The sequence below is a fragment of the Capsicum annuum genome, chromosome 5 (genome assembly GCF_002878395.1).
Source record: "Capsicum annuum cultivar UCD-10X-F1 chromosome 5, UCD10Xv1.1, whole genome shotgun sequence".
In the NCBI taxonomy this organism is placed as follows: domain Eukaryota; kingdom Viridiplantae; phylum Streptophyta; class Magnoliopsida; order Solanales; family Solanaceae; genus Capsicum; species Capsicum annuum.
The window spans coordinates 74,127,003-74,199,091 of NC_061115.1; positions in this window are offsets into that span (position 1 = coordinate 74,127,003).

Below are 72,089 nucleotides of genomic sequence, written 5' to 3' on the forward strand. Positions count from 1 at the left end.
AAACCTAGTCTGGATACATCACAATACACTATGAACCCATCTAAACTATCTGGAAGAGCTAAGGCTGGAGCTGAGGTGCGTCGAGTCTTCAACTCCTGAAAACTCTTATCGCAAAGATCTAACCACTGAAACTTGATTTTCTTCTGAGTTAATCTGGAAATAAAGGATGTAATAGAAGAAAATCCCTTAACAAACCATCTATAATAGCCAGCCAAACCCAAGAAACTCCTGATATCTGATAAAGAGATAAGTCTAGGCCAGTTTCTTACTGTTTCAGTCTTTTGAGGATCAACCCTAATGCCTTACCAAAAATGATATGACCAAGGAATGCTACTGACCTTAGGCAAAATTTGCACTTACTGAATTTGGCAAACATCTGATGATCTTTGAGGGTCTAATTAATAATTTTGAGATGGTCTGCATGATCACGCTCACTGCGGGAATAGACCAGAATGTCATTTATGAAGACTATGAATAACATGTCCAAGTACTTCTTGAACACCCAATTCATCAAGTCCATGAAAGTTGTTGGGGCATTAGTAAAACCAAAGTACATAACTAAGAATTTGAAATGACCATACCAAGTACGAAAGGCTATTTTTGGAATGTCACATTATCTGATTTTGAGCTGATGATAGCCTGATCTGAAGTCTATCTTAGAGAAATAGCTGGCACCCTAAAGTTGTTCAAACAAGTCATTGATTCTAGGAAGAGGATACTTGTTCTTGATAGTGTCTTTATTGAGCTGACGGTAATCAATGCGCATTTTGAGGGAACTATCTTTTTTGCACATGAATAAGACTGGTACACCCCAAGGGGATATGCTTGGTCTGATGAATCCCTTATCTAGGAGATCCTTCAACTTCTCTTTCAATTCTCTGAGTTTTGTTGGTTCCATTTTGTAAGGAGAAATAGACATAGGCTGAGTATCTGGAAGAAGATCAATGCCGAAGTCTATTTTCCTTTCAGGAGAAATTCTTGGAAGATCTTCGGGAAAAACATCTAAATATTCATTCACTACTAGGACTGATTTGAGACTAGGAGTTTCAGAACTAGTGTCCTTAACTCGAACAAGAGGATAGACACATTTTTTAGATATTATTTTCCATGCTCGAAGGTAGGAAACAAGATGACCTCTAAATGCTGAAGAATTACCCTTCCACTCTAGGACAGGTTCATTCAGAAAATAGAACTAGACTATTCTATTTCTGCAGTTGACTTTGGCATAGCAGGAATGAATCCAATGCATGCTAAGAATGAAATTAAAATCAGTCATCTCTAATTTAACTAAGTCTGCTGAATTGACTTTCTAAAATATCATAATTAGGCAGTTCCTGTATACCCGCTAGGCTATGATGGTTCTACCCGTTGGGGTAGAGACTGAGAAAGGCTCTGCTAGAATTTTGAGACTGACTCCAAAATCGCCTGCTATATAGGAAGTAACAAAACACAAGGAAGCACCTGGATCTAGCAAAGCATAATCATACACATGAAAGATCTGTAACATACCATTAACCACATTCGGAGAATTTTTTTGATCTTTCTGGGATTGGAGAGAATAAATTCGATTTGGGCATTGCCCACTAGTAGCGCTGGAGGTGGCACCCTGCTAGTTTGGGTGAAAGGACTGAGCTGGGGGACAGTTCTATTGACCGTAATTACCTAGCTGAGGACAGCCTCTGACTCTATGCCTTGGCTTGCCACATCCAAAACAAATGCCGCTGCCATCTCTGCAAATACCCTGATAGTTCTTTCCATAATTCTTGCAAAGAGGATAGGTGCGGGCACTACTAACACTGCCCTAAGACTTAGAGCCTGGTGCCCTATCTTTATTGCCATCCCTGAACTTAGGAGCTGGAGCACTAGCTAAAAAAGGAGTTGGAACTGCTGACTTAGGAAGAAACTAGGAACGGTTTTGTCCTTCTGATTTGGGTTGAGTAAAGTTGAAACTACCTATCCTTGCTCTGTTATTCTGTTTCTCCATTATCTTAATATTTTTCTCTTCTATCTGCTAAGCATGGGTCATAATCCTGGAAATGTTCATGTCACTATTCAATATCGCAGACCTGCAATCATTGACTATACTATCATTCACCCCAGAAACAAACTTACTCATCTTAGCCCTGCTATTTGCAACTACATGAGGAACATATTTGGCTAGTTGAGTAAACTTAAGAGAATACTCTTTCACCATCATGTTGCCCTGCCTGAGGTTGATAAATTCTAATACTTTAGCTTCTCTCAGCTCTAGGGGAAAGAATCTATCTAAGAATGCAGTAGCAAACTTCTCCCACTCAATAGGCCTTGCATCTATAACCCTCTCTGGCATCCACTGTTTGCACCAAGTTGAGCAATATCCTACAACTGATATGTATCTAGCTCCGCACTCTTACTAGAAGTAACCCTCATGATATCCATAACTTTCTGAACTTGATCAAGAAATTCCTAAGGGTCTTCATCTGAACTAGACCTGAAAAAGGATGAAGGATTTATTCGGGTGAAGTCCTGAATCTTAGATGCAGCTGAATTGGCCACTGGGTTGGACGAAATGACAGCCGGCCATTTCTTCTGATCAGCAACTGACTGAGTAATATTAGTGAATGTGGGTTTGAACTCTGCATAATAAATATGTTCTCCCAATGGATCTTCGGGCTGAGGGGCTGACTGATTTTGGTTTTTTCTTTTTGCAGGCATGTTCTGTAGAAGAAAGGGAGAAATGGATTAAACTAACAGATTATCTTGAGATTATACTCACTGGCATGAAATGAATACTGAATGAAGGGAAACTTTTCATAAAACATCTTACAGCCTCTTGAACATAAATGTGGTGCGCAACACACCCATGTATATGACTCTACTAGATGTATCTTTCAGACTTCCTATGACACTATTGAACCTTAGGCTCTGATATAAAGTTTTTAACACCCCGAATCTAGTAACCGAAATTCTACATGGTGTTCATGACCCCAAAGGACCATAAGCTAAACCATGACTAATATCTATACTTGAACGCTGCATCAAATACTGTAGAAATTTGGAAATAAAGGCTAAAAAGCCATAAAGTTCAAAATTGAGACATGATAGCTAAAAGAACATAACATCTGGATGGGGTATGAAATACCCAAAACAACTGAAATAAACTGTCTGAACATACTATATTCTGAAAAGCCTCTAACTGACTGAACTGTCTGAATAAGGAGTTAATGGAAAATGTCCCCAACTAACTCCAAATAATAAATTAATTAATGATATAATAATGTAATGGTCATGTCCTTGAAGGATGAGGACTCACTGCTACCTCTGACTGCTGAGACTGGAATACTATTGATGCTATGGAGCTCGTGCTTCTGAACCTATGGTATAAAACACCATAGCACAAATGCGTAAGTATGTTTGAATGTACTAGTATGCATGTGAGGTAGGCTAAATGCAAAAGGATTCATATGCATGAACTATACTAACTGACTAAAATAACATGAACGTGAGAATACATGCATGACTACATAATAACTATAACTGAGTTCGTTATCAAATGATTATTGATTCTGACTACTGATAACATGACATATTTGTTTCTATATAACTAAAATAACTGATACTGAGCGACTGTATCTAACAGTCTAGGTTCTGGTGAAACTAGCTGAGTTCTATACTATTCTGAGTTGACTGTATCTGATAGTCCTAAATCCTATAGAACTATCTGAGATCTATCACTGAGACTGAATAAATGTATTGACAGTCTTGATTCTGTACTAAAACTATGAGAAGTAGTCATTTAACCGACATGACCCAAATAATGCAATATAGTTAAGTTGGGGTCCAATCTGTAACCCTAATTGGAAGGATGTCAATACCGTGCCACTGGTAAGAATAATCTGTAAGTGACCCTCATATAATAGGTAAATCTCGCGATAATGGTTGGAACCCTCATATAACAGGTTAAGACACCTCATCTACCCTCATATAACAGGCTATGATTTCTCAACCTACACTGGCGACGTAGTTCTGGAACACAAGGATTGCTTCTAAGAATCACACCCTCATATAACAAATGGGTTCTCCTCTTTAGGTTTGCTCGGTGCTAATTTCTACTCCCATCTTAATATACACTGACATGATTGACTAAACTAACTAGACTGAGTTAGGTGAGTTCTGTTGACTGATGAATTACTACTGAGATTACTGAGTTTTCCTGAGTCATGAAATTGATTGAATTCTATAAATCATGTCTTGACTGGGAGTATCTTGAAAACATGACACTGATTCTAGGCAACACAACTAAATTTTTGGGTACAAGTACCCCCAGGACTCAATAGATGGAAACTGGCAAAGCATGACTTCCTTGAATACCCTACCAACATCACAATCCATAATACAATAAGTTGGAGATTTCATGAAGTACAAGTTCTAAAGCAACACAATGGCTACACATATATCTATAATTCATTGACTAAGACATTTCATCAAACACTGGACATGCATAAACTTGTACATAAAGGGGGATTTCGTATTATCATGCTAGTTTGGCACTTTTCCTTCAGATAGGCATTTAATCGAACACATGAGGAGCATGCTTTGGTTATACAATCATCAACACATCTAATAATCATGGATACATCAATAAACTTGTAAATTGAAGGGGGTTTATCATGATTATTATGAAAATAGCCACATTCTAGGGTCAATCATTGGAATATGTAATTTAAAACGTGGATCAAAACCCCACAACATCATGAACATGAATTTCAATTCAATTTAAATTATGAACATTCATAAATACACAAATCTTGGATTTTGAAAAGAGATTCTTGAGATTCATGGGTGAAAGGGACCTATGAATCAACACATGACATACCTTGAATGTGAGTTTCTTGAAGTTCTTGGACTTGAAGAACTTGAATTTCTCGGTTTCTTGAAGAAGGATTTGGATCTTGTTCTTGGGGATTATCTTTAAGAGAAAACCCTAATTTGATGTTGTAAATGAATAATGAACTTATGAGCCTTGGTCTGGTATAATTAGGGGTTAAAACAGATGGAAAAAAAGACCCAACTACCCTTTAAAAAAATTACTTAAGATTCGCTAAATGGGACCTGCGATGCCTTTTAAGATGGTCTATCGTTGGCTCGATGGTCCATCTTTTCGACTGTCATATGTGGACAAAAAAAAAAGACTCACTGACTTATAGCGACAACTTCTAGGACGGTCCATCGTAAGTTCGACGGTCCGTCAACCTGTCTGTGGCACCTTATCCAGAAGGTTGACTCAATGCCTTGACTGCAATGGTCTAGCCGACGGTGCGTCGCTAGGTCGATGGTCCGTCAACCTAGCCGTCGCACCTGGGCGATTTTGACAACTCTGAGTAAAATGTCCATAACTTTTTACTCTATTACCGAATTTAGAAGAAATTCGTATCGTTGGAAAGCTAATTCAATTTTCCACATGATAAAAAGTGAAAATCTTAAAAATTCCACATGTACAAAAATGGAGTCATATTTCAAAGTAAGTTTCTAAAATTCTTGGGACGATTTCAAGCTAGGTAGAAGTACGGGGTATTACATATTTGTGGGGTTTTGAATGTTTTCAAAGATATAACTATTTTTTTGATTTTAAAGGAATACCTCAAGGCCAAAAAAATTAGAGTGTAAACAATTAGGGGCAGATCTTATGGTTATTCCATTCTAGGTGTGAACTTATACATGGGAAATTGAGAATTTATCCAAATTTAGCTATAGTCATGGGTAGGCAAGATTTAAAGGTATTAGTGCCAATCTTCCAATAAGACACTAAATTTCATTCGTGGGTTATTTCGAACACCTCACGAATATGTATAAACAACCAATCCAACACCTCAATTAGCGCTCTTATTTCTAAGATGGTACTATCAAATAAGTTAACTCAAACAACACCCTTATTTTTAAGATGATGTCATCCTACAAGCTAACTCAAGTTGTTGTTTACAAATACCCCTTACCCAATACCGCCCCCTTCAAGAATGGTATAAATCTTACACAATTGGAGTTTTCACTAACAATTTCTAATTCATGAGTACAATCAAAACCCATAAAAAATAGCTATTAGGAGGACAAATCACCAATACCCGTTCACTAATCAAAGCCTTTTCAAGCATAACCATAAAATTAGCTACTCAAAAAGATAGAAAGTAAGGATATACCTAAATTTCCACCCAATTGATCCATGAAAGTTAAGAGAATGCAAATCCAAACTTTAAATTTCAACAAATTTTTAATGGAAACTGTCAATCCTTCACTTAGGAATTACTCTATTGTATTCTTTACCCAAGAGTTGACTCTTGGTCCACATTTCATCTTTTCATTCTTTTTCTCACATTTATTCTCTTTCACTTTTTTGTTAGCTCATTTTTATCAAGTTTCTTATCTTCCCATTTCAACTTTTACCTACACAAATGATCATTAAGTAAGAAATTAACAACAAATCAATGGAAAAGCATGATAATTTAGGCTTAAAAGGTGCTAGCAAGTTTTAAAATTGACGACTTATCAAACCCCCAAACTTAAATTGTTGCTTGTACTCAAGTAAATAAGGATAATTCAACAAGATATGGTATTTAAGTCAATTCCACCTAAATAAAATCAATACTAAAGGAATAAGCTAACAAAGCTCTACAAAGACTTTCCAAACATGGCATAGCAATAAGCAAACCAAAATTTTTCAATAAACATATATTTATGAGGAAATAAATAAACCTTCTAAATAAACAAAGCAACTTAAGAGGAGACACAAAATCTTCAAAGATTGTCTCAATCTTCATGATGCAAATTACTTCACCCATTTATCCAAATCGGGCGTAAGAATTTACCCTCTACCCCAAAGTTTCGATGTTGCTCACATGCAAAAGATAGCTTCTCACAAACAAGACATTGAAATTTATAAGGGAGCTCAAATAATAAAAGATTCACAGTCACTCTCACAAATAAATTCAAGAACAATGAGTAGAACCGTAGGCTTGCCCTTTGTGATTTTCATCACTAATGTAGACTTACCTAGTTTGGAATCACGAAGTTCTTGTGGGTCAAGATGATGGTTTAAGGTGTGTAAAAGAATATATATGGATCAAATGACTAAAAGGTCCCCTTCAATTCAATCGTTCAACCCTTTCTACATCTAAAATTTTCAAACTATCCACCTTATTTTTCTTCAAATTATTTCCCACATTTCCCTAACTTTTTATTTAACATTTACCAAACAATTCAAAGACACCATTTTCTTTATTCCCCTTTTTTGAATATTCAAGAGAATGTCTACCAATAATTAATTCTTAGCCCCTCGCTCATCTAATTTCTCTTCAAGTTCTATAGGCTAGGCTATTCAACTTTATCATCAAGCAAATCTTTTATGTTTTAAGCACATGAGTTGACAATTTTACATAGAACTTTCTTGGATCATCTTAGCGTATAACATTTTTACCCCTAACCAGGAATTTAAACAACCCTTATATTCTTCTCCCAAATACACAACCCTTCAAACTTAGGCTTTTGTCTATAATCCATTATTTAGAATCATGTGATGCATCAAGGGAGGTTAAGTGTGAAAAGAAAGATTTTCAAAAAGGTTCATGCATTTTAGCAAGATTATCATTGCAATAAGAAAGAAAGATGGCAAAAACTCTCAAAGGAGTTAATTAGGAAACAATGTTAGGAGCAAATTTTGCTATGTAACGGGTCAAAAATGGCCTTAGGTCATCCTCCAAACAAGGCTTGTCTAGGATTTCACTTTGAACACACTTGGGATAAGTTCTAGACTACACATTTGCACAAGAATTATTTCAAAAATCTCACCACATATGGAATCATACTCACAGAGAAAAAAGTAAGTCTCCTAACCAATTTAAGCTTAGTAGGTTACTCTAGGTCAAGGACTCATCCTTGTAAAGAGAGCCAAAAATTGAATTTCATGGTCTCATACAAAAGAGAGCTCAAAAACATCCTTGATCTTTTTCAAAAAGAAAATTATATTTTTGGTTTTTTCCTCACAATCATTTCATTTCTTCCAATGACATTTTAAAAGTATTTTTGAACTTTTACCTCTTCCTAAATAATTAAAGAACAACTTGGGTGAATCTAAGGAAACATTATCATTACACTTTATTGGATTATTTCCTCACAACTTCACATATCATCCATTTAGCTCATAAAACAATCATGGAACTAATAGAAACACAAATGACCCTATACCCTTGAGAACGGCATCACCCAATCTACCATAGGACAAGACAAGGATTGATGTCTCTCGAGTTACTTATACTTTACCCGGGGATGTTATGATAAGCACATTAATCGATCAAATTATGGACACAACATTCATCAACAATTTAAACCAAAAACTACCGGTTATCCAATATTTAAGACCAATTGGATTCAAAACTATGCTCCCAAAATAATCACATAATGCCTCAAGAAAATTCACATTAGCCTTTACAAGAACATTAGGCGTTCCTCTCTTATCAATATTTTTACAAATATGTGGTTAGGTAAGAGCTTGAAAAATACAATAACAACACATGTGAAGAAGCTCAATGTACCACTTCATCATAAAACACGCCATTTGTAATTATATTAACCAAATTAAATCAGCCATCACATAATTAAGAAAACAAACTACAAGTGGGTGTTTCAAACACATAGTATGTACTACAGTATGAAAGCAAGAATTTTGCTATTGAGTCTTTGAAACAAGGCACAAATTCAAAAAATTTTATCCCAGCACCCACATTCAACCAATTTAAGCTCAAATGAATTAAATTAAACTAAAAGAAATCATTGAATGTGTTACTATTCATGCGTTAAAGAAAATTTAACTAAGATCTTACCTTATGAGCTTGTTTAAGATAGGAAAATTATAAAATAAAAGCCTAATAAACTTATCCAGGGTTTTATTCTTAAGATACCTTTTCCAACATATGCTATCACCTAAAAACAGGCTGAAAATTGAATCAAAACTTTAGAAGACATCAATAAAAATTCCTTGGGTTGCCTTCCAAGAAGCGTCTTAGTTAAAGTCACGGCATGATATCATTTGATTATCATTTATGTCTCTATTTAGAAAATTTGAATCGCCACCCCAACTTTAGATCAATATATCTTTGAGGAACTTTGGGCAAAGGTAAGGGCACAACGATACATTTTCTATCCTGCCACTTTGAAGATTTAAACCTTTTACCCAACTTCACGTCAAAATTGTGAGTAGTCTCATTGGGTATCAGTGAGAACCTCAATAAACTACTAGTGAAACATTAGATTTTGCACTTCTGGGCCTTCAATTAATGGACGTCATTTTGCCCTTTTGGAATGACAAACTCCAAAATGTAAGGATTTTGTTCCTGATCTCCAAAGTTAATCATTTGCTCAGGTGGTTCGACTTATATCACATCCACCAAGAATAATCTCACAAATGGTTGGAATGAGGTTATCTTTCAAATTCCAGAGTCACATTATTCTCAATATTCTTACTCCTAAATGAACTAGATCCTTGAAAAAGGATTTTCTTGACTTTTTCTTTCAAATCTAGTGCCATTTCCTCAATTTTGGCATTCTTCATTGTTTTTGGTTTGGTTGGTTGGAAAATCACCAAGAATTCCTTAACATCAAGCTCACCATCAACCACATGGCTTGATATCTTTTCTTTATCAACCTCATTTTAAAGATTGGGCATATTCATGGTACTTGAAAGGTCGGCCTCCTCACCCACTTCTTTTTTTTTTCACTTCCTTTTCCAAATGCTGGCATGGAATGATATAAGAGATGTATGTCCTCTTCCAATGCAGTCACCCAGTCCAAGATAGTTAAAAGAATTGCTTCAACACCATTATATGTAGTAGGTTGTTCTTATTTTATCACATCATGAGACCTATAAAACTCATAAGAAAAACTAGCCTTTTTAATACTATAACTAGGGGAGGACGCATTTGGACAATAACTCCATTGTACATCTCTACCACCATATAAAGAAAAATCATACTCCTAATTGGATTATGATGGTGCACACACCTCTTTTCAGGGATCATATTTATAATTTTGCAAAAATTAGGGTCTTATTATGACCCAAACCAAGGCATGTCCATGATGGGTATGTCAAGTCCAATAACGACCAAAGAAAACCCCCTGCACCTAACTAATAAAACACAATACCCTTATGTCAGATAAATTTTGAGCATATAACAAAATAGTATAAGATAAAATCAAAGACTTTAGGATAAGCAAATGGCCAAAAAGTTTCTAAAACAACCAAGAAACATCATCACCCAAGTGAACAGTAACCTAACAAAGCCTTCTAAAAAAAATCGAAATCAATCAAGTATCAGAACATGCCCCCGACCCTGACAATGATAATGATAATGTTAATGATAATGTAAACTATCAATTCTAGTCTATGATGAGAATTGATGAAATTTCTAAGTATTTTGGGGAATAGAAGCTCACAACACAATAATGAATCTGTGAACCGAGTTGATCCACCTAACTCTATGCAGGAAAAGTAAAAGTATATTTAGTGCCTATATCGCATAGGGATACCGCGTCTGCAAATTGTTAGTGGGTTGAGAACTAATATATAACTCAAGGATAGGGGGTAAAATAATGCCATGGATAACAATTCAAAACCAGTCCAAAATCTAATACAGATTATCATATTTAAATACATAGATATATCACGTACTGGGGTAGGGAACAAGGCTTAGCATGTACTTTAAAACTTTATCATGTATTATTTAGCTCAACCATCATAACATAAGAAAGCACCGATAGGCTATATTGTCGCAGCTCTCTCCTAGATGGAAGAGCCTCATGGCATGTGGCCGCACAAACCAGAGGGTATACATATGCACTATGAGGGACTCAAACCTCCCAGCATATCAAGGTGACACAAGCACCAAATTATGTAATATAATATGGGGTACTTAAACTTCTAAATAATATGATAATAACAAGGGGTACTCGAACCACCCACTCGTGTAGAACCCCGCATCGGCAAATGCGATTTATAATATTGGTCCCTCGGGTCCTCCACTTTCATGACTTAGCTAAACAACCCTCAATAAATCTCTATTAAAAGATTTACCACACATTCCTATCCATTTAACCATGATATAAATTTTGGCACGCATCGTTGGTATCTTCATACCAACTACACTTGCAAGATAACATCAACATACCAAAACAATTTTATTATTTGGGGAAATTCATACCCCCCTTGATTTAATTATACATTATCTTTGGGAATTACACAACCCCACAAGGTTAAATTAAAAATCATTGTGTTTCATTAACTTTTTACATTGTGTGATAGTTAAAGAGTATTTCTATATGCATATTTTTTATATTCAAAACCAGTTTCAAAATATGAGGTTGAGGTTATTACCACTTCAAAAGTCACAAGTTAGGGAAAATAACAATCCCCTAGTTTATTCACCACACCCATTCACACCACAAGTTCAAAACAATAATTCAAGCATGAACAATAATATGTAAACCATGGGAAAATATTTTCAAACTTAAACATTCAAAACATTCAACCCATGTTCTAAAACCAACTTCAAAACCTCATGAATAACTATTTAAAACATATTCTTAAACAAAATAATAGATGGGGAAGACTAACATGCCTAAAATATAAAGTTTCATAGAAAGAATTCCACCCTTGAGCCCTTGGATGACTTACTTCTTAGAAACCACAAGTATCTTGCTGAAGAGAATTTAAGAGAGTTCTAAGAGTTGAATCATGTTATGAATGAGAAATAACCCCTCTTGAGTGCTTTATAAATGTGGGATTTTGATTGGGTAAGAAGGGAACTATCCACAGTGACCTAAAATTCAGAGTTAGAATTTAGCTGTTAGTGTCTATGGGTCACTATACGGCTCGTAGGTATTTATTCCAACTCATTGCCAGGATTTGTAGCCAAGATAATTACAAGGGTACACATGCACTATTGACCCTACAACTCAATTAATACGACTCATAAATAGACCTTACAATCATCCAGTTTTAGTCAACACAGAAACCATTTGGGGTAAACATTGGACATCCTATAATTTGCACAAAAAAAATTCATAACAAGTTCTTATGACTCGTAGTGAGCCACTCATACTTAGAGTAAAAGACTTATCCATACACACTATTTAAGCTATGATTTGGGTCCAACGACTCATCATAGGTCTTTACGACTCATGACCCCAAGTCATAATTAGGGCCGTAACTCAAGTACCATTCACTGGACACATATGACTAGGGTCATATGACCCGTAAAGACTCCCTACGACTTATAGGGTAAGTCATAGTTAGGACAATGAGGATAGAATTTTAAAAAATCTCAAAGATCAATACCTGGGGTGTTTTAGGTCTACTACAATATGGACATGGATTGTAGAATAATATTTGTGACCACCAAACTCATATTCATTCCAAGATGCCATAGTGACAAATAAAAAACAAAAATTTACCTAACACATGAAACAAAATAAAATCACAAATAAATATTTACAAGTTTGAATCAAAGCAAGTAAGCTAAAATTCTAAACTAACTCAATACACCAAATTATTCCCCGACAACGACACCATTTTTGATAACGCTCAACTTACATGTCAAATTAAGTACAAGGTAATCCTTGTCAGTATAAATGAAACACCTTGGCATTTAATCCTTAGAAAATTTCTTGTGTTTGAGCTTCTGGACACATACGATTGAGGGTACTTGTCATATGATAGGGTACGATTTAGGGCCCTTAACTCTTATGTTGATTAGTGAGGTTTGGTTGGTTTCTGTCCAAGGTACAAATGGACATCATACTAGTAATTTGTTAAGGTACTAGAAGTATAGTTCTAGCCATATGATGTCCTAGGTCCAGCCTATATGATTCTATTATCCCAGAGGTATGGTTCTAGGGTACTTATCATATGCTTGGGTACGAGTTTGGCTTTATGGTCATATGTTCGTCAGTGTTGAAGACCTAGTTTTAGCTTAGGGCACAAGTGGTGGGTACTACTCGTATGTTAGTCATACCCTCATGCGGGAATTTGTAGAGTTTAATTTGGGGATATTCTGGATATTTCCCCTTTTATACCCTTATAACCCCATGACTCAAAACACTTTTGGTATATCATATACCTTATTATTCTAAATCAAAACACTAGAAACACTCTCAAATCTCTCTCAAGCTCTTCGGTTAAGAAGGGGCTAGGGTTCCTTTTAAGGTGGTAAATTAAGCTCTCAAGGTGGTTTCTCTTCATACTCTTTGGTATCTAAAGACATGTTACTCTTCCCAAATTGTTAGTTAAAACTAAAATAATGTTTTCATGAATGGTTTTCATGGTATTTACATTGTACTCTTTGGATTTTTAAATTATGTTGGGTGTTTTGGTTGTTCTTGATTTGATAATATTTTTCCATGTCTTAATTATGGTTTTCATGATATATTAATGGTTTTGAACAAGTGGTTGCATGGGAATGGTAAATTGGTACTTGGTTTTGGATTTGGAAACTATACCCTTAACATGTTTGAAAAAATGCCTATGAGAATGGTTTTGTTACATAGTTGGGACTTTTATTGAAAACTTTGCATTGCATAATATGGTAATGGAACTTAAAGTTAGTTTGGATGGTTTACATGGTTAGATTGTAAGTCCTTGATGTCCATTGCTTTATTTTAAATAAAAAACCTTATCGGGTACACGAAAATCCCCTAAGTGATTTTAATAATGGTAATTACGGGGTTCATGGGAATCCCCTAAGTATTGGACAATGATGTTACTTTCAAGCTATAGTCGGTATGATGATACCACTAGATAATTCCATGGAAATTAAATCTAGAATTAGTAGGTTAGTTATGTGCTTAAGGTTTTTATTAGGCAATAATTGAGGGTTATGATAGCTAATCATAAAGGTGTAAGTCTAATGGAAAGATACTAAAAACTCATGTTTGCCGACATAAGGGTTGGTAATAGTGACCATATACTTGTGGGGTACACAGAAATCCCCTAAGTTACACTTGTATATATGTATCACGGTGGGTGAATGGTACATGAGAATCCCCAACTCCTATGATATCTCTAATTTGTGTGGCTACACATACTGGGGCCCATTAAGCGGGTAACACTACACCCATAGAGTTTATGGATGGTTTTAGGATGGTCAAGCTACACAACCCAGGATAATGATTTGAATGTATGCTAAATCGGATTCCCTTTCTCGGCATGGTATATATGTACATATGTGCGTGATTGCATAAGGTTATTTACTTGGTTTTAAATATTGGCATTATTTTATCCTTATTCCTAAGTACATGCGAGTGTTCACCACCAACCCATCCTTGGGCAACTCTATTCCCACGTGATGTAGGAACCAGCCATATGACTTCTCCTGCTCAGTGATTGGATTCAGGAACAACTTGGTGTTGGGTTGAAGTGGTGAGCTTCTATACTCTGAAAGTCTCTATTTTATGTTATGGTCTTCTCTACATACTTTTTAATTTCTTAGACTTTAGTTTTAGCTATGGTCGGTATTAGTGTCAACCTTGGCAATTATAATGGTATTGGGGATGACACTTTTTTAATGTATTTGATTTATGATTGTTCTATTTTGTTATGTTATATCAAATCAAAATTCATTTGGCTTATGGTGTATGAGACTATGGTTGGGAAATGGGGGTAGTCTCGGGTCCCAATTGGTCTTTAGTCACCCAACACAACTATGCCCTGGTTTAAGTCGTGTCAATAAACCAAAAAAGAGTTGAGGTCGAATCCATAAGGAACAATGTGAATGGTGATCGAGTAAGTTCGAAATGAAAGTTGCATGCTAAATTCAAACCTAGGATACAAATATTTAGGGTTTTGAATGTTTTCAAAGATATAAATATTTTTGGATTTTAAAGGACAACCTCATGTTCAAGAACAATTAGAGTGTGATCAACTAGGAGCGGATCTTGGGGTTATGCATTTTAGGTGTGAACTTATACATGGGAAATTGAGAATTTATCAAAATTTAGCTATAGTCATGGGTAGGCTTGATTTAGAGGTATTGGTGTCAATCTTTCAATAAGACACTAAATTTTATTCGTGGGTTATTTCAAACACCTCACGAATGTGGCCAAACAACCAATCCAATACCTTAATTATAACCCATATTTCTCAGATGGTACTATCAAATGAGTTAACTCAATCAACACCCTTATTTCTAAGATGATGTCATCCCACAAGATAACTCATTTTATTGTTTACAAATACCCCTCACCCAATACCCCTCTTTTAATAATAGTATGAAATCCTACAAAATTGGTGTTTTCATCATAATTTCTAATTCAAGCATTGAGTATAAGCAAAATCCATAACAAATAGCTAATTTGGAGAACAAATCAGCAACATCCATACACTAATCATAACCTATTCAAGTTTAATCCCTAGAGGAATAATTAATTATTCATAAATATGGAAAGTAAAGATATACCTAAATTCCCACCAAATTGATCCATGAAATTTTAACAGAATACAAATCCAAACTTTAAATTTCAATAAATCTTCAATGGAAATTGTCAATCCTTCACTTACGAATTACTCTAATGTATTCTTCACCCAAGAGTAGTACAGTAGTATTTTCCCCAAAAATTCCAAGAGATATGGTAGATGGATAGATGGAAAAAAGATGGTGAAAATAAGATAAAACCCCCTATTTGAGCCCTAATCCATATTTTCCAAAAATTACAAAAATGCCACCCTGCTCATCATAAACTTTTCCGCTTTACCATGTTTGCCATCACTTGACCACATTTGTGACTCCCACGATCATGGTAGTATTATTGAGATTTACCTCCAATTGACTTGTTGACAAGTCGCAATCATGACCCTCAGGCTACGATCGCAGTAGCTGATGGTCGACTCCTAGGCTTGCATTTAAGCTTTTGTTCATTTTCCTCATATTTCTTCTCTTTCACCTTTTACTCAGCTTATTTTTATCAAATTTCCTTGCTCATCATATTATTTTAACTTTTACTTAAACTAATGAGAATTAAGTAAAAAATTAACAACAAATCAATGAAAAAGCATGATAATTTAGGCTTAAAAGGTTCTAGTAAGTTGTCAAATTGATGACTTATCAAACTATAACGTCCTGGCATACCAATGTGACTTAAGCACCTAATCATAAATATAATATGAGGGACTCAAACCTCCTAGTCATGTGTAATAATAAGAGGGGCTCGAATACCCGATTATTTAGACCCCCAAGTAGGCAACTGTTGTTTCCAGTATTGGTCCCTTGGGACCTCTACCTTCATGACTCAGCTACACAACCCTTTTTAAAGCCCACTTAAAACATTTATCACATATTCTCATTCAGTGAACTACAATATTCATTTAGGCATACGCTGCTTGTATCGTCATACGAATTAAATGTGCAAGGTAATATTAATGTGTCAAACAATTATCATTATTTAAGGGAAAATCACAACCCTTTAGTTAAATTATACATTAGCTTTAGGAATTACACAATCCCATAATGTTTGATCAAAATCATCATACTTTATTAGCGTTCACATTATGCAATAGTTCAATGTGCATACTTTTCATATTCAAATCTAATTTCACAATATGGGGTTGAGGTCATTACCAATTCAACTGTTAATATTTACAAAACATAGGGAATTCACAATCCCCAAGTTTACTCACCATACCCATGCATTAAATTGATTTCAAAACCAGTATTTAAAACATAATCAATGCATATGTAAACATAAAACATCACATAAACACCAACCATTCCAAACCCTCAACACATGTTCCAAAACATTTATTACAACCATACGGAGAACTATTTAAAACATATTCTTTAACAAATTAATAGTTGGGGAAGAGTAACATGCCTGAAATACCCAAGATTACGGAGAGAATTTAACCCTTGAAGCTCTACTTGACCCATTACTTGAAAACCCTAAGTATGAATGCTTAAGAGACTTGAGAGAGAAGAAATAATATTTGGAGTATGTTATCGATGAAAATAGGTCCCCAAGTATGTTTATAGGTCATAGGTTATTATTACGATAAATAAAAATGTCTAAAATACCCCTATTAAAAGTTGGAAAAATATATCGACAGTCATTACAGGTTTTATAAGGACTAATTATGACTCATCTATATGATTTGTTGTCAAGAAAGTGTCACCAGGAATACACACTATGGACCTTATGACTCGTATACCATGGCTAGTAATGAGACTCTATGACTCATAAGGTCCAGTTGTAGTCAACACAAAAACCATATAGGTATACACTGTACATCCTATGATTTACACACAATGACCCATAAAAAATCCTCAAAACTCTTAGTAAGCCACTCGTACCCAAAACAAAAGACTTAGCCACACATGCTGGTCAGGCTATGATTTTTGTTCAATAACACATCAAAACTCTCTACAACTCGTAGAGTAAGTCATAGTCAGGATAGTGAGGATAAAATTTTAAAAAAATTCAAGGACCAAAGATCTAGGGTATTACACTTCATAGATGGCATCCTTGTCTATTCTCGTAGTAAAGGCAATAATGCAGACCACTTAAGGATTATTTTATAAACCCATAAGGATTATCACTTATTTTCTAAGTTTAGTAAGTTTGAATTCTAGTTGAGATCAGTAGCCTTCTTTGATCACATTATTTCCAGTGATGGTATTAGAGTTGATCCTTAAAAGACCAAAATAGTAGCAAACTAACCCAGAACCATCACTCCATTAGACATTATTAGTTTTTTAGGTTTAGATAGTTACTACAGAAGGTTTGTTGAGGGGTTCTCTTCTATTACTTCTCCCATTTCCAGACTGACTCAGAAGAAAGTCAAGTTTCAGTGGTCAGATTCTTGTGAGAAGAGTTTTTAGGAGTTGAAGGACTGACTCACTTTAGCCTTAGTATTGACTCTACTAGAGGGTTCTGATGGTTGTGGTTTAGTGTGATGCCTCCAGTGTTGATCTTTATTTTGTGTTGATGAAGCGAGGTAAGGTCATAGCCTATGCCTCTAGACAGCTTAAGCCTTATAAAAAGAATTACCCAATTCATGATCTCGAATTAGCACTGACTGCCTTTTCCTTAATGATTTGGAGGCATTATCTATATGGGGTTCATGTTGATGTATTCACTGATCATAAGATCTCAGAGTATGTGTTTATGCAGAAAGACCTAAATCTTTGCCAGATGAGGTGGCTTGAGTTATTGAAATATTATGATATATGTATGTTGTATCACTTAAGTAAGGCCAATGTTGTGGCCAAAGCCCTTAGCAGGTTGTTTACAGGGAGCATTGCTTATGATGAGAAAGGCAAGAAGGAATTAGTTCATGAGGCTTATCAGCTTGCAAGATTTTGAGTTCAGTTTGTTAATTCGTGACTCTATATAGAAATGTAGAACTTTTTATTTTTAAAACTATGAGAATATGTATGTACTTAATGCTATTTTGTTCAATTTAAGGTGTTTTGCAGAAAATTGAATTTTGGATGCTAATTTGTGTAACAGGAGGAAAAGGTGCATTTGGTTACTTTTTGGTGTAATTAAAGATGTTTCGGACACTTTCCGTCTTGTTCGTGACCAAAGAATGTTTGAGAATCAAATAAGAGCTTAAAAGATGACTCTCAGCACCTACCAAGTCAACCTATAGACCGCATGTAGGATCCACAAATAGCAAGTGGACAAATTGGGTTCCAGAGGTCAAAATCTATAGAGTTAGGCTATAGGACTTGTACCCGTGCCTTGTACTTGTGCCTAGGGTTAGGACTGTAGGTAGTACCTTCTCCCTATGCAAGACTGCGGGTACAGAGAGTAGGTAGCCACTGAAAGTGATTTTTATAAATCAGCTCGAAATCATTTCCTAGGGTTTCTATGTATCCCAATTACACTCCTATGACGTTTTTAAGTCCTATTATGTATGGGTAATTATGTTTCCTACACTAGTTAGGATTTGAAATCTAGGGTTTGGGGTTAACTATAAATACCCTTTAGGCTTTGTTTAGTTTATTCATTCAATTCATTGACATATTAAGGAATAGGGATTTACATATTGATTGATTGAAAAGGAGGCCCTTTGGGGCCAAGTTCTTAACCATCTTGGTTTGTTATTTAATTTAAGAATTTGGCATTTCTTCTCTTATTATTGTGAGATTGATTTGTAATTTTATCTATGGATTCCATGATTGATCTCAAAAATATGAGAAGCAAATCCCTTAGCTAGGGTTTTAGGAACCCTGGCAGATTAACAAAGTAGAAGAAATATCAAGTCATTCTAGATACAGATTCTTACATGTATTGCTTTATATTTGTTATTATTGATTTTTTAATGGGTTCACACATTAGGATCCTGCCTAGATATTTCTACTTACTCTAAAAAAGGAGTAGTGACAAGGAAAAGATAAAGACAACACTAATTTGGGAGTTAATTTTTGATCCATTAATACACGATAGAATATAGTGAATGACCATTAGATTTCATCTAATAACTTGAGACTCAAAATTTAATAGTTAAGTGGCATCAATATAAAGGTTAGTAATGCGACACCCTGAGACTCAAAAGGTAAAGTGTCAAATCCTTCTACTTGTCCAAATGACTGAAAAGGTACATAACTTACCGATTCTACATGCAAGATATTAGAATATTCCTATAGTGAATGATAAGTCTACTGAGTTGAGAAGCCAAGGGAAACATAAGCCTGGTGTTTGTCTTAGAGTTTTTACAACCAAGAGAAACCGATTCATCTTCCTTTTCTATTTCAAAAATTTCTTTTTTTTTACTTCCTTGCACTGCCTGGTAATTTAACAAGTCTGAGAAGGATTTTTAATGTATTCCCTTGGGATTCAACCCCAACCTAGTTGAGTTACTATATTGGAGATCGACTGTTTCATCCTTTAATTGGAACTTTATTGTAAGTGTCATCAAATATTGGTACCATTTCTAGGAAATATGATCTCGGTATTCTTGATGAAGTTTTTGGAGTTATTAGGTTTTATTTTCTTTTCTTTTATTTATTTTGTTTCCTACTCTTCTTGAGATGACAACCTTGCTAGAAGAAGCATAGAGAGATGATGACTCCTTATTTATTGATACTATTTCTTTTGATATGGTGCATTATTGCCAGAGTTTGATAAGTATATTAATAAAACATAATGAAAGCATGCTTGACATATTAGCACTTATGAAAAAGGAAGACAAGATCATTTTGAAAAGATTGATAGGTTTGGCATGAATATTTACAAACTATAAGTAGAATTAGAATGCAAATGCTACGGTGTGGAATGCCTAACAACTTAGGTATGGGTGGTGTGTGACTGAAAGAATTCTTAAGAGAGAACTTGAGAAGCTAAAATTGGAGGAGTCTGGAAATACTTATGCTCTTATGGATTGTGTCATGCTTTAAAAGAGCATACTAGAATTATGTAGGGATTTAAATATAACTACAAATCCTAAGTTGGGGTATATTGGACCTCATTCAAATCATTTTTTTCATATTTTGTTTAGATAGTCATATCTTAATTGAGGCATCTGAGCCTGAAAAAGAGTGCAAGGAGAAGGAAACATATTTCTATATTTTTGAATTTGCTGATTCAGAATCAAAGAACTACATTCCTCACTTAAGTGTCAGGAAGTATATTATTCCACATCTATTTCTTGGTTCCTTAATTTTTATATCTCTACCCCATGAGCATAATAGAAAATTAGAAAAATAATTAGGGCTACAGTTTGTAAGTATAAAGCAGAAAAAGAAAACTGGAGGCCAACTCTTGGGCTACCTTGATGAAGTATAAGTAAATAAGGTACCCATGTTGGGGAAGTTTGAGTACCCAACCAAGTCCCATCATACTGCGATGTAAAATCAGGCTCTACTTGGAAGGCAAACCAAGGTATTTTGTTGTTTGTATTTGTATTTTATTATTAACGTTGGATCTTTGAACCTATGGTGCCACATGTATGTTTTTATGTCTCTTGTTTTGGTTTGCTGTATTAGGGATAATGCATGATTTTAAGTTGAGGGTGAGGTTGCTTTTGGGTCTTGATGTCCTCTTGAGGTTTTTGTTGTCGTTCCTTTTTTTCCTGGAGTCTTGTTCCTAGTAGAGCCAGCATATTTAGGTGTATTGTGTTTTGTTTCATGATGGTTTGTGGTTAACTAGGAGAAAAATAAGTATCTAGGGCAATTGACATATTTTTGTTGATTTTTAAGATAAATGATAATGCCTCTCTAATTGTCTATTTTTGAACTGTGTGATATGTATATGTATATATGTATGTGTGTATGTGTTACTATTGTGAATCTTGTAATTCCATTAGAATTAGGAACATGATAATAATTTCTAACAATTACATAAACCAAATAGGTAGTAGATTGGTATGTAACTATATGCCATGTGTGTATGAGATGCTACCCAGTTCCTTTTTATGTTAAATTCAAAAATTGCTCAGTTAGTCTTGCTTAGGTTTTTTATAGTTTGTTAGGAAAGGATCATAGGCCATTTTTTATTTTAGTCCACTTTTTGCCTAAATGACCTTCTAATTTGTGAATTATATCCCTTGATCTTGATCTTGAGCCTGAATGTCAATTTTTTTATTACACCTTTCACCTTTCCATTTATGTTACCATGAACCTGTTTTAGCCCTGGTCCTCTTTAGATATTGTGCACCTCAACTGAGGTGAATCACTTAAGTTAAGGGTGTCTATCATAGGGGTGCATTATGTATAGTGGGTATGAAAAAAGGTTGAATGAGAGAAAAAGAAATTAGGGTTGGGTGTGATATCAAAATAAAAGGAAAAAGAAAAGATTTGGGAGCCTAGTGCATCCCAGGTATGTTCTAACCTCCCTATATTTTAATTTGTTTCAGCGCATTTAGTACAGTGCACAATTTTTAGTTGGGGGTGTCATACCATGCCTAAGTTGAAAAATAATGAATAAAAAAACCACACCCATCCTGAATGTGAATAAAAGAATAAAAGAGAGAAATAAGGGTGAAATAAAAAAATTTGGTTAATAAGTAAGACCCCAAAGATAGTGTAGTGGCAACGAGGCCCAGTCAGTTTAAAGGTCCGTACATGCCATACCATCCTCTAAGCTTACATTATAAGCCGAGAAAAGTTCTATAGAGATCCTAACTTAATTGTCTGAAATCTAAGGTAAAGAAAATAAGGGCAAGCCTATGGTATTTGACATGCATTGATTGGAACTTCTTTTGTGAGTGTGAGTGTCTATTGATCATCCCTAAATCGACTTGCTTGATTTTATATATGAGTTAGTAGGACTTCTTTATTATGAGGGTGCATGGGTTGTATTACTAGTTGCTTACTTGTTTAGGTAGTGTAACTTGTATATATACATGGTTATTTGTTACTAATAAAATGCCATAGCTTGATTCCTTTGAGTAATATTGTTGTACTTCATTAATACACAATTGGGGCTTTAAAAGTATTAAACGTGGAAAGGGTAATGATTTTGAGCTTGAATTTGATGATTGGATGCCATAAGTATCCTAGGTTTCTCTTGGTTAAGCATTGGCGTATTGTTTTGTTATGTTTTGTTGTCTGAGGACATGTAACGTTCTAAGTTGAGAGTGTTGATGTGCTATAGAAATATACCACTTTAGATGCTTACAACTATAAGAATACACATTTACTTAAGGCTATTTTGTCAAATTTAAGGTGTTTTTGGAGTGTTTTATAGGAAATTATTTTCTGGTGCTAATTTCATGAAAAGGAGGAAAAAGGTATGTTTTGCTACCATTTGGTGAAATTAAGAATGTTTGGGAAACTTTCTGGCTTGTTCGTGATCAAAGCATGTTCGATAATCAAAGAATAGCTAAAAAAATGACTCCCGGCACCTACCAAGTCAACCTACGGACCGCACGTTGGACCTATGGATTACAGGTGGGCAAAGCAGGTGCCAGAGGTCAAAATACTGAGAGTTAGGTTGCAGGACTTGTACCTTTGACCTATGCCTATGCCCAGGGTCTGGATTACAGGTAGTACCCTCGGCTTATACCAGACTGCGAGTATCGAGAGTAGGTGGACACCAACAGTGGTTTTTTGGATCTATCCAAAATCCTTTCCTAGGGTTTCTATGTATCTCAATTACACTCTTATGAAATTTTTAAGTCCTACTATATATGGGTATTTAAGTTTTCATATTCTACTAAGGATTTGAACTCTAGGGTTTCTTGTAACCTATAAATACCCTTTAGGCTTTGTTTAGTTTATTCATTTAATTTATTGACATATTGAGAAAAACATCTTCACATATTGATTGATTGAGAAGGAATCTTCTTTGAGGCCAAGTTCCCAACCATTTTGGTTTGTTCTGGGTTTGTTATTCAATTTAAGACTTTGGGATTTCTTCTCTTATTATAGTAAGATTGATTTTGTAATTTTTTTGTGGATTCCATGATTGATCTCATAAATATGAGTGGTTAATTCCCTTAGCTAGGGTTTTGGGAACCCTGATGGATTAACAAAGTAGAGGAAGTGTCAAGTCATTATAGATAAAGGTTCTTGCTTATATTTCATTATCTTTATTATGATTGATTTCTTAATGGGTGCACATATTAGGATACCACCTAGATATTGCTACTTACTCTAAAAGAAGAGTAGTGACCATCTTTTGGGAGTTAATTATTGATTCATTGACACACGATAGAATATAGTGAATGGCTGTTATCTTTCATCTGATAACTTGAGAATCAAAAGGTAATAGTTAAATGGGATCAAGATAAGGGTTAGTAATGCGACACCCTGAGATTCAAAAGGTAAAGGGTGAAATCCTTATACTCATCCAAACGACTATAGGAGGTACATAACTTATAGATTTTGCATGGAAGATATTGGAATAGTCTAACAGAGTAAAATAAGTGTACTGAGTTGAGAAGCTAGTGGGAACATAAGCCAAGTGTTTGTCTTATATTCTTTACTACTAAGAGCAACTAATTCTTCTTTTTTTTTTATTTTACCAAATCCCCCCCCCCCCCTTTTTTACTTTTCTGCACTTTCTGGTAATTGTAATAAGTTTGAGAAAGATTTACGATGTATTCCATTAGGATTAGGCCCCAACCTAGTTGGGTTACTATATTTGATAGCAACAGATTCATCCTTCAATTAGAGGTGTATTTTTAGTGTTATCAATTCAGCAGAAGGTAGTGTATAGGCTCAGGATGGTTTGGAATCTTTCTTGGTTTCTGAGGTGAAGGAAAAGCAAGATAGAGGTCCTACTTTTCTTATGTTAAAGAAGTCAGCTAAGGATCATAAAGTTGAGTTTTTCTCCTAAGGGGTTAATGGTGTGCTTTATCGTTAGGGCAGCTTGTGTGTTTCGAATCGAGAATGATTTGAGGCAGTGAATGTTAGTAGAAGCCCATAGTTCATGATATTCTATTCATCCAGTAACCACTAAGATGCACCATAATTTGTGGGAAGTCTATTGGTGGAATGGTATGAAAAAAGATATTGCAGAATTCGTGGCTAAGTGTCCAAATTATCAATAGGTTAAGGTTGAACATCAGTGACCTAGTTGTATACTTTAGGAGTTCAGTATTCCCATTTGGAAGTGGGAAGTGGTGAATATGGATTTTATTACATGATTGCCCGATAGCATTGTCAGCATGATTAAATTTAGGTTATTGTAGATAAAATAACAATGTCAACCCACTTCTTACCAGTCCATACTTCATATTCAGCGGAGAATTATGGTAGACGCTATCTTAAGGAGTTGGTAAAATTACATAGGGTTTCATTGACCATCATTTCTGATATAGGTACTTAATTTACCTCTTATTTTATGAAGTCTTTTTAGAAGGGTCTCGGTATCGAAGTTCATCTCTGTACAACTAACCCACAGACAGATGGTCAGGCAAAGAGGACCATTCATACCTTAGAGAATATATTGACGGCTTGTGTTATTAATTTTAAGGGTAGTTGGGATAATCACATACCATTAATTGAGTTTGCCTACAATAACAGTTATCACTTTAGTAGCCAGATGGTTCCATTTGAGGCTCTCTATGGTAGGAGGTATAGATCTCTTTTTAGTTGGTTTGACGTTGGTGAAGCTGCTTTGATAGGGGCAAAGTCAGTGTATGAGGCAATAGAGAAAGTTTAGTTGATTCTAGAAAGGCTAAAGATAGCCCAAAGTCATCAAAAATCCTACACAGATATAAGGAGGAGAGAGCTTAAATTTGATGCTAGAGACTTTGTGTATCTAAAATTTTTACCATGAAAGAGGTGAAGAGATTTGGTAAGAAGGGGAAACTCAACCCCCTCTATGTTGTCTCCTATAGGATTTTGAGCTATATTTGAAAGGCACGAGTTATAATTGCCTGTGGAGTTAGCATCAATACACCTAGTGTTTTATATCTCTTTGTTAAAGAAATGCATTGGTGACCCAACTTATGTCATTCCTCAATAAAGTGTAGGCGTGGAAGATAGCATCTCCTTTGAGGATACGTAGTTAAGATCCTTGACCGTTAGATTTGCAGGTTAAGGAATAAAGAAGTTGTCTAAGTTAAGGTTCTATAGAGAAATTAGTTCGTTGAGGGAGCTACTTGTGAAGCAAAAGCATATCTGCGAGCCAACTATCCCCACCTCTTCTCGACAAATTTAGACTTAGCTTTAGGTAATAGTATCTTTGAATTTAATCTTTTTCTTTCTATCTTAGCTATCCAACCATCCTCATTCCATAATATGAATTCATGAATTCAGTTCAGTCTATACATCATGTTTTCATATTTAGATATTTAATCATAATTCAGATCATAAGTCTTTAGTGCATGGTCTCAGTCTTCCTAGTACTCCAACTCAGCTAGTTTCATTCGAGGATGAATGATCTCAAGGGGTAGATATTGTAATACCCCAAATTTTCAAGATCTCGACCCCATTAGAAGATAAACCACTAAGCTAGCTTTCCAATTCTTAATGTTTTGCCTTAACCCAATGTCGTGGAAAAAAGGAATGGAAATTTTCTGAAACACCCTAAACTTTGACCCTTAGAAAAATTTCCTAAGTTAAGCATTCTGATCAAGGTATGACTCATGCATACAAGTCGTATGCTGGATACAACTATGGCCCCTCTCTTGTATATTAGGTAGTGTGTCTTGGGTTGGTATCTATCCAAGATATGACTAAGAATCATACTAGTTGTATGGTAGGATACGAGGTGTATGATGCCAAGTCATATGATGCTTATTGATTAGCCTAGTCGAATCTATCCAAGGTATAGATTAGGGGTATTTATCGTACCTTAGAGTGCGAGTTTGGCTTATGTTTTCATATATTGACCAGTATGGAGTTCCATGGTAAGGTGTAGGGTACGAGTTAGGGTACCACCCGTACCCTAGGGTATGGCTAAGGGTAGGTGGTCGAACCCTCCTACATGCTTGTTTTAAACATTTGAGCAGGGTGTATTCTAGACATTTACCACCCCAAAACCCTTAAGTCCCCATGTTATATAATATGTTGTGGCCTCTCATAACACTCATTAGAATATGAAAACACTCTAAATACTATTTTAAAGATTGAGTCTAGGGTTTCTACAAGTGATCTTCAAAAGGCTCAAGACTCGAGTTTCTTTTCGTGAATCTTCTTGTATAAGGCAAGTTACTCCTCCCACATTGTTAGTCCCAACTAAAGGCATGTTTTAATGTGTTTTCGACATTTATTTTGAATCATAAATGGTGGTTTTGAAAACCAATGTTGAAGGGTTTTGAGGCATATTTTTTAGTATTGCTTACTCTTGATTTAAATAATGTTTTCACATGTTTTTGGTGATGGTTTGCATATATAGGTTCTTTTTTATTGTGTTTTAATAAATGGGTCATGGGTAACCCTAACCTTAATGGTTTTTACCTTGGTTTTGGTCATGTTAAAGGTGTGCCCACAATGTGTTTATGAAAATGTCTAAAAGAAATTACTAGTCATATGTTTCTGGTGTTTTGAACTAAGGCCATGGCTTAATGAGTATGAATGGTTTAAAATTGGTTTTATAAAGTCCTTGGCCATTCAATGATTTAAAAGGAAACCTTGGTAAGTTAATTGATTAAAATGGGTTCGAGTCCCTAAACCTTGGAGTTAATGAGTATCCTTGTTAGACGATGGGTTAGAGCCCCAAAATCATATAAATGGTTGATTTATAAGGGTAATGGAATTTGTATAATTTCAAGTAGTGTTGGTATAATGATACCAACGAATTGCCTTTGGTAAGAAATTGACGAAATGGTTGACTGTGAGTGAATGGTTTTAATTTGTTCTTTACTGCGGGATATATTAGCTAAGCCATAAAAGCCAAAGGTCCCAGGGGGACCAAAGATAGAAAATCATGGTTGCTGTTGTGAGGTATGGTCTTGGTGATCATGTGCATAATTTTAAATTTATATTCATTGAGATGTACTAGTCATCTCATATTCTCTTCAACTCATGTGGAAAACAAGCACTGGGGCCCTTTCTTCAAGTGGCACTGACCCCATATAAACAATGGGTGAATTCTGAATGACAAAGCTACGCATCCCAGGTTAATGATTTGAAAGTTCATACTAAACCCAGTTCCCTTTCCCGGTATGTTATATCAATAAATTTGTATGGTTGTGGATGTATGTGGTTGATTACATAGTTTTAAAGGTTGGCATTATTTTATCCTTATCCTGAGTACTTGCTAGCATTCACCTGCTAACCCGTCTTTGGGCGGTTGTATCCCCATGCAATGAAGGAACCAGACATACTACTCTTCCTGCTTATTAATTAAATTTGGGAACAATCGATGTTGCAGTGAAGTGGTGAGCTTCCCTAGTTTAGAAGGCATCTATTTCATGTCATGGATTACTTTACATACTTGGGACTTTTCATAGACTTTGGTTTTTGGCTATGGTCGGGGCATGTCCCAACTAGATACTCTTTGGTTTAGTTTAAAGTCTTTGTATGGACAAATATGGACTTGGGTATGGAATGGTTATGATTTATATATTATGTAGATTGGATTATCATTTGTGATTTAGTAGGTTGGTTATTTAATGGATTGACTTGGTTGGATTGGTCTAGTAAGTCGACCTATCCCAAAGCCTTTATATCTTCTAATTGGTTGTCTTGTTATATGTTTGAAATTTATCTGACTTAGGGTATATGTTAGTTGTTTGGATTAAATTTTGGGGTGGTCTCTAATACCAGTTGGACTTGAGATGTCGATAATGACAAGGCCCTAATTTGGGTCGTGTCAAGTTGGTATTAAAGCGTAGGTTTTGGTGTTATGTGTTGTCCATAAAGCCATATCGATAAGAGTCTTTCTTAGGGATATATTGTTCACCACACTTATAATAAGGAGGGTATAAGGCATCTAGGAATGTTTTTCTTCTTTTTCTATGTTCGGGATATGGAGTCTAACGTTTGGAACTCTTCATAAAATCTTCTTTTTTTACCTTTCAGATCATGTCCTCTCAACAATCTAAAGTTCACGGAAACTCACTTGTCCCACTCGAGGCCAACATGGATGGATCTAATCCAACTCATGGAGCATAAACCCGTTCAAGGGTTGCAATTTCTATTTTTTCCCATAAAGTTCTAATGGTCTTCACTGACCCAACTTTGGAAGGTGGTACTCATGCTTAGTTACCTCAAGGAGAGGTTACTAATGCTGAGTTTCAACATTCTATTCATCTATTGACATAGATAGTGACAACTCTATCAAGCCCGTCTGGTCCTATTGGTACGGGGGTAAAAGGAAAGGTTGAGAAATAGGTAGAGTAAGAGGTTTTGATTTTCTAAACAAAGTAGAGATCAATAGTATAGTGGTAAGTAGTCCAAGAGAAAGAGTTGGATGGGTCCTAACTCCTGCTCTATGGCTAGTGCTTCCTACTCAAAGTCATTGGGAGATAAAAGTTTTTAGATTAATAATGCTTCTAGGGTACAAGGTGCCCAATATCAATCCAGTAGAGCCCAATCTACACCATCCTATCCTCGTTGTTAGTTTTGTTGTCGATCACACCGTAGTTTCTGCGAGGAAGGGAGGAATCATTATTTTAATTATGGTAAGTTGGGTCATATGCAATAGGAGTGAACCATAAGGATTTCTACTTGGGAAAATAGAAAACTAGCTACTACTTCTCTAACTCTTGCACCAAGGAGTGCTGCTTCTGACTTCGACACTGGTCGGGATTGTCTCAATGCCCTTACTATTCCTTAAAATTCTGAGGCATCTTTTAATGGTGTCACTATTATGTTGAAAAACCTTTTCTTGTTATGTGTGTTAGTTACTCAGTTTGGGTTCCCTCTCTCTCATATGACTACATTTATGGTTGTGTATTTGGGTTTTGGTCCTAAGGTTATTTTGGAATCTTTTTCTATTTCTACCCCAAAGGTTACTCTTTGATTTCCAAAAGGGTCTATAGGGGGTGGTATCGATTAGTAGTAAAAAGGCTTTAGTGGATTTTTTTAACTTGGTGGATTTTGGTATTATTTTGTGGATGGATGGGTTACACTCGTGCTATGCATCATTAAATTTTCAAGCCCATAAGGTTGTCTTTAGACTTTCGGGTGAGTATGATATGGGATGGGAGGATGGTTCCCTGGCTATCAATGGAAAAGTTATATCATATCTTAGAGATTGAAGATTAATCTCTATAGGGGGTATCTTTATTATTTGGTCTAGGTTAAAGATTCTAACTCAAAATGTCCTTTATATTTGGTTTTAATGGTGAATGAACTTGCTAAGGTCCTTATGATGACCCTCATAGTGTCCTTCTAATAGGGAGATTGAGTTTGGGATTGGTCTTGTTTTGGATGTTTGTTCAATTTCTATTTTTTCATTGTAAAATGGTTCAAGTTGGGTTAGAGGATCTTAAAGAGTAATTAAGGGATCTTTTAGAAAAAGATTTCATCCATCCTAGAGTTTCTCCATGGGGTGTTTCTATTCTTTTATGCATAAGGGGTATGGTTTTCCCCAAAAATATATAGGTTATTGGTGGGTGAATAAGGAATATACAATTTCCTCCTAGTTGGATTGAACATGTATGATTATTGTTATATGGGGTACTTTGTTACTAGTGAATGGTGGTTGATAAATTCTAGGTTTTAACTTAGGTGTTGATTTTAATAAAAGAGGTATGTTAGCTCGGGGATAGAAATATGAATATTGTGGAGGTAGATTTATAGGTTGGATGAGGTGTGCGCAAGGGGTGAGGTTGATGGCTTAGGGAATACGAAAGTGGGAAAGTTGTAACATTTAGGCTGGAGGTTCAGGTTGAACTGATGTATTGGGGGTTAAATCATTGGGTAGGTTAGAATGTAGAGTTTGTGTGACTATATTGGGCTCTAGGTGTCATTTGGATAAATGAGGTTTAGGTATATGATAAGCAGGCATCTCTAGTGATCATCCTTGGTGATACCCTTTAGAGTGAAGCATTATTCTTATAAGCGTAGTAAGATGGAGGTTGAGGATTAATCTCAAAATTTTTTTTTGGTGGTGGATTCTGAGAAAAGGTCGGGGTATATATTCTAGTGATTCTCTCCTATCCTGGTTAAGAAAGTACTCTATTAGTGTTGCACATATTCTGGTAGCGCTTGTGCTTAAGGTTGATATTTTACATTTGCCTTGTTCACTGAATATGAATCTTGACCATTCATTGCATCACCTATGATTTATATACAATTATATTTATTTCGATGTCCAATCCTAAGGACTCCTCTATGATGTGTTGTGTTGGGATGGTTCTTCATTTATGACATAGGTAGTTGTTATAAAGTACCTCATGCCTATGGTGTCGTGTTTATTTTTGGGGGTCTCTCTTGGGTAGCATGGATGATTCTTACACTTTAGTTACTTAATGACCCTTCTTATGTTAGGGTGGTAGTGGTTGTGGAGGTATGGTGATGTTTCAAAATGGAGGAGAGGTAGAAGTCCCTAAGTAGGGAGAGTTAGGGGTGACTACTAAATCTAAGGTTTTAGAGAGTAAGGTAAGGTTGTTGTCATAAGGAATGGTTAGAAGAAGAGTAGGTGGTGAAAAATCATGGTGACAGATGATAGAGGCTAAACCTTTGGAAGGATAGATCATACCGCTGGTATAGAAAAAGTAGGCTTAAATATTGTGGTTGATAGATTTAATAAATGTTGTTTTGGGTATTTGAGAATCTTGATGGGGCATGATGCTTAAGAATAATGATGGATGCGGATAAGTGTTTTGGGTAGATGTAAGGGATAGAGCTTTGTGGCCTAAAGGAGGTGTATTGCTAGATTCAAACTCTCTTAGTGATGTATCTTTGGGAAATTGTAAGTTGAATTGGACTTTCTCTCTAGCATGGGCTCTATTCATTCAGTATTCCATGTTTTTGTGTTGAGGTAAGGTGTGGATGGTCCTTTATTATTACGTTCCTTAGGGTGATATCTGTATCTTGGACTCTTTGTTGTATAAGGAGGTCTCAATGAGGATCTTGGGTTTACAAGTTTGCTAGTTGCGAATAAAAGGTATGGCTTTGGTGAAGGTTCTATAGTTGAACCGAAAGTTTGAGGAAGCCATATGGGATGCGGAAGTGGACATGTAGTCCAAGTATCTACATTGGTTCTTCATTCCAAAAACTCGTGCATAAGGTATGTGTTCTTCATCATAACTTGGTTAAAGGAAGGTTGGATTTCTTTGCATCTTGTTTTCTAACTTAGTTAAAGGTCGGAATGAAGGTGTTGGGGTATAAATCGTGCTTGGGGTATGTGATGATCTTATCGCCTTTTGTTATATATTTGTCTTCTAATTTGGTTGAAGGGAACCTTGAGGGCTATTAATGTGTTGTGCTTGCCATTACCCGTCATTCGAGGATGAAAGATATTAAGTGGGGGAGAATGAAACACCCTAAACTTGAACCCTTAGAAAAATATCCTAAGTTGATCATTCTGGGCAAGGTACAACTCATGCATACAAGTTGTATGCTAGGGTATATGTCCCCTCTCTTATATGTTATGTCCAAGATATTACTAAGCATCGTACTAGTCGCATGATAGGATACGAGGTATATGATGCCAAGTCGTATGATACTTATTGATTAGCCTAGTCAAATATGTCCAAGGTATGTATTAGGGGTACTTATCATACCTTATGGTACGAGTTTGGAATGTGTTGTCGTATGATGACCATTTTGGAGGTCCATGGTGAGGTCTAGGGTATGAGTTTGGGTACCACTCGTACCCTAGGATACGACTAAGGGGAGGTGGTTGTACCCTCCTGCATGCTTGTTTTTAACTTTTGAGCTAGGGTATTCCAGACATTTCCCACTCCTGAGTGCTTGTTTTTAACTTTTCAGATAGGGTATTCCAGACATTTCCCATCCCAAAATCCTTAAGTTACCACGTTATATATAATGTTGTGGTCTCTCATAGAACTCATTAGAAGATTATAAAACTCCAAATACTCTCTCTAAATACTCTCTTGAAGATTGATGCTAGGGTTTCTACAAGTGTTGTACAAAGGGCTCAAGAGTCAAGTTTCTTCCGTGAATCTTCTGGTATAAGGCAATCTACTTCTCCCTCATTGTTAGTTCTAACTAAAGGCATGTTTTAATGTGTTTAAAACATTGATTGTGAATCATAAATAGTGTTTTTGAAAACCAATGTTGAAGGTTTTTGATGCATATTGTTGAGTATTGTTTTATATTAATTTAAATATTGTTTTTACATGTCTTTGGTGATTGTTTGCAAATGTGGGTTCTTGATGATTATGGCTTAATAAATAGGTCATGAGTAACCCTAACCTTAATGGTTTTTACCATGGTTTTGGTCTTGTTAAAGGTGTACCCACAAGGTGTTTGTAAAAATGTTTAAAAGAAATTACTAGCCACATCTTAATGGTTATTTGAACTAAGGCCGTGGCTTAATGAGTATTAATGGTTCGTAATTAGTTTTGTAAAGGCTGTGTTGGCAATGAAATGGTTTAAATGGAAACCCTGGTAGTTTACTTCATTTAAATGGGTTCGAGTCCCTAAACCTTGGAGGTAATGTGTAACACCCTACATTGTTGAGCTAGAAATCAAACCGTCGTTCCTACATGTGTAAACTCTAATCCCATGATTTATATTTGAATATCTATGTCATGATATTTATCCAAGTGTGTGAAGTGCTTATGAGGTGAAAAATGTTCATAGAAATCACTTGGACCAAAGTTGAGCTAAGAGTCTTTGATTGGACCAAATTTTGGAATTTGATTCTACAAGGGTCAGGTTTGAACGTGTATAATTTATTTCATATGTAGAATTTTGCGTCTCAAATCCCACTGACTTGTAGATAATTGGTTTAAATTTCCAACTATACCAATTTTGCCTTAATCCGATACCCGAGCAAATATGACAATGCAAAGGTCGCATGACAATCACAAATGGCTAATGGATGAGGTGTGTTATTAGCATGCGCCGCACAACCTAAGGTGTGCAATTGACATGCGCAGTATAACCTAAGGTGTGTGATTCGCATGTACCGCACAAATTGAGGTATGCGATTGGCATGCACCTCACAATAAAGGGATAGTTCCAAGAGTTTCTCCATTTTGTTTAAATCAAGGGAGTTGAAGTCTTTTCATACCCTTAAATAGTCACTAATCACTACTAAACAAAATAAGGGGTTTTTAAACACATAAATTCCACTCCCTTAACCCCAACATTCAGTACGCACTTAAAAAACCTTCCCCTCTTCCTGAGAATGAAATTCAACCTTTGTCTCCAATAACTTAAGGATTCAATTTCCAATCTCAATGTTTTCTTCAAGAATTCATTCAATTAAGGTATGTGGGCTATTCATCAATGGGTTCCTTCCACTAATTGAGTCCAAAAATCCCCTTTTTGTTCAAGTGTGAGATTTTAATCTTCTTTTTTGAAATTATCCATGTAAATCATGAATTTAATCTGTGTATTGTTAGAAATTCGAATTCGATCCATTTCTATATGTGTTTCCATGTAAATAGGTTATTTTGTATTATGAATTACAATTATCCATGTCATATTCCATTGGTTTCATGTTAAATTATCAAGTTTACAAATCGAATTAAACCATGTGAAATTATTATCCTCCCAACTTTTACTCATCCTCGTGTTCAAATTCATGTCCCTCATTTGTTCTTTGAAATGTATTATGTTTTTGGACTCCGAATCATGACTTTCTACTAATGTTTTAAGTGATATTATCTCTTATTCTTTATCATTCAGTGCTAGTAGGTTATGAACACCCAATACCTATGTGATTTTGCATGTTTCTGTTTTCAAGTAACATGTTAGTCTAAATCATGATTTTATCACCATTTTCATATCATAATTTTTATAATGAACTCACCAGTATTATTTCCTGTTAAATATATAATTTCACATGATTATGATTTCTTCAAGATTATGCATGCCTTATGATTCATCAATGCATACACCAACTTATGTTTCAGTTTCTTTCAGTTAGGAGTAGGACTTAGCACCGAGTAAACATAGCGCTCCCCCATCAATTTAGGCAGAGTTATTAGCAGCAATCCCTAGGTCTAGAACTATATAGCCAGAGTAGGATATTAGGGATCACTCGTCAGTTTAGGATTGACTTCCTCTTAGTGGTCATCCATCAGTTTAGGCTTGACTCCTTGGTCTTTCAGGACATCAATTTAGCGGATCCACACTGCCATGTGTTAGTACTCGTGTCAAGGTAAGGACACCCTTCCAACTGAGGTTACAAGTTGGACCCTGATTAGCTCAAATCGGAGCATGTCAATAAATGATAGCTCCCACAGTTTTAGTCAGTACTCAGACTATACAAGTTTAGGTTTGCTTGACAAAGTAATCAGATTTAAGTCATCTAAATATCAGTTATTTAGTTATTCATACCATTTCAGTACATGTTTTACTAGGTCTTGAATTCTCAATTTTACATGTTCAGGTTTTCATGCTCAGTATACATACATGATCCTCATTTCAGTTTTACTACATGTTTTTCAATTTTACATGATATTTACATACAGTATTCATGTTTTTACTGTTTCCCAGCTTCAGTTCTACTTATTCTACAAAAGTAAAGATTTAAGAAACTAAGTGTAGTTATTCACCAGCTTATCAGATTATGTTTGCTACTCATGTTTTAAGATACTTCTGCTTTTATTTGATTCCAGTCTCTTGGTGAGTCTACTTGCAGTTATCATGCATTACGTAAGATTACGTAGCTATTCAGTTTAACTTATTGAATTCACCCCTACTTACTTAGTACATTCCAAAGTACTAATCAACATATATGTTTGTGTGCTATATTGTCTCATAATGTAGGTACCAGTTGTAGCCCACACATCATAATCAAATAGTTTGCAGCTTCCTGCCAGCAGGTGATGAGTTCTCTTATTTTGGGGACTCTATTCGATTGTAGTTCATGTGCTATCCTATTTTTATTCGTATGTATTGATTAGTAGTAGTTAGAGGCTTGTTCCAGCTATCTATAGTCAATATAGTAGAGGCTTTATAGATAGTCAGTAGAGTCTTTTCATGTAATTTAGGTTTCTTTCCTAAGTTTTATCATGTTGTAAAATTTATCAGTATTTCATTTATTCAGATTTCTTATGATTATACTTCCACTCAGTAAATTTAGCATTTACACGTTTTAAATCAATTTCTCAAGTATCATGCCAGTACATAGGTTAGCTTGGGATTAATTGTGATTCTAAGCACCGTGTTACGACTAGGGGTTAGTCACGGGTTATGACAAACTTGGTCTCAGAGAACAAGGTTCAAGTATCCTAGGGTGTCTATTAGGCCATGTCTAGAAGACTCTTGTGAAATGGTACAGAGTTGTCTATACTTTTCTTCGAGAGGCTATAGGGAATTTAACAAATATTTCCCTTCCATCATATCTCAGATCGCGCTATAGAAAGGCTCTCTAAGAAACTTATACATGTTCTCATTATGCTCCATTTTTGTCAACTCTGCCTTATTTTCAAGGTAACAGAAATAGTGAAGCTTTAATTCCTATCAATAGTATTTTCTCAGACAGTCCTCACTGAAAGCTATGGGATTGCATGTTGGCTCAAAAAGTATCCCACCAGTGCCTTTATTTTCCAAGGTATGAAGTATTTCATTCATGATCATAAAAAATCGTGCAATAAGCCAAAGTCAGATGTGTTTTCATAACCCTTCCCATAATTCTATGATAGTATATAATCTAGAATTAGAAACATAAAATGAGAAGTTTAATAGCAGCAAAGTGGGGATAGTGTTATCTGAATCTACTAGATCATGTATTCGTGGGGCTATTTATCTGAAAAGTGAACAAGTACGCTTGAAATAGTGTATGCAAGAATTTAAGTTTGTTAATTCAAAATTAAGTATGATGATACGGGTATGATTTAGAGGTGTTCCTAAGGTTATATGGGATTATAATGATTCTAAGTTTTTAATGTGTGTGCTTAGATAGTACCCTTGAGTTGTTAAGTGTTAGAATCTAAGTTTGAATCTTGGATGATTGAGCTAATAGAAAGAAGAGTTGAAGTTCTAGATGTTGGAACTCAGGGTATATTGATACTCATAAATATTCTAAGTTAGTAAGTGTTAATTTATTATATTATGTCTATTGGGGAAATAAAAAGTTAAAATTTGTATCTCAGAAGGAAGTACTAGCAGAGGGCTGTACACTTTAAGGTACAGTCTTTTAGGATGAGTTTCTTATTTATGTGTATTGTTATATCTTAGAATCTATAGTAGATTGTTTGCAGTTTACTTTAGGATTTATTGAAGGGTTCTACATACTTATAATGATGGCTTAAATCTAAGGGGGAGATGATACAAGAAGGAACCAAGTTAGGCTCTGAAATTCTAGTAGTGATGACAGAGTATTGTAGAACATCAGTAGGGAAGGAAGATGCCGGACCCATTCTTATCCGAGTACAAATTTTTGTACTTCGATTATCACAACATCTACTCAAGCTTTATAAGTAAGCTCTATAATCATAGCTTATCTTCATACACTTTCCATGGATTCATGTACGTTCCCAGTTCATAGAATAAGGAGCTCCTGTTTGCTCAAAAGATTGAATCATATTCCATGAATTTATGAACTCCAACCTCAGGTCATGCAGCTCATGACTCATGTACTCGTATTTTACAGTATGTTTAGTTCCAGGTACTTATACTACACTACTAAATAACCAGTGAAATTCATATTATGTTATGTATCTCCTCAGTTTAGATCTCTTTAATGAATTCATGCCTTTGATACTCTATTACTCGGGCCTTAGTTGAGTATCAAAGTTAGGTATAGTATTCTTTCAGGCTTTAGGATCTCATTTTCTAACCTTTCAGTAACCTCTCCTTATGAAATAATAGTGGTGATGAACAACTATTTAGATGGAAGAGAGTAAATGTTCCTCATTAGGAAAGATTGTTGCATGCTCATTTTATCTAAGGCTATAGGTTGAAGGAATATTGAGGTAAAGTTTTTGATATATGTCACGGTTAGTTTAAATTTTGTTTGTGTTTTCTTGGGGATAGTACATAAAAGTTGTTATTGATTGATGTATAATAGAATATGGGAAAGATGCCTTGATGGATTGTTTGCCTAAAAATTCATGTGTGGTTATAACAATAGGCTTGAATGTTGATGTATAAGTGGATGGGTGCATCTTGTGCTAGGGAATTCCTAGTAAGAGATTGAATTTATTTTTTGAAGTGGTAAGCGGAAATCATTCTTGAGATGAAAGATATGAAACACACAAGGGGTATTGAATTCATGGTTTAGATTAATATTACATTGTTATGTGTTACACTTTGCAATTTCGTGTAGGTTTGAACATAGTGCGAGAATTCAGTTTAGCTAAGACTTTAGTAGATAAAGTTATCAATGCCTATGTGAAGATTATTAGTGGATTCAGCTGAAGTGCAGTATTAAAGGGGAAATGTATAGTTGAGGGAGTATTTGATAAATATGTATAATCTTAAAAGTAGCAGTTGCATTACCTAAGGCCTATGTTCCATGTTACAGAGTTATAGCCTTATTACGAGTCCTTATTCAAATATCTTACTCAAATCATGCCCAGAATTCTTTGCTCCCTAGTGTTGTTAGGACTTCTTAGAAAGAGTATTGAATAAGTTCTCCAGTTGAGTGTAAGATTTCAGTATAATTCAGTCAATATAGCCAGCAAATCAGTGTAGTAGTCAGACAGAAAAGCTCCTATAGTTTTTCTTCTTTCCATCTAGTCTTACTATCTGAAGTTTCATATGTATGGCTATTCCTGAGGTAATTCATTCACGTCCATGCAAGTTTTGAACTCTATGCATCCTATCTTCAATTAAGATATTTAGATATGATTCAGTTCATAAGTGTTTAATGAATGATCTCAGTTTTCCAAGTATTCTAGATCAGACATTGTAATACCCATTGTACGACCTTAGTCATGTTATCTTATGATTCGTGCTTACATAATGTACTTGGAGATGTCATAAAGCACTTTTCTTTTTATTCCTATACGTGTTTTGTCAGGGGATAATTCCTAATGAGAAGTTGCGTACTTTATTCCCTCCTTAGTAACTTTTGGAATTTTATTACATTACTTATCACCTCAAAGTTCTATATGTATGACCGTATCATGAAAATTGTAAGTGAGTTCTAAACTCTCAGTATGAATCAGCTCCTTACAGCCAATAGAGCCAAGTCAGCTTAGAAATCAGTTTCATAATGGATATTTTAATGTTTTAAGTCATATACATCCTTCATTAGAAGACATGTCATGTGTACCTTATTCCACACTTCTAAAGTTTCAATAATTTCCTATCTAGCATTTGAGGATGAATGTTCTAATGGGGGAGATAATGTAACACCCTGCATTTTTTAGATAGAAATCGAACCGTCGTTCCTACGTGTGCAAACTCTAATCCTATGATTTATATTTGAATATACATATGTCATGATATTTATCCTAGTATTTAAATTTGTTATAAGATGAAAAATATTCATAGAAATCACTTAATGCAAAGTTGAGCTATGAGTCTTTGATTCAACCAAATTTTGGTATTCGATTCTATAAGGGTCAGCTTTGAACATGTATAATTTTTTTCATATATGGAATTCTGCATCTCAAAACCCACTAAGTTGTATATAATTGAATTATCTTTCCAATAATACCAATTTTTCCTTAATCCGATACGCGAGCGAAAAGTTATGACAATGCAAAGGTCGTGCGTCGTATGACAATCAAAAATGGCGACTAGATGAGGTGTGCGATTGGCATGTACCGTACAACCTAAGGTTTGCGATTGGCATGCGCCACACAACAAAGGCATAGTACCAAGAGTTGCTCTATTTTGACTTAAATCAAAGGCGTTGAAGTCTTTTCACATCCCAAAACCATCCCTAACACTCCTAAATAAAATAAGGAGTCTTTAAACACGTATATTCCACTCCCTTAACCCCAACATTCATTATACACTTAAAAACCCTTCCCTTCTTTCCAAGAACGAAATTAAACCTTTCTCTCCAAGAACTCAAAGATTCAAGTTCTAATCCCAATGCTTTCTTCAAGAATTCATTCAATTAAGGTATATGGGGTATTCATCAATGGGTTCATTCTACCCATTGAATCCCAAAATCTGCTTTTTTTACAAGTATGAAATTTTAATCTTTTTTGTGAAATTATCCATGTAAATCATTAATTTAATCCATTATTTCTTATAAATTCAAATACAATCCATGTCTACACATGTTTCCATGTAAATTATGTTATTTCATATTATGAATTGCAATTACCCATGTCATATTCCATTGGTTTCATGTTAAATTATCATGTTACAAATTAAACCTTGTGAAGTTGTTATCCTCCCAAGTTTAACTCATCCCATGTACCTCATTCATTATTTGAAATGTATTATGTTTTGGGATTTTGAATTATGACTTTCTACTAATATTTTAAGTAATATTATATTATTTTGTATCCTTTAGTGCTGGTGGGTATAACACCCAATAACTATGTGTTTTTTAATGTTTTCGTTTTTAAGTAACAAGTTAGTTCGAACAATGATTTTATCACCATGTTTAGATCATTATTTTTATAATGAAATCACCAGTATTATTTCATGTTAAATATATTAATTCACATGTTTATGATATTTTCAAGATTATGCATGAACTAATATTTTTAGAATACCATGACCTGAGCTTATCATTTATTAGTGCATACACCATCTTGCGTTTCAGTGTCTTTCAATTAGAAGTAGGACTTAGCACTGAATGAACGTAGGAATGGAGGCTCCCCCATCAGTTTAGGAAGATTCATTAGTAGCAATCCCTAGGTTCCAGAACTACATAGCTAGTGTAGGATATGAAGGGTCACCTATCAGTTTAGGATTGACTTCATCTCAGGGGTCACCCAACAGTTTAAGGTTGACTCTCTATTCCTTCGGAACATCATTTTAGTGGATCCACATAGCTATGTTTTAGTACCCATGGCAAGATACTAACACCGTTCCAACCAAAGTTACAGGTTGGACCCTGATTAGCTCAGATTGGGGCATATCGGTTACATGATAGCTCCCACAATTTTAGTTAGATCTAAGTCTATACAATTTCAGGTTTTCTTGACCAAGTAATCATATTTTCAGTTATCCAGATATAAGTTATTCAATTATTCAGATCATTTCAGTACATGTTTTACTTAGTCTTACATTCTCAGTTTTACATGTTTAGGCTTTTATGCTCAGTATCCATACGTGATCCTCAGTTCAGTTTTATAGAATGTTTTTAATATTACATGAGATTTACATACAGTATTCATGTTTTTACCATTTCCCAGCTTCAGTTCTACTCTTTCTACAAAAGAAAGGATTTAAGAAACTAAGTGTAGTGATTCACCAACTTATCAGATTATGCTTGTTACTCATGTTTTAAGATACTTTAGCTTTTAATTAATTTCAGTCTCTTAGTGAGTATACTTATACTTAGCATGCATGATTTATGATTATATACCTATTCAATTTTACTTGATGCATTCACCCCCACTTACTCAGTATATTCCAAAGTACTAATCCACATATATGTATGTGTGCTACATTGTCTCATAATATAGGTACCAGTTGTAGCCCACACATCATAATCAGATAGTTTGTAGCTTTCAGCCAACAGGTGATGAGTTCTCATATTTTAGGGACTTTGGTCAGTTGTAGTTCATGTACTATCTTATTTTTATTTGTATGTTTTGATTAGTGGTAGTTGGAGGCATGTCTCAGCTATCTATAGTCAGTATAATAGAGGCTTCATATATAGTCAGTCAAAGTCGTTACATGTAATTCTAGTTTCTTTCCTCGGTTTTATCATGTTGTAAAATTTATCAGTATTTTATTTATTCATACTTTCTAATAATTATACTTTCGCTCAATAAATTTAGTTTTTACCTATTTTAAATTGGTTGCTCAAGTATCATTCCAGTACATGGGTTATCTTGGGATCTCTTATGGTTCTAAGTATTGTTTTACGACCAGGAGGTAGTCTCAGGTCATGATATAATGAGTGTCCTTGTTTGATGATGGGTTAGATCCCCAAAATTATATAAATAGTTGATTGATAAGGGTAATGGAATGTGTATACTTGCAAGTAGTGTTATTATGACGATACCAACAAAGTGCCTTTGGTAGAAAATTGACTAAATGGGTGGTTGTGTATGAATGGTTTTAATTTGATCTTTAAAGCGGGATGTATTAGCCAAGTCATGAAAGGCAGAGGTACCGGGGGGACCAAAGCTAAAAACTCAAGACTTCCAGTGTGAGTTTTGTTCTTGGTGATCGTGTGCATGGTTCTCGAAGATGTACTAGTTAATAAGTCATTAATTTGAGAATTTTCTAGCACCTTTTAAGCCTAAATTACCATGTTTTTCCATTTATTTTATATTAATATCTTACTTAATACACATTTGTGTAGGAAAAGATGAAATGGGAAGATGAGCAAGTCATTCAAGTCAAAAAGATGTTAAATGTGAAAGAAAAGAGCCAATTACTAGAAATCAAGCCTAAGAATCGACCCTCAGTTACTGCGATCATGGCTTAAGGGTCGCTATTCCGACCAGTCAACAAGTCAATTAGAGGGCAATCGTGATATGACTATCGGTGATCGCGGGAGTCGCGAATGGGGTGAAGAGGTGGCGATCGTGGTAGAGCAGAAATGTTTTATGGGCATTTTTGTAATATCTAGAAAATATGGAATTAGGCTCAAATAAGGGTTTTTAGCTAATTTTTTCAACATCCATTATTCATCTTTCATCATCAACTTAGCTTAGTTATAGGGTTTTGTTTTCCTTATGGCTTGGAGCTTAAATTTGTACTAATTTGAGACAAGAATCAATTAGAGGAACTCCAAAGTGTAGATTTGGCATCACCCATTGAAGATTAATTGGATTTTATAGTGTGGTTTGCCTTTTCTTTATTTTTAATGAATAAATTTAATGGAAACGTTGGTATATTTATTTTTATTATCGTTATGATTTGATAGATCTACATCTTTATATCATGTCTGAGTAGGGTGCAAGTGTGTGGATATTGATTGTTAGCTCCAATTTGTGGTTAATATTGATGGGTTTCACAAATGTTTGAATATGAAATGGGAATTGTAGGTGAGAATCTCAATTTCCCCTAAAATTCCCACATCATCATTGAAAAGGTGATGTGGGTAGTTGAGATCATACATCATCCTTGAAAAAGGGATGTAGGTCACATAAACATTTGTGAACTATAATGTAGATAGTAGTTATTCCCGTTTTGTTGTCGTAGAAATAAGGATAAAATGTGGAATTTCTATCTCTTAAACATCATCCTAGAAATAGGGATGTTAAATTAAGGCTTTTGGGTTGATTAAAATGTCAACACCAGTGAGGTATTCGAAAGAATCCATGGGTGATATTTCAGTATTTTATTGAGACACTAACACCAAAACGCCGAACCTGGCATACCCACTCACATTAATTAAAATAGGATGTTATCTTTCACATATCCGCTCACACTAGTTTTCTCCTAGAAAAATATAATCCCAAGATCCAATCCTAATTGATTACACTCTAATTATTCTTAGTCTCGAATTAGTCCTTTAGAATCGCAAGAATTAACTTACACTTTTGGAAACATTCAAAATCTCCCAAAATATTTGTATAATATGTTTGAATTTTGCATGTAACTTTAATTTTGAACTTATTTAATCTCCACTCACATTGTTCCTCGTGGATTCGACCCCGACTCAAAGTTGGTTAATTATATTGGCAATGACCGCCTTGCACTTAAAATGATATGTAAGTTGAGCGTTATTATTAGTCATCTCATATTCTCGCTGGCTCATACGACAAACACATATCGAGGCCCTTTCAACAGGTGGCACTGACCCCATATAGCCCATGGGGGAATTTTGAATGGCAAAGCTACACATCCCAAGTTAATGATTTCAAAGTTCATGCTAAACCCGATTTCCTTTCCCAGTATGGTTATATCTATGAATATGTATGGTTGTGAATACATGTGGTTGTTTACTTGGTTTTAAAGATTGGTATAATTTTATCCTTATCCTGATTACTTGCTAGTATTCACCCGCTAACCCGTCTTTAGGCGGTTGTATCCTCAAGTTATGCAGGAACTAGCCATACTACTCCTCCTTCTCATTGATCAACTTCGGGAATAGTCAGTGTTAGATTAAAGTGGTGAACTTCCCTAGTTCGGAAGGCATCCATTTTATGTCATGGATTACTTTACGTACTTTTGTATTTTTATAGACATTGGCTTTTTCCTATGCTCGGGGGCATGTATCAACTAGATACCCTTTGGTTTGGTTTAGAGACTTTGTATAGACAATTGTGAACTTAGGTATGGAATGGTTATGATTTATATATTATGTATATTGGATTATCATTTGTGGTTTTGTAGGTTGGTTATTGGATGGATTTACTTGGTTTGGTTGGTCTAGTAAGTAGAATTATCCCAAAGTCTTTATATATTCTAATTTTCTATTTTGTTATATGTTCAAAATTTATTCGACTCAGGGTATACGTTGGTTGGTTGGATAGAGTTTTAGAGGTGATCTCCGGTCCCGGTTGGACTTGAGATGACCATTATGGAAAGGCCTCGGTTCGGGTCATTATCACTCATAACGAGTCATCACGAGTGAGTACTCTAGTGAAGGCCCTAAGTTTGAGCCCAGTGACTAGACCTTATGGCTCGTAATCAGTGACTACGAGTTATAGGAAGGGACTCGTATCCTTAACAGTAAAGGACCCAAGACTAAGGATTCATACTAAGACTCTATCTTACGACTCATATTCAGTTACGTTGAGTCATAAGGGGGAAGTCATAGTAAGAACAGAAAAGGGCTTAGACCCTAGATTCTATAGTACGACTCAAACTACAACTTGTAGTCAGTCCCAATGAGTCGTTGTATGAGTCGTAATAACTGGGAACCCAGATTTCCTGTATGTTTTTGGGGGACTTTTAAGTCTTTCTCCACTCCTTCTAAAGCCTAACCCGTGTCATTTAGGCTTCCCAGAGAGGCGTATAAAAGACCCAAAAACCCCAATTCCATCATTTATCATAATTTAACTCAAAGAAATAAAAAGGGGTGGTTTTATCTTCTCCCAAGAAGTAATTAGGGTTCATCAAGAAAGTCTAATTCCCAAAAAGATTCTTCTAATATTCTACACTCAGTTGTGTGGGATATTCATCAATGGAACCCTTCCTCCTATTGAGTCCGAAAAATTCCCTACTTTTACAAGTATAAACCTTTTTCCCCAATTGGTGATATTTCATGTAGATTATGAATTATATAAATTTCTTCTAAATTGCTTTGATTTTAAATCATAAAAATATATTCCCTCATGATAATGGTGTTTTCATATGTTTGATAATACAAATGCCCACTTCATGATTAGTTATTGAAATATGGGGCGTTATTCATGATTTTTCCTCTATCATAGATTATTCAATTTTGCATTATATAATGCTTGTGGGTTATGAACACTTGATACCTAGTAAAATCATGCATGTCATAGTTTTCAGGTTAGAAGTCATTCAGAACATGTGTGTATTGTAAAATTCAGGATGTTTTCATAATGATCACTTATCAGTACCGAATCATGTTAAATGAATATCTATGCTAGCATTATTCAGTTGGGATTAATACTTAGCACCAAGGAATGCAGGGAGGGCAACTCTCTTGTCAGTTAGGAATGAGTCATTAGTAGCAGTTCTTAAGTTCCAGACCAACAACGCCACCGTAGATTTTGAGAGGCCCGCATCAGTAGAGGCATGACACCCTCATCCTTCGGGATATGAAATTAGTGGATCCAGCCAGCCAATGTCACTACCCGTAGTAATGTATCGACACCCTTCTAACTAGGTTACAGGTTGGACCGTGATTAGCTCAGATAAAGGTATGTCGGTTAAATATTAGCTCCAATAATCTCAATTCAGTATTCATATTATACCAATTCAAGTTTACATGACCAAGGGTCCAGTATATCATTTATTCTATTAAATAAATTTATACATTATTTCAGTACATGCTTTACTTGATCTTGCATTCTATTTATGTGTCCTTGCATTCATACTAAGTTTCATTCTATATTTACATATATCATCTAGTCCTTATCTCACATACTAGTACATTTAAAGTACTAATCGCATACTCTCTTTTGCGCTATGTTATCTTAAAAAATAAGTTCGGATGCTCAGTTTTCCGATCCTACTTAGATAGTTTGTGTGACACTCAAATGCAGTATTGGTGAGTCCTCATCAGTCGAGGACCAATTATATTACTTACTATGATTTCTAGTATTTTAGTTCATGTTTATTTTTCAGTAGTCAGGGTTATTTGGGTCCCCGTCCCAACAACTCATCATGTTTAGAGGCTTTTAGACAGTCAGACAATAAGTTATATTTTTTTCGGTGATGTGTTTCAGATTCCATTATTATTGACTTGACTATTTAAACATTTATTGAATATCTTCTGCACAGTATTTTGTTATTTTCCTTCAGTATTTACAGTTTGTGTCATATCATGGGTTAGCTTGGGGTCACCCATAGCCTTAAGCACTGTTTTACGACTAGGGATAGCCTCGGGTCATGGCATTACTTGTTCAACATGTGATTAGGTGTAATTGGAAGGAGTAATTACACTCTAGTAATTACATGGTGTAATTAGCTACTTTTTGATTTCTTCTTTATATTTCTAATTTTATTTTTTTACTTTAATTTATTTTTTTATTATTATTTCTTAAAAATACATTTTTTATTTTTTATATTTCATTCCCTTCCTTTTTTCCAACCTTTACTTCTTGCGATTCAATGCAATTTTCATAGTATCTATTTTCTTATTTTATGTTTACTTTTTCATTTAACATTATTTTCTTAGTTTCTAATTTTTACATTAAAGTAAAATTCATTGTTGAATAAGGTTATAGAATTACATTTCTCTTTTCTTTTCAATCATATTTATGTACATTATGTTAAAATTTGACATAAGAGTATTATGAGTATTATTAAAAAAAAAATTGAACTTACATTATTTTCAATTTTAATTTATTTGTTTTACTAGTATTGACTTGATTTGTCACATTGAAAGCCATTCATTTTTTGGTTAGATTTGATAGATTATCTTCTTGTCAAATGTTTTAATAATTTTATGAAACTATATTTATAATATTGATTTTTTTGTCAAACATGCATTTCATGATGTTCTTAAAAATCATGTACTTTTAATTTTTATGATTAATTTAATTAAAATATACTTATTTTCAAAATATAAATCAATTTTTTAAATAATATTAGTTAAGAACATATGTTCATTAATTAATATATTTTCAAAATACAATACATACATACATATATATATATATATATATATAGAGAGAGAGAGAGAGAGAGAGAGAGATTTAATATCATTTATAAAGTCCCTTATTAATCGAAATTAAATTTTTAGTTTTTGATAATTAACTTTTATTTTATACTTTAAATTAGCTATATTATTACACGTGTGTAACCAAACAATACACTTGTAATTACATTATAATTACATTGTGACAACCAAACATGCCATCGTAAATACTAGGTTGGTAATTACACCAAATTCAATTACTAGGTGACTTTTCAAACAGACCCTTAGGGATTAGCTTTTACTAGAAAATGGTATATTAAATTTGTAATGAGATCAAAAACACATGTCACAATCGATATAACTCATTAGATCCGATTATTAGTAGCTAAATATGTTTGTGAGTAAGTTCAAATATTTAAACAGGAACAATAATAATAATAAAGAAAGTCATATTAAGTATTAGAACTCCGATGACGTTTGTTTGCATTGGATCGGATGATGTTAAACCGTTTTGGATATAAGATCAGAGGATATATGCTTTACTTGGACTTGAAAGCTAAGACATAGTAAAATGTGAAAAAACTTGTAGCATGAGAATTAGGATATTGCTTTTGTGTTGTTTAAAATCCCTAATGCTTATAATTGTGTTAAAACTACTATTTATAGATTACAAAGGTTTACATCAACCAAGAGAAAAACTCCACCAAGTACTAAATTACTATATCCAATGGCTGCATTCAGTGTGGAAATACCATTAGTTGTGTATTTCTATGTTGAGGAAAGGATAACGTACAAACTCATCTGGTGTATCTATCCTTTTTTCTTTTTTGCCACATCATTGTGTCATGAGTTCTCTCCTACGTCGAGCTTCATTTAGGCCACAGGTTTCCACTTTTTACCAAGTAAATCATTCATGTGATCTTGGTGTTGAGTTGGGTTCTACTTTTACCAAACATACCTTTTAAGCCATTATTCCACTAAATCAATCTTCACGAGCATCATTTGCCAGTGCCATGTTCCACCGTTATCTTGCAATATTTATAGTTTAGCATTCTATCCAATATAGGTATTGTTCGTTACCCCCAAAAAATTATAGTCAAGACTCTTGAAGACCTCTAATTAAGGGAGAAGTAATTCCAACCATTACACCACATCCTTTGATAATGAGTAATTTACTGAATAAATCGTTTTTCAACTATTTCCTTTTTATAATGGCATGCACTCAAAATGACAAATTAATGGGGGATTGTAACTTACGGAGAGCAAAGTAGATACTTTTACACATTTATGAAATTAAACAACACAATATTTCAAATTCTTATATTACCCCTTACAAGTTACAACCCACCAACTAATCACAAAAGATGAGATTATTGTTGTATTGGGCAAAAACCATTGAGGGTGGTGTCACGCGAAAAAAGGGACCTCTCTTTAGAAATATACCCACGATGGGACACCAACTTAGTGGAGTCTTGAAGGAGATACTTAGTGAATGAAATTCCCCTAAATGATGAGAATGACATGGATAAAAGGACATGAGACAGAGATATCAAAATCCGTCTGATGTAAAGATTCATATTGTACCATTCTCTGTTAAAGATATTGGCTGACATATACAATGGATAGTACACCTGGTATCGTATCGCTAACTATAGTACTATAGAGACCTCCTTAGGAAACCCATTTTGCAGGGTTGCTATTCACATATTCAACTTTATAATTAGGGATCTCCCCTTAATTGTAAATCATTTGGAAACAGACTCTTAGCAATAAATTTGTCACAACCCGATTTACATGTCATGATGGCACCTACTAAAACCCACTAGTAGCTAAGATAATGCCATAACACTGAGCTAAGACAATGGGTTACTTTGGTAGAAACGCTCGACAAGGGCCACAATAGATAGACAAAATAACAATAACAATGCTTCACAATAGACAATAACCTACAGATATCAGTCCCACAACCTGGTAATATCAGTACAAGAGCATCTAAGTACGACAAGAGAAAATACAACTCAAAGTATGAATATTTTTATACATTTGACTTGAATACGAAAGACTGGATAAAGATAGGGGAAACGGGTGACTCAAAACTCCAAGAGCTCACCCTGTCTCTAGAAGATCAAACACTGCATGAACTAAACTTAGTGGCAGTAACTAGTACTCGGGTCTTCACTAAAAAGGTACAGAAGTATAGTATAAGTACCAAAACAATGGGTACTCAGTAGGCATCATCGGCTGACTGAGCTAAATTATGATATAAATATTATATAAGGCAATATTATATCTCTAAGTCAAGGTACAGAATCAAACCTGAATCATCTTCATCATCGTTGTACAAAATAACTAATCAACTAGATTAATAATATGACCTCTCATATCAATATATACAAAACCGTCATATAAAATAAGTAATCAATCTGGAAGTGTAAAGCGACATATATATAATTACAACCGCATAAATACCAAGTTCAATGCGCATACATCTTAGAGCATAAAGTAAAAGAACCCACCACGGAGTTCTACATAACATCGGGGAGTATACCCAAAAGAACATAAATTAAAGAACTTATCACGGCGTCCCATAGCACCGAAAAGTGCACCAATATATCAAATCATCAATGTATCAAGATATATAACCAACAGACAATTATCCATAGTTTTCACATTTCCCATCGACAGTCATTTAGCAAGATCCATAATCATCATCAATTGCCACAAGTGAAATAACATAAACCAACGGAATCATAACCATAGTCATAAAGCCATTTAGATATCTATGATATCAATACACTCTATCTAGTCATCATAGGATCTCCATTTATGGTCTAACCAAATATTCACATAAACCTCAACCATGTGTTAGCACTAACTATTATTTATCAAATAGCCAATATCCACACCTAGTCAAGATGCACTACTAATCCATGGACACCATTTGACCAAAGCTTATTTCTAGTTATCATAGGCACACTAGTTATTCAATAGGAAAAAATATATATATCACCAAATGCACATACATATATCTATCAACTAACACTTCTTACTAGCAAGCATCATAATCTACGAGTCCTCATTTAAAAACCCAACAACATTATACTATAGTTATCAATAACATTGATTATCACCAATGCTAACCTATTTTCACCATTGACCACATAACTACCACAATTGCTAGTTGTCACATTTCAACTAACATGGTCCATTATCTAGCATTCTAGACTTCTAGTCATCAAGTAAAATGGTCACTTAGTAGCCAACTAGTTACCATACCAATCATTTGACTAGGTAATATCCCTTAGTTAATCCCTTTATTTAAGACAAATATACTCACAAGGTAAATCTTATTCTACACAAGATTTCACATATCAATTAGCCTTAACTCTTTATTCGGCATAATCTATTTCTACTCGATATTTAACACTAGTGAGAACTACACCACTAAACAAGTGATTAGGATTGAAGAATTATAACCAACATCCCATGATAAGCATCATATCTTTAAGGCACACATAGATGTAACCATATAAAGTCATAATCACACATAACCATAAATACATATGTACACAATACATAACATTAATATATCCTCTGGTTGTACTAGGCATCATCGTAACATCAATATATCCTTCGGATGTACCGGGCATTATAACATCATCAATATATCCTCCGAAATAACTGGGCATCATCATAACATCTATATATTATACAAATATGCCGAGCATCGTAATATCATCAATATTTCCTCTAGACTTACCGAGCATCATCATAACATCAATATATCCTACGAATGTACTAGGCTTTATAATATCATCAATATATCCTTCGAACTTACTGGGCATCACAATATCATCAACATTCACCATAGCATGAACATGCATATCCACATGGTATGAACACTCAACACCTTATCATGCTTGACATGGTTTTAGAATGGTCACTTACAATTTATGGTTATACTTTCTAGAATCTCTCTTATTAAGCATGATTCATAATACTAACACAATAAGAATTCTTCGGCACAAACATAAATTTAGTCACTAGACTTGAGCATAATATGAGTAATGACATAATCTAAGGCTTACATAGTAAACTAGCAAATAAGTCAAGTGATAGCATAGCCATAAGTTCAATTCACAAGGCTTTCCAATTATATCCAAGTAATGACAATAAGATAATCAATCAAGCATGTATATCGTTTCCACATCAACACCATGAATTAACTATTTATCAAGTTTAACTATCATATTACCAAAAGCATAACCTAGGCATTTAATAAAAATTTGGTCACTAATGAAGGTTCATAGTCCAAGCTTAACACGGGTCAAGTTCTGCTTCTAATATCCCAAATTGTCTTCTTCAAGTCCAACTTCTACCCAGAATTAGACTATGTTATCTAAATCATGTCACAAAGGTCTATCAATCCACACTAGTTCTATAGGACAATTCTTCCTTAAGTATTACTCTTAAGTTGTCCAAAGCATCTAAGGTTAATTAAAAATAATGCATATCTATTTCAACATACTCTTAAGGTGAGTGACCAAGGTCACTCCTGTCTAACTAGAGACACTAGAGCATTCTCATGCTATTCATGACATAACCAGTCCAACTAACCAAGGCTCTAGACTATGAGTCAAAAATCCTAAGAGATTCAACTAATCTTAAATATGACCATCCACTATTTCAACATCTAATACCCCGCCCAATCTTATCAAGATATCAACGTCATACTATAATAAAGCTCAATCTAACTGCAAGTAAGCTAAACCTACCTCGAACCCAAATATAGCTTAAAAACCAACAATCTTTGCTTTCTTTTTCCTCGAAGCTTATTTCACAAAATAAGCTAACAAATACATAATCTATTCATTATTACTAGAATATCAATACCCGTATTTCACCATACTGCTTCAGGTCCAAAATGACACTAAAAACCCACCAAACGGGTCTCACATATGGAAAACGAGTTTTCAATACCAACCTATTGCTAAAATACCATTAGGGAGTTATAACCCTCAACTAATTAGTGCAAATCACCCATATTTGGGGTTAAAATCAAACCACAAGCCATTAGGGGTTTTCGGTCAAATAATTAAGAATTCAACTCTAAAATTATAGGATTCATACCTTAGATTCGACGTTAACCATGATTATGCAAGTTATTCAAGCTCCCAATAACACCCAAGACTCACTTTGAGGTCTATACTCTCGATTAGGGTTTTGGGACTCAAGACAATGGAAAATAATGGCCAATTCTCGGCCAAGAAAAGCATTTAAACAATCCATCCCAGTCTCTCAGTTAGTACAATAATGCTCCCACATGTGTCGTAATTGCGGTCATCGCGATTGCACTAATACCCCCCGCAATTGTGGTACTTCACTTCATTAGACGATGGCTGGAACTTGGAATTTGATTCCATGTTTCGTCCAAAACCTTAGGATGCATCCAGAGTTTGATATAAGCAAACAAGATATGAAACCATACTGACACGGTGTTCCAGATGCATTGGCAAAGTCAAATTTTCTATTTGAGGTCGTTTCAACCAAATGTAGGCCCTACACTCAAATTTCTAATTTTATCAACTTTCCGACCAATGGGTCAAAATGAGTTCGGGTGTAGAAGGATCCAAATCAAAGGTCTACCCAACCTAATTGATATTCTAGAGCTGCTGGTGCAGTCAGAATTTGCATCCGACATTATTTTACTTAAATTTTTGCTTGATGGACATTTGGAACCAGCAAAAACTTCTAAACGGGGAACTAGTTCTAAAAACCAAAACGACTGCCCGGTAACCGAACTATTAATTCTAGCAAGTCATAAATGACTTGGGGAAGCTATGGAAAAGCTTTAAGGGAAAAGATTAGCGGAATCAAGAGAAATGACATGAAGGATCATTACAACATCCACTACTATGAAACTTTCTTCCCTGAAAGTTAAGGATGAAGAAAATACCCAAAGCCTTGAACAAATGAGGACATTGGGCTTGCATGTTGCTCTTGATCTACCAAGTGGATTTCTCTACCAGACAGTGCTTCGACTGAATCTTAATACAGGAATCTCTCTAGTATGCCACTATCTCACATCACTAGCCAAAATAAGCACGGGCTCCTCCAAAAAGGTCACTTCTTATCTAGCAGGACTAAATCCCATATATGCACATAGGATGGATCAGCAATATACTTCCTCAACATAGGGACATATAAAAACAAATGAACAGTAGTGAAATATTGAGGCAAGGCAAACTCATAGGCAAGCTCGCCAATTATGAGGAGAATCTCAAAGGGACCAATATATCGAGGGCTAAGCTTACCCTTCCTTCTGAACCTTATCAGACCTCTCCTAGTAAAAACATGAAAGAATACATGGTCACTTACTCTGAATCTCTAAGAACAAAGCCTATGGTCGGCATAGGCCTTCTGCGCACTTTAGGCTGCTACTAGCCTATCTCGAATCACCCTGACTCCACTAATGAGTCATAAAGCCATTTTGTACCACGAGGTCTCACCTCTGAAGTCTCAAACCATCCTATCATAGAATGACATCTATTTGCACATGAAAGGATATACTCTAATCCACTTAACTACCCAACTCCTCCCAGAATGCTCTCCAAAATCGTGAAGTAAATATAGAACCACAGTCTGATATGATAGAAATAGTCACCCCATACAAACAAACTATCTCCTTGACATAAATCTATGCTAAACTCTCAGCACTGAAGGTCATCTGAATAAGAATGAAATGTGTCAATTTAGTCAAATGATCCACAATAACCCAAATGTCGTCATGAACATGCAAAGTATGAGGCAATCCACTAATGAAGTCCATTTTAATCGTTTCCCATTTCCACTTAGGAATGGGCAATCTCTGAGTCAATCCACCTAAATGTTGATGCTCGGCCTTAACCTGCTGACAACATAGGCAATGAGCCATAAAGTCTTTCATATCTCTCTTTATACCACCCCACCTGTAATGCTACCTTAAATCTCTATACATCATAGTTGAACTGGGGTGAATTAAATATCTGGAGCTGTAAGCCTCTTGAAGAATCAAATAAATCAAATCATCAAGTCTAGGAACACAATTATGACCCTGAAATCTCAAAATACCCTCAAAATCAACTGTGTCACCCAGACTCACCACTCACCACCTGATCAAAGAGGAAGCATAGCTTGCTATCCTTCTACTGACGATCATGAATTTTCTCAAATAGAAAGGACCTCACCTCCACACAAGACAAAATCCTCAAAGGATTCGAAATATCACAACGAACCCTCAAATTGGTTAAGGACTGAATGTCCCATGCCATGGGACTTTGTGAAACTGATCTGCATGCCAAGCTACCTATGCTCACTACTTTGTAACTACTCAAGGCATCAGCTACCATATTTTCCTTACTCGGATGAAACAAGATGGAAATATCATAATCCTTTAACAACTCCATCCATCTACACTTGCGAGCATTAAGCTCTCGCTGGGTCATAAGATGCTGAAGGCTGCGATGATTAGTGAAAATCTTACAATCCACATGATACAAATAATGCCTCAAAATCTTGAGTATGAAAACTATCACCACCAACTCCAAATCATGAGTGAGGTAGTTATGCTAATGCACTTTAAGCTATCTAGAAGCATAAAAAATGACACAACCTGCTATATCAAAGCATAACCAAGACCAACACCATAAACATCATAAAACATGGTGAATACCTCCCCCTCAACTGGAAAAGATAACACTGGGGCTAAAGTAAGACAATCCTTGAGATTTCCAAAGCTCAACTCACACTCCTAGGACCATTGGAAAGGAACTTCCTTCCGAGTTAATCTAGTCATAGGGTCTGAAATAGTAGCAAAGCTCTCAACAAAGTGCCTGTAATAGCCAAGCAAACCAATAAAGTTGCAGACCTCAATAGACCTCAATCAGAGACGTAGGCCTAGCCTAATCACGAATCACCAAAATCTTAGCTAGGTTTACCATGATACAGGCTTTAGACGCCATATGTTTAAGGAATGACATTGACTCAAGCCAAAACTCATACTTAGAGAACTTAGCAAAATTCACATGATCTCGCAAGATCTGAAGCACAATCCTCAATCGTTATGCATATTCTTCACTACTCCTCCAATACACAAGAATGTCATTAATAAACATAATAATAAAGAAGTCTAGATAGGGTCTGACCACACGATTCATTAAATCCATGAATGTTGCTGGGGTATTAGTCATCCCGAAAGACATCACCAAAAACTCGTAATGACCATAATGAGTCATGAAAGTTGTCTTCGGGATATCCTCAGCCCGAATCCTCAGCTGATGATAACCATAACTCAAATCAATCTTAGAAAATATGGTTTCACACTGAAGTTGGTCAAACAAATCATAAATATGAGGCATACGATAATGGTTCTTCACAATCACCTTATTAAGTTGCCTATATTCGATGCACATACTTATGGAGGCATCTTTCTTCTTCAAAAATAACATAGGATCTCCCATCGGGGAAATACTCAATCTAATAAAACCCTTACCAAAAAGATCCTGGATTTGAGAACTTAGCTTCTTAAGCTCAGCAGGATCTATACGGTAAGGTTCCATAGAACTAGGTCGGGTGTTAGGCTCAAGGTCAATAGGAAACTCGATCTCTCAGTAAGGGGAAATACCAGGCCGGTCGGTAGGTAACATATCAGGCAACTCACAAATATATATAAGAGAGAAAAGACCCGCAACACCTCAATATAAGTCTCTTAGCACAACATAAGAAATAATCCCCATCGACTCATAGCTAACCGCTCCTTACCATACAAATAGGGGTACACCAGGCATGGCTAAGGTAATAGTCTTGACAAAATAATCCATGACCGCATTATAGTGGGATAACCAGTCCATGCCTAGAATTACATCAAAATCCAGCATATCCAAAATAATGGGATCAACATAAGTATCAACATCACTAATTGTCACAACATATGATTTGAATACTCAATCCGCTACTAAATAATAACCCATGGGTGTAGATACCTGCAATGGCATCGATAATAAATCACTAGTAAAGACCAATCATGGTGCATAATAAGCAGATATATAAGAATAAGTGGATCCGGGATCAAACAAAGTAAGAGCCAACTTGCGGCACACAAAAATCATTCCTGTAACTACAACATCCGAAGTCTCAGCCTTGGGTCTAGTAGGTACAACATACAACTAATCACGCCTGCCACCTAGCTTGGTACCTGACCGACCTCTAATACTGCATGCCTAAGTACCACCTCAAGTACCATGGTAAAAACCACTATGACCTTGCAAACTACCTCTTCCTGAGGGATAAACTGCCCTAATAGGATTAGCACCCTGGGCTGAAACAACCATCGCCCCATGATAAAGGCAATCTTATGAAAAATAAATAGGAAGCCCATAAGTAAAACAAAAGCCATGAGTAGAAATAGAACTCATAGATCCAATCAAATTAGAGTAACCACCACGACTAGCATGGCCTACAAGCGAACCTCTCAAAGACTAATCACCGCCCTTGCCAGGATGACCACTAGTACCAAACTAACCTCCATCAGTAGTCTTAAGAGCTTCCTTAACTATCTGGCTGGTCTGACTCTAAGGCTGAAAAAATGAACACGAAGGATGCCTAACATAAGAACTACCACCTATGAACCAGGAACTATTACGGCTCCCACCAAATCTTCCCTGATACTTAGGCCTCTTATCACGACTCTCACGATGCATGTCCTCCATCACTCTAGCATAATCTGAAACCTCAGCAACGGTCCTACCCATAACAACTAAACTCTGAGTAGCCACCTGATAGGGAGTTTCAATTCTCTCATAAAACAACAAACTCTCACATACTCAGTATCAAAAATAAAAGTCACATGCCTAGCCAACTCATGTAAGTGGGCCTCATACTCAGCAACTATCATAGAACCCTTCTCCAATCTAGTGAATTGATCCCTGAGGCTACGCAGCTAATATTTCTCCAAGAATATCTTAGAGAATTGAGTCCATGATAGGGGAGAAATCCAACTAGCCTAGAACTCATAAAACCTCTCCACCAGTTTCGAGAAGATAAATCCAACTAAAATGTGATGTAATCCACACTAGGATTCTCAACAAGGCCAGATCTATGGATCCTATCCATACAAGTAGTAAGAAATTCAAATGCATCCTCTCCAAGAGGAACAGAAAACTTTGGAAAAGCTAAGCTCAATAACCCACCAGCATTTTCTACTCCTCAACAAACATAACAGGCTGGGTCACAAAAGGTTAAATGATTGTCGGCTGAAGAACTACTGGCATAGGAGGAACCTCAACTCCAGGAGCTACAGTTGTAGGCTGCACACCTGCTCTAGTAGTCTACGAACCATCAACAATACCCAACAGCTAAACCAAGGTGTATTTAAGCAAGAAGATGGAATAAAACCTTATAGATCCTAGGTTGGTCCTTGGCCCACCGCTGTCTGTGAAGGAGGAATATCTGGATCAGGTGCACAAATGGGGTTTGGGAAAGGAAGCCCATCCTGGTCCCTAACTGGGGACACATTAAGAGGTTGTCCTCAAACAGGAATAGAATTCGTAGGCTCAGTTTTGGGATCCTCATCATGCATAGTTGTAGCACGTGTTCTAGGCATCTGAAAAAAGAGTAACGTCAAGAAAATATCCTACAAACCACCTCAGACTCTTAGCATGATGTAAGTGAAAGAAGTGAAGTATTCCTAAGAATGTCCCATAGCCTCCCGAAGATAGGAAATGGATGTAAACATTCTGATCCACTGAACTCAATTAGACATTTGCTCTTATACCAAGAATATCGGTGAAACCTAGGCTCTGATACCAAATTTATTATGACCCAATTTACGTGTCATAATAGAACCTACTAAAACCCACCAGTAGGTAAGCCAACACCATAACCTGAAGCTAAGTTAATGGGTTACTTTGTTAGAAATGTCCGATAAGGGACACAATAGTTAAGCACAATAACAATAACAATGTTCCACAATATACAATCAACTACGAATACCAATCCCATGACCTGGTAATATCAGCACAAGAGCATCTAAGTACAACAATAGGAAATACAACTCAAATTTTGAATAGTCATATACATTTATCTTGAATAAAAAGACTGTATAAATATAGGACAGAAATAGGCAACTCAAAACTCTATGAGCTCACCCTATCTCTGGAATATCAACACTGCACAAACTCAACTCAGCGGTGGCAACTAGTACAGGGTCTGCAACAAAAATGTAATAAAGTATAGTATGAGTACCAAATCAATAGGAACTCAATAGGCATCATTGGTGTAAATTATGATATAAAGATGATATAAGGCAAGATAATATCTCTAACTCCAGGTACAAAATCAAACCTGGATCGTCTTTATTACCACTATACTAAATAACTCATCAACTTGAACAATAATACAACATCTCAAATCAATACATACTAAACTATCATATAAAATGAGTAATCGATCTGGAAGCGTAAAAGACACATATATAATTACAACCAGATAAATACCAAGTTCAACGCGCATACATACATTAGAGAATAAATTAAAAGAACCAACCATGGCATACCACTGGAGAGTACACCAAAAAAATATAAATTAAAGAACTCATCAAGGCATCCCATACTATGAGAGAGTGCACCAATAAATCAAATCATCAATTTATCAAGATATATAACCAACTTGCAATTATCCATGTTTTTATATTTCCCATCCACGGTCATTTACCAAGATCCATAATCATCATCAATTACCACAAGTGAAATACATAAACCAAGGGAATCATAATTATATTCATAAAACTATTTAGATATATATGAGATCAATACTCTCTATCTAGTCATCATTAACTAACCAACACTTATTATTCTTAAACTACTAATTTTTTATTCACTATAGGATCTCCATATATGGCCTGACCAAATCTTTACATAAAACTCAACCATGAGTTAGCACTAATTATTATTCATTAAATAGCAAATATCCACACCTAGTCAAGATGGACTACTAATCCGTGGATTCCATTTGACCAAAGCTTATTTCTAGTTATCATAGGTGCACTAGTCATTATATAGGAAAAAGGTACATATCACCAAATGGACATTGTCTACAAGTTCTCATTTAACAATCCAACAATATTATACTTTAGTCATCAATACCATTGATCATCACCAATGATAACCTATTGTCATCATTGACCACATAACAACCACAATTGTTTGTTACGATAATTCAACTAAAATGGTCTATTATCTAGCATTCTAGACTTCTAGTCATCAAGTAAAATGGTCACTTAGTATTCAATTAGTTACTACATAACTCATTTAACTAAGCAATATCCCTTAGTTAATCCCTTCATTCAATCCAAACATACCCACTAGGTCAATTCTAATTTCTGCACAAGATTTCACTTATCAATTAGCCTTAACTCTTTAATCGGCATATTTTATTTCTACTCACTATTTAATACTAGTGAGAACTACACCATTAAGCAAGTGATTAGGATAGAAAAATTATAAGAAACATCACATGATCAGCATTATATCTTTAAGGCACACACGGATGTAACCATATAAAGGCATAATCACACATTTATATATATATATACTGTTTACCATATGTTACATCAATGTATCCTCTGAATGTACCAGGCATCATAATATTATCAATATACTTCTGGATGTACAGACATTATAATATCATCATTATATCCTTCAAACGTACAGAGCATCATCATAATATCAACATATCCTCCAGATGTACCGGGCATCATAGTAACATCTATATATCCTCTGAACTTACAGATTATCATCATAATATCAACATATTCTTCAGATGTACTGGGCATCATAATATCATCAATATATCCTCCGAACTAACCGGGCATCATCATAACATCAATATATCCTTTAAATATAACAGGAGTCATAATATCATCATTATATCCTCTAAACTTATCGGACATCATCATAACATTAATATATTCTCTAGATTACCAGGCATCATAATATCATTAATATATCTTCCAAACTTATCGGGCATCACAATATTATCAACATTCACGATAGCATAAATATTTATCATAACATCAATATATATATATATATATATAGAGAGAGAGAGAGAGAGAGAGAAATCATTAACAAGTACAAGCCCCACAAAAAATAGAGTGTAAGAGAAGCAAGGAAAGGCATGGCATTGTATCTCACCATTCATTTTTAATACATTATAATAGTAAGTGTATTAACATTCATATCCACATGGTATGAACACTCAACACATTACTGGGCTTGACATGGCTATTAGAATGGTCACTTACGAGTAATTGTTATACTTTCTAAAATCTCTCTTATAAGGCATGATTCCCAATACTAGCACAAAATGAATTCTTCAGCACAAACATAAGTTTAGTCACCAGGATTGAGAATAATATGATTAATGACATAATCCAAGGCTCACATAGTAAACTATCAATTAAGTCAAGTGATAGCTGAGCCATTGGTTTAATTCACAAGGATTTCTAATGCTATCCAAGTAATGAAAATAATATAATAAGGAAAGAAAGCACAACATTTCCATATCAACACCACGAATAAACCATTTACAAAGTTTAACCATCATATTACCAAAGCAGATTCTAGGAGTTCAACAAGTATCTAGGTCACTAATGAAGCTAAGTCTAACTTCAAGTCTAGCTTTTACCCAAAATTATACTAAGTTATCTAAATCATGTCTCAAAGGTATATCAATCTACACTAGTTCTATAGGATAATTCTTCCTCAGGTATTACTCTTAAGTCATCTAAATCATTTAAGGTCAATTCATAACTACGTATATCTAGGTCAACATACTCTTAAGGTAAGTGAACTAGGTCATTCCCATCTAGCTAGAGTGACTAGAGCATTCTCAAGCTATTATGAGATAACAAGTCCAACTAACAAAGGTTATAGACTATGAGTCAAATGTCATACTTTAGGTGTTCAAAAAGCCTAAGTGATTCAACTAATCCCAAACATTACCATATGTTATTTCAATATCTAAGACCCCACCCAATCTTATAAAGATATCAATGTCATACTATAATAAAGTTCAATCAAACTACAAGTAATCTTAAACTACTTCGAATCCAAATATAGCTCACGAACCAACAATCTTTACTTTCCCTTTCCTCGAAGCTTCTCCTATGAGGCAAGCTAGAAAAAACATAATCTATGCATATTATTATGAGAATATCAACACCCATTTTGCACCATTGTGATTTGATTCAAAAATGACATAAAAAACCCCAAGTGGGTCCCACATATGAAAAATGAGTTTTTGAGACCAACTCATAGCTGAAATACCGTTAGGGGGTTATAACCCTCAACTAATTGGTGCAAATCAATAACATTTGGGGCTTAAATCAAGCCTCAATCTATTAGGTATTTTTCGTCAAACAATCAAGAATTCAACACTAAAGTTAAAGAATCCATACCTTAGATTCAACATTAACCATGATTGCACAAGTTATTCTAGATCCCAATCAACACCCAAGACTTACTTTGATGTATACACTCTGTATCAGGGTTTTAGGGCTAAAGACAATAGAGAAAAATGGCCAATTCTCAGCCAAGAAGAGCATTTAAACAATCTCATCCAAAACTCTCAACCACGCATGCGCCAATCACGGTCATCGCAATCACACCAAGGCCCTCAGTGATCATAGTACCTTAATGCATTAGACGATGGATGAAACTTGGAATTTGATTTAAAGTTTCAGCCAAGGCCTCGAGATGCATCCAAAGTCTGATATGAGCAAATGAGATATGCATCCATACTAATTTGAATGTTCTGGATGGGCTTCTAAAGTCAAATTTTCTATCTAAGATTGTTTCGACAAAATATGGGCACTACATCTGAATTTCCAATTTTATCAACTTTCCAACCAACAGATCAAAATATATTCGGATGTAGCAAGACCCAACCAAAGGTCTACCTAATCTAAAATTTATATTCTAAAGCTACTGGCATAATCAAAATGTGTATTTGATAGTGTTTTACTAAAGTTTTAGCTCGATGACCATTTGGAACCAACAAAGACTATGAAATGGGGAAATGGTTGTAAAAACCAAACGAAATACCTGGTAACCAAACTATTGATTCCAACAAGTCATAAATTACTTTGGGCAGCTATGAGAAAGCTCTGATGGTGAAGATAAGAGGAATCAAGAGAAATAACTTGAAGGGTCATTACAAAAATACACTGTCTTGCATGCTTAGTAACCTATGCTTATATGTACATTCTTGCTCTCGTGGAAGGCACCTCACTAATGAAGGAAATTGTTTGGGACCTCATTGCAACAATATGTTTATTGTCTTTATTTTAGTTTTTTTTTTATTTTATGCACTATCTTTCATTATATAAGCAATCAATCCACTAGTAACGATCATAATATGGTAAGATTTAACATACGTTCTCTTTACCTTATAAAGAAATTCAATTATTCCATTTTTACGGCAATTAGTTTGGCACCCACCATGGGACCGGAGCATTGTGTGTTGATCAAATGTTTTTTGTTGCATCAACTTGGTTATTTGTGTATCTTTTAGAAGAAAATAGAGGATAACACAAATTGAAATGAGAAGTGGTAATGAATGAAATTATTGATGTAGGAAATATCATAGCAAGACTTGTTACAAAAGTGGAAAAGAAGCTTGCATACTGGAAGGAGGAATTGTGGATTTACAAAAGGTGTTGAATAAAGTCTCGATAGGAGAAAAGGCCACCAGTTAAATCCATCAAGAGCTCAAACCAAGCGATAACATATTTGAGATCTACAAAAAGAGACTTGAAGAGGGTTTTGTAGAGATACAACCCTAAATCGATCAAAAAATCAAAGGTCTTGACTAAATAAATAAAAAGGTACTTCAGCGGCGCTTTGGGAAAATGCTCTCTCAGTTATACCAAAGACTAAAGGAAATGATAACACCTATATCACTGGGACAGGCAATAGGAGTGCAACCAGACCCTTATGCCTGGGCTAGGAGCTATGATATTCTATAGAAATATAGCACATTCGATGCTTAAAATGAGGAAAATCTACAAGTTTCTAAGGCCTTTTTGTTAGATATGATCTATTTTGGGTATGTTTTGCTGGAAACCATGTTATGAATGCTAAGTTCGTAAAAAAATAAAAAAAGGTGTTTTTGCCTACTTTTGTAGAGATTATGGATGATAGAGATAATTTCCAACTTGATCATCATTAATGCATATTCGAGGTTCGAAGAAGAGCAAAAAAACTAACTCGCAAAACCTACTAAATCAACCTGTCTATCGTATGTAGACCTATGGACCACATGTAGACAAAGCAGGTTCCAGAAATCCAAAATCCCAAGAGCTGACTTGCAGAAATTTGTCCATCCATAACCTGCGGTCTGCACCTACACCCTATGCCAGCCCATAGGTACTACCTGCCTTTGTGCCAGACCGCAGATACAGAGAGTAGGAGCCCACCAACTCGGGTTTCTCCTAATTTGTTTGGGTTTTGTTTTTAGGTCTTTATAATGTACTATAAATGTCTCTTATGCACTTTTTAGTAAGAGTAACACATTTTTGGCACTCAAAAGCATATTTTGATTCCAAGATCCATCTTTGATCTTGGGAATCTCTTATATTGACTTTGATTGGTTTATTAAGTTATAGTTGTGGGTTTTTATTCGCCTTATCATTGTGATTTGATCTATGCTTTCTACTATGAATGTTACTGATTTATTCATAATCATGATCGGCTAAAACCCATGGCTAGGGTTATGGAAATCCTGGTGAATTGGTGAAGTAGGGGAAGTGCGATTATTGATCTAAACCAATACCAATAGAATGCATTGCTTTATCTTTGTTATGATTAATTACTTATTGGGTTCACACATTAGGATCCTACTTAGATATTGCTACTTACCCTAAAAGATGAGTAGTGACTAGGAAAAGATAAAGACAACAGTAATTTGGAGTTTAACTATCGATCCATGCTTCTAGGTTCTATCTATGTAAGATAATTAGGTTTCATCTAATAACTAGACTCAATACGTAATAATTAACTAGGATCAAGATAAGGGTTAGTAGTGCGACATCCTGTTCAAGATATTTTCTATCTTGATCGTGATCAATCATGTTTGAGAGTCGAAGAAAAGCTAAAAAATTGACTCTCGACACCTACTAAATCAACCTATGGATCGCATGTAGACTTACGGATCGAATGTAGACAAAGAAGGTGGAAAAAATCAAAACTCCTAAAAGCTGACTAGCAGAACTTTGTCCATCTGCAACCTATTGTCTGTACCTGTGCCTGTGCCAGAACGCAGGTACAGAGAGCAAGTGGCCACAGACCCAATTTTCTGCTATTTTATTTAGGCTTTATTTTTAGGTTTTATCATTTACTATAAGTAAACCTTATGTACTTTTTAGTAAGAGTAACACACTTTTGACATTCCAAAAACTATTTTGATTCCAAGCTCCATCTTTGATCTTGGGAGTCTCTTGTATTGACTTTGATTTATTTATTCAGTTACAATTGCGGGTTTTTATTCATCTTATCATTGTGATTTCATTTATGCTTTCTATTATTAATGTTATTGATTTCTTCACAATCATGAGTAGCTAAAACCCATAACTAGGGTTATGGAAACCCTAACAAGCTGATGAAGTAGGGGATGTGCGATTGTTGATCTGAACCAATACTAATAGAATGCATTGCTTTATCTTTGTTATGATTAATTTCATAATAAGTGCACACATTAGGATCCCACTTAGATATTGCTACTTACTCCAAAAGAAGAGTAGTTCTTAGGAAAGGATAAAGATAAAAGTAATTTGGAGTTTAACTGTCGATCCACGCTTCTAGGTTCTATGTACGTAAAATAGTTAGGTTTTATATAATAACTAGAGACTCAAAAGGTAATAGTTAACTGGGATTAAGATAAGGGTTAGTGGTGTGAAACCGTAAGAATTAAAAGGTAAAGGGTTAACCCTTTTACTTGTCTAAAAGCCTATCAAAGGTACATAACTTATCGATTATGCATGAAAGGTGTTAGATTTATTCAACAATGTACAATAAGCCTATGGAGTTGAAAAACCAGGGAGAACACAATCTTATTGTTCCCTTAGGATTGATTTCAACCAAGTTAATACAGTTCTTTGCACGAGATTACTACAAATAAAACTCCCCATTTACTTTTCTTGTTCTGCCCATTGACTAAAAATACTAAGATCTGCTAAGCCAAGTGTTCGCTTGTGATTTGACCCCAACCTTAGTTGGGTTACTATATCTTGACAGTAGTTGTATCATCATCTAAAAGGAGGTGTTTCTTGGACATAATCAAGAAATTGGCGCCGTTATTGGGAACACGGTGTTAGCAGTGATTTGAGTTTTGTTGCAGTTTTTTAGGATTTTCTTTTGTTTTATTTTTGTTCTTAGTTGGGCATACGCCGATGTATGCCTAGCACATGGAGTAGCCTTACTCCCAATCAACCTAAATCCAGAGAGGACCCTTGACACGACCTGCACCAGGGCCTAGTTAAGTCGGATGCTTCAAGAGCAACTAGGACCCGAGACTACCCCCACTACCCAACCATAACAGCCTAAACCATATGTCTATTAAATTTAGAATACATAACAAAATGGAACAATCATAAATCAAATACAATCAAATGATGTCAGCCCTAATACCAATACCAATTCAAAGACACCAATACCAACATCACCCATGCCAACCCAAAGTACTCTCACAAAGCCGATAACTGAAATTAAAACAACATTTGGTTAGGACATGCCCCCGACCATAGCCAAAAACTTAGCCTAGGAAATAACAAAATTATGTAGAGAAGTTGATAACATGAAATAGAGTCTTTCGGAGTTTGGAAGATCACCACTTCAGTCTTACACAAGTTATTGCCGAATCTAAGATCACTGACCAGGAGGAGGAGTATGGCCGGTTCTTGCATTGCATGGGCATACAACAGCCGAAGATGGGTTAGCAGGTGAATGCTAGCATGTATTTAAGAATAAGGATAGAGTAATGTCATTATTCAAAACCAAGTTAAATAAACATATGCAGTCATATACATATATACATATAAATATACCAAGCAGGGAAAGGGAATTGGATTAAGCATAAATTTTAATCCTTAACCTGTGTTGTATAGATTGACCGTCCTAAAACCACCCATGGGCTATATGGGTCAAATGTTACCCCCTGAACGGGCCCCAGTGCGTGTAGCCGCATAAATCAAAGATATCATAGGGGTAGGGGATTCTCGTGTACCCTTCTCCCTCTATGATACATATATACAAGTATAAACTTAGGGGATTCCCGTGTACCCCACAAGTATATGGTCACCATGACCAACCCTCATGTCGGCAAAATGAGTTTCCATTGTGCATCACTTGGACTCATACATTTACAGTCAGCTATTATAGCCCGATATTATTGCCCAATTAAAACCTTTAGCACATAAACAGACCACCAATTCTACAGTTTATTAAGAAGGCATTATAAAGTGCTATCGTCATACCGACTATAGCTTGCAAGCAATGTCATTAGCCAATACTTAGGGGATTCCCATGTACCCCGTAGACTCTATTACTAAAATCACTTAGGGGATTCCCATGTACCCCATAAGGTTTTCAATTAAAACCAAGCCATGACCACCAAGGCCTTTCCAATCCATTTAAAACCATGTAAACCAATTTAGGTTCCATTACCAAATAAATAAAATGCAAAATTTTCAATAAAAGTCAAACTATGTGACAAAATCATTCTCATAGGCATTTTAACAAACATTTTGAGGGCATATAGTTTCCAAAACCAAAACCAAGCAATTTGGCGATTCCAAAGTACCCCTAAACCCATTTACCATTACCATGCATTACACAATGTTCAAACCAACATTATAATATGAAAAACATAAATAAAAAACAGGAAAACATTATCCATCCATCAACAACCAAAACCCCCAATATTTAATTTAATACCAGAGAATACCCACAATTGAATCTTGAAAACCATTCATTAAAATATGAATTTAGTTCAACTAATAATGACAGAGGAGTAACATGCCTTAGATAATAAAGAAGAAGAAGATATTTTCTCTTGAAAGGCCTTAATTGAATCACCTTGAGAAAACCCTAGACTCTTTCATAAACCAAAAGTTTGAGAGAGATTTTAGTGTGTTTAAAGTGTTTTTTACTGAGAATAATAGGGTAAAATAAAGTGCCAATAGTGTTTTAAGTTGTGGGGTCAAAAGAGGTTAAGAGGGGAAATGTCCAGAATACCCCCAACTTAAACTATAAAAATTCCAACAGGAGGGTACGACTCCCCCCTTAATTTATACGCACAGTGTACGAGTGGCACCTACAACTCATACCCTAAATAGAATAGTAGAAATTACACACTGTCCACTATACAACTCCCCTTGCCTAAGTCGTACCCATACCATACAACTAGCACCCTCAAACCGTATCCTATGTAGAATTATCTACGCTAGACATAGGATATCATAAGATTTGGCACTATACTTCTCGTACCCTAACATACGACTAGTATGATGTCCATTTGTATTTGGGACAAAACCCAACCAAACCACACTGATTATCATATGAGTTGAGGATCCTAAACTATACCCACATCTTACAACAAGTAACCTCAAATCCTATGATGTTCAAAACCTGAAAACCCAAGAAATTTCTAAGTACAAGAACCTATGGTGTTTCAATTATCCCCCACTTATATCATTCATCCCCGAAAGATGGAACAAGGTAGTACAAGCATGATTCGACCCCAACAACTCAACTCTGACCTTAAACTAAGTTAGAAAACAAAGACGCAAGGAATTAATCTTTCCTTTAATAATGTTTGAAAACAAATACATTGTGAAGAACACATACCTTTCGCATGAATTTCTAGAGCAAAAAATAGGAATGGATACTTGGACTTTATGTCCCCTTCTACTTCCCATATATCCTCTTCCACCTTGTGGTTTCTTCATAGAACCTTTACCGAGGCTACATCCTTCATCCCAAATTGATGAACCTGATGATCCAATATCTCAATCGGGATCTCTTCACAAGATAGGGAATCCAAAATACCAATTATCTGAGGTGGATTTATGCACTTCAGTGTTGTTATCCGAGCTTATTTAGCTATGCTTTGAGGACTTCTTATCATAACCTAAATTCTGAGTCATGATGGCACCTACCATATTCTATTGGTAGGTAAGCCGATACCATAACTTGAAGCTAATGCAATGGGTTATCTCAGTAGAAATGTCCAACACGGACCATATATATAAATACAATATAAAGAATAGCATTTCACAACTAAAGACAACCGATATTCAATACCAATCCAATGACCTGATAGTATTAGTACAAGAGCTTCTAAACTTGACAATCGAAATTTACAATCTCAAAGTCTAAACTGTCTTAGATAGTCTCATACATTTTTCTCCAAAGCAAAAGACAAATAAAGATAGAGGGGCAAGAGGGCAACTCAAAATCCAAGAACTAACCCTATCTCCAGATAGTTAACACGGACCAAACTAGGTCAACGACAACAACTAGAACCTAGGTCTGCACCAAAAAGGTACAAAAGTATAGTATGAGTACCAAAATACGGGTTCTCAGTACGCATCATCGACCGATTAAGCTAAATTATAATATAAAGACGATATAGGGTAAGATAATAATATTAAAGCCAAGGATAGGATCAAACTTGAATCTTCTTTGATATCACAGTATCAATAACTTTACTAATAAGGCATTAGCACGACACACTACATCAATATACCCCAACATCGCCATACCAACTAAGAACTATTTCAGAAGCATAAATTTACATGTACGATAACAAGGCATTTATGAATCATAAACAACATCAACCATCCTTAGCACACAAGCATAAGAACTTACCTCAACGTCCCATGTCGTTGGGAAGTAAACAAAAGAATGCAACATAAAGAACTCATCACGGCATCCCATACCATGGGAGAGAGCACCAAAAGATCAACCAATAATACAATAAAGCACAACTACTCCAGAAATGCCAAGCCGCGAGTAGCACAACCCCGTCATGGCTTATTATTGAGATCCAGGTCCAATGTCCATACCATAATGTAATCATAATGAAACCAATATGGTTATAGCATAATCATATAATTACTCATCCTCTAAATTGCCAATAAACTCCATGTGAGGTCTAAACTAGTTAACCTCAATTTTCGTAAGCCACTAGGTTATAAGTCTTATAGTTACTAACCATTCAATAGGGAAAAGCTACAAGGTACCACTACTATCATGTATTCATATATCACAATGCTATTTTCTAGTTAGTACTCTCATTATTGAAGCCATCAGTTAAACCACCACGGTATTGCATATTAGAAGTCAACCTAGTTATTCGTCATACTATTCTAAGCCTATCATCATTAGTCATGTCACAACCTTAAGGAGTAGTTTCCATATTTTAGGCAAGTAAGTTCCACCAACTAATTTACTAGACTTCTAGTATTCGAGTCATAGTCATTTATTAGAAATAACTAGTTGATACAAAAACAACTTTACTAGGCGAAATTCCATAACATGACTATTTATCCAAGCCAAGTATATTTACTAGGTGAGCCCTAGATTCTACACAAGATTATGCATATCAATAAGCCTTAACCCAATACTTGGCATAATGCACCTCTAATTACTAATTAGCATCAATACGGATCATACCTCTTAACTAGTGACTAGTGACAAAGAATGAGTATCAATAACCAAGGAAGACATCATGTCTCGAATACATCAACGGTTAGCCACACACAACATAACCTTATATATATACATATGCACTTACATAAAGTTACCCCACATAGCATCATAACATCATTACCTCTTTTAGATTCACCGGATATTATCATAACATAATTACCTCTTCCAGATTCACCGGGAATCTTCATAACATTATTACCACTTTTGGATTCACCGAGTATCAATATCATCTTAATAGTATTCTCCAGTTTCAATCCAGATATCAATATCATCATAATATACTCCGATATTGCCAAGTATCAATATGCCATCACAATAGTATCCTTTAAACTTAAACCGGGTATGAATATCATTATAATTTCCTCCGTTCTTTCCAGGTATCAATATGCCATCACAATAGTATCCTTCAAACTCAAACCAGGTATCAATATCATCATAATATCCTTCGACCTTGTTGGGCATCATCATAGTATCAATATTTCCGCCTGATTCACCAGACATAATCATAATATCAATAATATTTTCCAAGGCAAAAACATACAAACATATATAGCCCAAATCAATAAACATATATATGTTAACAATAATTGAGTAATAGAGATGTAAGATACATAAACCACCATATATTACTAGTCTTCATCATAACATGTGAGTATAACATAAGCATGAGTATCTAGATGATATACACAATTACCATCTTTCCATAGCTATCCATACATGGTAATGAGACAACCAATCAAGTATACATATTTTCCAACCATCACCCTTATTCATAAATCGACTCAATAACGTAATTTAGATGCTCATCAAGTATCTAGGTCGCTAAGGAATCTTATAGTTCAAGCTTAAGGTGGGTCAAGTCCCATACCTAAATCCCAACAATGTCAAGGCTCACTTTTAACAAGACTAAATTCTACCCGAAATTAGTCTAGGTTATCTAAATCATACCACAAGGACTTATCAATCCTTACTAAGCCTATCGGGGAAATATTATTCAAACATTCCTTTTAAGTCAACCCAATACTAAGGTCAATCCATAATTAAGAAATATCTAAGTAAACGTACTCTTAAAGTAATCAAACAACATCATTCTCATCTAGTAGAGCAACTAAAGTGTTCTCATACTATTGATGATACTATACGTAGAATTATCCAAGGTTCTAAGCTAAAGGTCAACAATCATACTTTTACAAGTTTAACAACCTATGAGAATAGACTAATCCCAAGCATCATCATTGAACTATTTATCATCTAAAAACCCCACCTAATCTCACAAGATATCAATAATTATATTACAACCAAGCTTAATCTAACTATAGGTAAGTCTAACCTACCTTGAGTCCAAGCAACTCACGAACCAACAAGTTTTTTCTTTTCTTTTGTTGAAGATCCTTCCTCTACGAGCAAAGCTATCAATAATACAATCTAAGCATTACAACAAGAGTAACAATACTCATTATGGTACCATTGTTCCATGTGTTCAAAATGGCATCAAAACCCCAAGTGGGTTCCACTTTTGAAAAATGAGTTTTCGAGACCAACCCATTACTTAAATATTATGAGGGAGTTATAACCCTCAACTAATATGAATAAATCAATCACAATTGGGGCTCAATCTAAGTTTTAAGCCCTTAGGAGTTTTGGGTCAAACTTTCAAGAAATAAATACCAAACTAGAAGGAACCATACCTTAAATTTCTAGCAAGATTCAATTTCATAAGTTAATTAAGCTTCCAATCATCCCACAAGGCTCACTTGGATGATTTTTCACTCTATTAGGGTTTAAGCTCAAGAGGAAGGCACAAAATAGCTAAAATCTCATCCAAGACAACCTTTAAATAGGCTTTGTCTAGGCTTGGATAGTACGGTTATGCCCTTGGCCTAGATACAGTGGTGGCACCACGGTCACGCCTTGACCATCATGGTCGCGGCATCTCGATCATCACTATGCATGGTTGAAGATTTGAACTTGGTTTTGAGCTTTGATCAATGCCTCGAGATGCATTCAAGGTCCGTTTTGAACAAATAAGATATTCAGCCCTATAGTTTTTGACATTTTGAATTCATTGGCAAAGTTGAATTTAACATATGAGGCTATTTTACCGAAGTTTTCACTTAGTGATCAATTAGGACCAACAAAGACTTCCAACTGATAAAGTGGTTCGAGGAACCAAACAAACCACCAGGTAACTGAACTATCGGTCGCCGCAAGACACTAATGACTTGGGACTGCTATAGAGAAGCTCTATCAGCAGACATAGGCAAGAATGCGAATAATGATCTAATGGGTCATTAAAACATCCAATACTAAGAAACTTTCATCCCCAAAAGTTAAAGTCAATAAAGTACCTAATGTCTCGAACAAGTGAGGATAGTGGGCCTGCATCTCACTCTCGATCTCCTAAGTAGCTTTCTCTACTAGGTGATACCTCCACTGGACCTTGATTAGAGGAATCTCCCTGGTATACAA